The 72089-nt window shown below is 35.5% G+C and overlaps 4 protein-coding genes across 4 annotated transcripts in view; 2 read left to right on the plus strand and 2 right to left on the minus strand.

The window, feature by feature from the left end:
- Nucleotides 1-6935: 6935 nt before the first annotated feature.
- Smp_030150 (putative homer) lies at nt 6936-35369 on the plus strand (the record flags this gene model as incomplete). The annotated part of the gene is made up of 5 exons (XM_018799563.1): nt 6936-7127; nt 8635-8766; nt 20507-20593; nt 33114-33548; nt 34478-35369. The coding sequence occupies 5 exons, from the start codon at nt 6936-6938 to the stop codon at nt 34805-34807; spliced, it is 1176 nt and encodes a 391-aa protein (XP_018651340.1). The 3' UTR covers nt 34808-35369.
- A 1570-nt stretch (nt 35370-36939) lies between these two features.
- On the minus strand, nt 36940-37961 carry Smp_138470 (hypothetical protein). The gene has a single exon (XM_018799565.1). It carries the CDS (start codon nt 37955-37957, stop codon nt 37136-37138), a length of 822 nt encoding a protein of 273 aa, XP_018651341.1. The 5' UTR covers nt 37958-37961; the 3' UTR covers nt 36940-37135.
- A 21644-nt stretch (nt 37962-59605) lies between these two features.
- Nucleotides 59606-60883, minus strand: Smp_138480 (hypothetical protein; the record flags this gene model as incomplete). Its single annotated transcript, XM_018799566.1, has 3 exons — nt 59606-59961; nt 60173-60295; nt 60742-60883. 3 exons carry the CDS (start codon nt 60881-60883, stop codon nt 59606-59608), a joined length of 621 nt encoding a protein of 206 aa, XP_018651342.1.
- A 7788-nt stretch (nt 60884-68671) lies between these two features.
- Nucleotides 68672-72089, plus strand: part of Smp_030180 (hypothetical protein) — a gene marked incomplete at its 3' end in the record, with an annotated part of 4867 nt that continues 1449 nt past the window's right edge. Inside the window, exon 1 of the mRNA XM_018799567.1 lies at nt 68672-68752. The remainder of the gene's footprint in view (nt 68753-72089) is intronic.

The raw sequence follows: 72089 nt of genomic DNA on the forward strand, positions 1-72089 counted from the left end.
GTAATCAATGAATAGTGGAAGAGGATAAACCAGTAATAAACCATACAGTAAACAGTCAATTTGCAAACTATCAATCAATTGTCTCGATCTTGACTATTCCTTCTTTAGCCTAAATGTTCACATTACAAACGTCAAGCGCTATATCACTGATGGTTGAAATATGACGAGTTAAAATAGACAATGGTGTGAGTTCCAAGTAAGATTTTATAGATTAGGTGGTCACATCATGATAAATCTATAATTTTAGGCCTAGCATTATTATTGGAATAGCACTAGTAACTAAGTAGTCCATAAATTTTTAGTGTCCTTGGTGACGTTCATGGGATCTTGGGCTGTGAATGCCGAAAGGAAATGATTGAGGCCGTCATATTTAGGTGTTGTTACATGAAATTATTTGAGAGCTTGTGACTGATTAACATACGAAATGATAACCTTCGCCCACTCTTTGAAATTACGAAAATAGGCTCCTAAATAACAAATTATATCTTGACATAATTTGACCATTACGGTTAACCAATAGTGTAAGCATGTTTGAGCTATGGTTGATCACTTTTCGAAGTGATGTGAGTCAATTCCCTCAGAAAGTATAGATGCTTAATATATAGCTAACGCGGTATTTAAATAGGGTTGCTCGTTCGGTCGTCCAAGTTCAGTTACATTCGGACATAAGTACCTACACTGAAGGCATATTTTTAAAAAACCATGGTAAACCCTGCGATTTCACAAAATGTGGGCAACTGCACCAATACCCACAGGTGATGCAACAGTAATAAATACAGGATTCACACTAGGGGAGTAAGTTCGAAGAACAGTATCACTTTGAAGACACTTTAGTAGACTTCGTAAGTATGACTCTTGTTCCTTACCACATTTAAATGAATTGGATGTCAAAATATTGAGTGAACAATAAGCACGACAGGAAAAATAGAAATAAAACGATAATATTTTTGAAAAGTGTCCACTACTGGATGTATTTCTGTAAAATTTTTCTGAGATGGTGCATTTCTCAATGGAGCTAGTCGTTTCATATCTGGTTTAAAACCATTGCCATCAACTAGGTAAAGACATTCAAAACTAGATACACAAAATGAACACTCACAAGGTTTCACAGTAATATTTTTCTCAATTAAACGACGCAATAAAGCAATAAGTCTCTGATCATGAACTACCTTATCAGAACCATAAATAATACGATTATCTTGATAAACTACGATACTTTCAGGTTCACTGACTACTTTATTCATAACTTCCTGAAATATGGCTGAAGAAGAACTGAGACCAAATGGAAGGAAGTTGTATTTGAACAGACCAGAAGATGTGTTAATTGTTGTCAAAATAGATGAAGATTGACTTAAACGGATTTGAAGATAGACTTCTTTTATATCAACTCTCGAAAACACTTGAGAACCATGAAGTTATTGCTTGGATTTACTGGAAGCACCCCTAGGCGTTCATATGATTTGATATCATTTGATGAGACTTAATATTACATAAGCTCTGGTAAGAATATGATTTTTCTAACGCTCTTGAATACGGAAAAGCCAATGACGATATCTCTTCGAAGTAATCTTTAGTAGTTCTGTTTGTATGTTTCTTCTTTTTCTGTTAGGTTACATCAAAGCGGATACATTGTGGCTGGTTAGGTTGATAAGCCGTTTTTTATTGCCCGAGCGGTTCATCAATATCTTGATCGCTACAGGTTACCAACTTGACATTCGCCAGTGTCGGACATGACTACATTCAGCTGTACGGAAAATGCGAGCAAGAAATTGACAATGTTATTGTGCATCGCTGGTCAACATTTGATTTGTCGTAAATGATTATTATTACCGAGATTGTCACTCAGTTTTCTTGATTGGAACGCAATAAAAATGCTGAGTCAGTTATTAAATAAAGAAGAAGGCAAAACATTAAAAGTAGCTATTTGATGCTGAAGAAATGGAACTAAGACGTGCGGATGTAGCTAGGATATAGAGCATTTTGTGAGCAGGCTGGAAATGTGAGAGCCAGTCTGTATAGCTAAGCTGAAAAGCTGTCGAAATCTACAGAATACACTAAGGATCTAGGTACAAAGATATGATGTAATTGGTGGTCACATGACCGAAGACTAGAACATAGAAGCTGATTCATGTCACTGTTGATACTTACATAGTCGGTCATTTGAGCAAGAAGATAGTAGTTTTAAAGCCCTAGGGGAAAATCCTTCTGTGGCGTACGTACAGTTTTTGTGGGCTTTATTTTACTAATTCATTGGTCTGTTCCTGGAATTGTGGGCAGATGCAGTAGCCGAACACGATTAAATTGTATAATAGTATCGCAGACATGAGAATTGGAAGAATGAAACTTATTTATGTAGTTTCATAAACTGTTGCGTCTGAGGCATTTGGTGACACTTTTTATTGCTACAGAACTGCTAAATCAGTAGATTTGAATTATCTTCTTGGCATTCGCTGACAAATTTTCATAACCAGTCTAGCCACGTATTGTTTCTTTATCGGGTTTAGATCTCAGATTGATATTAGTGCGATTATCTTAGCTGCTATAATAGTTGATCTAATTTAATATTGTCGACTTTTAATTGTGTGACTACTTAATCTACAAGATTTTAAGACTCAAGAGGTGCGCAATATTCGTCAACAACCTTTCAATTCGAACTTTAGCGACTGATATACTGAAAATATTTCTCTTGGGAAATAGTTCCCTAAACTGGCAAACTAACTTTCCAAGAAGATATACCTAGGAACGACGATCTTCTTCCTCTAAATACTAACTAACGCAGTGATATATAGCCGGGGAAATTTATTAACACCGAACTTCTTTGGTATTCCAGAATCACTTACACCATCACTGAGACGAATCTAACTATCAATCCCAGTGACATTACTTATGTCACTTCCTATTAGTATCGGCACACAATCAAGCATACAAAGACTTAAAACTTATTTCCAGAAAATTGGCCTGACTCCATAATCGTTTGAGGTAACCCCTGGTGTGTAAAGTTGAATTCATCTACTAACAGATGCTGCATTGTGTCACTACGGATTGAGAAGAATATTGTTACTTAAAACATATTTAAAGAATAAGAACAGCAGGGTCTTCAAACTAAAAACTGAACCCAGCTCAGATGTCCTAGAACTACTTTATTTAGAACCACTGCAGTGCAGAAGGGTTTAGAGGACGTGGCCCTGGCCTATTATATCATCCAAAATCCGCCTAGCTATAACGGTTCACAAATCCAACTGAGTAATAAACTTTATCTAAAATAACACCCATTTTGGATGGGATACGAACGAACTAGTACAAAGATCTACGCAGTCTTTTTTCGTGGTAAAAATCAAGAAACTGAGTATTTTCTTACCAGAAGCGATAGTAAATTCAACCTCCGATAGTTCTTTTAAAAGTATCATAGATGATCACTTTGTCCTGAAGATACTAAAGATCACTTTATCACTTCCGTTATTAACTAATTAGTTCCCACATAGTTTCTAGATGAAATATGACAAAAAGCACAAATGCCTGTAATTAAGACTGCACTCTGGCAACCCAAAAACAGATCTCAGGGTATACACAGTTGTCGAATTCTGTCAGACAAATTTGAAGGCGAATCAGGTTTCGAAACATTTTAAAATACTACGTTTCATTGATGACCTTGACTGGGTTTAAGGATGGGGTTAGTTATGTTAAGTATTATTCGTGTTAAGTTTATGGGTTTATGGAAATGCTGACCATTCTACTTTAGCTAATGTTCTGCCAATCTATATTAGCGTTTCTTGTGAAAAATGACTTGCTAAGTTTGTCGTGAATAGCTCTGGAACGATAGGATTTCTCTTTGTACAGCTTATTGTTAGTATATATAAGTTGTGGTGGGTTAAAGGTATTTATTATTCCATATTATCATAGAGGCTTCATCCATTTCTTTGTTGAGTTGTGAGAAGTGTTAACTTTGCCTCGATTAGTGAACCTACCAGCGGAATTTACCAGCCTTTTTATGAGATTGGTCAAAAACACCTAGTTGATGAATATACAAACCAAACAATGTATGCTCAGGCAATAAACAGAATAGATACGAAAAATAGTTTTCAAGATCAGCAATGCTGATAGAACTCATTAACACCATAAACTTGTCAGATATCAAATACCATTGACTAACAAAGCCTATATACATCAAACGGTACGAAGTAACCGATTTACCAGTACGTTATCTTTGTTTTTTTCTTCGTCACCGCTAAAAACGCATCTCCTAAATAACCGAATTTGTGAACTTCGCATTATTTATCTTTGTAAAGTCCTAATCAAATATGTTATGTCATGTTATGCCGCCAATATTTTCACTCAGTAGGAAGTCAAGATTAATTTCAGCAGTTGTTTTAGGGATTGTAGTCGGTATTATGTTCTCTTGAATTTTAAGTCTATGAACATTTAAACATTTTCAGATCCAAAATCATCAGATATTTTGAAGATCCCAATCATACCATTTATAGTCCTTTACGATGTATTGAATAGAAATAATCCAATGGACGTGGCGGTATTATACTTAAAGATTCCTAAGATAAAGTCGATCTTCCTTCCTAAATCTTCTCCACGAGTTCCAACTTGTCAGATAAATTTTATCTGTTCATTTATTGTATTATAGTTTCAGACCGACAAACAAAATGTATGGTGGATCGTTTTTCAGGCCCCGATTAATAATAACTATTCGACCATCATGTTTGCACTGTAAATAGGTTGACGTTATGTGGTGTGTATATACTCATTCTATAGTGATCGGTATGGATCGTGGTGATGACTAGCATCGTCCAGTCATCGCCCCCAAATGCCCTGGTACGGCCGAGAGTGGGGAGAGTCCACTCTTCCTCTTGAAATGCTCTCTCATGGCCTTGCGTATGTAGCCTCTGCCAGGGATATCTTACTCACTGCCTTCTCGTGAAATTACTGTCGTTTACAAAAGTGAGAGGACGAAAAGCGAATGTCCGGCGCTTTAACTGGGTTGGTGGACACGGAAAGTTCACCTAGGGAAGTTAGAAAACCCTCATTCCAAACCAATGGTGCACATGGGCTCCAGTATCCTGAGGGAACAAATTGCGTATGAATCAATCGTTGGTCACCGGCTACCATGGGACTGCATCTCCTTACGATGCTCCACTGCCTTGTGGATCAGATATTTGGGTCGAGGGCTCCAGGTGTGGCCCCCTAAGAAAACCACCTGCTTCGGTTTGGGCACCCGGACATTATCACAGACTTCACACAAATCAAATGAGATTTGTGCGGCGCATATGTATCTGGTGCTTCCTTGTACCAATATTAGTGTTTAAATAAATAAACAATTAATTAAATCATTGGAAAATTTCGACTATTATTTATTTATTTAAACACATACATATTGGTACAAGAGGGCACCAGATACATATGCGCCACAAAAAATTTCGATAATGCATCCATATCTCTCTTAAGTTATTTAATATTCCCATTTTGTGTTACATTATCTTGATGCTGACTATACATAATTAAATAATAATATTATGATACGATGGAGGTCTTGTACGTACAGAAGCGTTGTTACTGCTTTAAAGACCTTAGCTTAGGGAACTACGGTTGATACTTATTTTTGAACAGGCAGGTTGCAGTCAACTTTAACTCTCTGTCACCATCCAACTACAAACTATTTACCTTTATGGTTGATTTTTTCCTGATCCTAGCTCTTGTTTTAGTTACCAACATGATATGCTAATCTATTAAAGACTTTATCTAAGTCAGGGAAGCACACATCGATAGTAAGTCTTTTCTTCAGACCTTTTCGGAATTCATATAGTTTGCGTGAAAATATGTGGGGATTTTCTGACGATTGGTACTCGAAATCCCGACATCTGAGCTAGTTAAGTATAAAGAGACGGAAATTTGTTGGATAAAACTTTTCTAAAGACTGGAATTGTACGTTTTTCTGTTCGTCTCCTTACCTTCGCTAGACTAACGCAGGTCTAAGCTTATACTTAAATATATGTCAGTGAACCCAAGTTTCAATTGTAGCCTTGTACGCATATATCCTGGTTCTTTGGTTTTCTGGGGTTAAGTTCTGTTAGACTTTCATGATATTCAGCTTAAGAAGAGGCCACTGACTTCAGTTTGCAGGTTAAAAAGAATGAACGTATCTGCAACTAGGAGGTGATTTTCTTCACTAAAATTATCTTGTCGAAGTATTATGAAAACATTAACTTTTCCAAAGTAATCTATCATTTACGTTGTAGCAAAATCTTTACACAGTGCTTGTAATAACAATTATTTTTCCGTAGTCTCAGTTTTTCATAAATCTAATGTGTAAGTTTTTCTAATCCTTCTACATTCAAACTCAGCTTTATTAGTGCTTGATATATTAGGAAAGTCGCATCATCTTTTACAACTATTATATGGTATGTATACTCTTACTGAATCAGTCTGAAAAGTCAGAAGCGTTTCTCAGGTTCTTGAGGATATTTATAACAATTTCGAACGGAAATAATGAAAGTAAACATTCTTTCTGAACAGTCACTGATTCTCTTTCACATCATTTTATCAGTTTTAATATAACCAAAAGTGTTGGGGCTAGAAGTTATTGATAAAGAGATGTTCTCCCTAAACATATCATCTATCAAAGGCTAGTCATAACACTTTAACATAGGTCAGAAGTGATCTTTACTCTATACAAAGAAATGAAGACATTATGAATCCTTGGTCAATACATCTGTGTTTTGTAGCCTGTTAGACACAGCTTTGAGCTGACTCACAAACTGTTCAGGCGAAATACCACTCTGAAAATCACGATACATCGAGCATTCGCTTGTCTGCTAAGGATTTTGTTTGTCAAAAACACAAATTATTACTCCCACGTAAAAGTTTCTGTTATTTCCATAAGACCTGTATTATTATTCACAAATATTTTAGATCCGACTTGTTTTCTGATTATGCCTTTGTTTTTTCTTGACAGTGAACTTCCAATTTTCACTTGTCAAGCCCATGTATTTACAATTAACCCTCAAACAAAAAAATCATGGATTCCGTCAAGCAGTAAAGCAGTCGATGTTAACTTCTTTTATGATTCCAATAAGCACTGTTATCGAATAATTAGTGTTGAAGATTCTTCTGGTTCAAAAAAGGTAATTAAAATTTCATTAAATACGCTATTATCACAATTTAAAATCAATAACACTAACCACAGTAAGTAATAAAATCTTTGTTGAGGTATATCCAAGCACCATAGATCTTAGGCCATACACTGTTTGAATGAAGTATGTAGTAAAGACCAATTGTGGTACAATGTTGTACTGAATGAATTGGACAGGATGAGTTGTAACCGTAGATTCAATGATTGCTAGACGAGTAGAACATGGCGCAAGGTTTGATTTGCATGAATTAAATGATAAGGCCAACACACTGACTTAGACTAGAGATTCGTAAAAACCAGTTCTAGATAACACTCTACTAAATTATATCTGTTTAGTGAGTCACTCAGACTGATCAAGTAAAGCAACTTACCATATTTACTTGAGTAGACTAGAAATACTAATTTGGAAAGAAAATTTAAATATTTTTCCGAAAAAATAAAACTATAATGAGATTTTTTAAAAGCCTAATTTCATCTTGTTGTGTGATTTCTGTCTAGAATTTGGCTTCTCAAAAAACAGGTAGGAGTAAATATAAGTAAAAAATGATGTATATTCATTTGGTACACGTTCGATCATCATTCTTCTTAAACTATAGAACGTCACTACGCACACCAATTTAAAATATCGTCATGTTTTGGTACTGGTATCAGTAAGTAGATGGTAGATGACATAGTAAATCTATGTGAGTTTGTCTAATGTAAACTATTAGTCGCGATTAAGTCGTTTTTTAATGAAAAAACCACTCACCTATGAAAACAAAAAAATATAGTATGAAGTTTATCGTTCCCATTTACGCATCTAAATAATAACATTACACATAGTCATCAAAAACATTTTGACTGTCTATATGTTAAACTGAAACATGTAAACGTTGTTTAGATTTTCTTTGTGTAATAATGGTTAAAATTGAACCTGTATATATTTCAAATTAGTTTTTCGAGTATCGTTAATCACTTAAAACACATGTACTACTAAGAAACTTGTGTTATTTGGTGCTATCTGTGCCAGATAGAGAAAGCTTCAAACAATCGTTTCAAAGTGATTTAATCATTAGTATTATTGGCATTATTGAGGGTGAGTAAGGTCCTATACTTCCATAAAAATGCTTACATATAGCAGAATGTTATGTCACCCATATCAAAAAAGTCCTATTTATCGTCTTCATATGGGGTCAATGTTTTTTTGTTTGAAAGTGGAAAATGTTAAACGGTTAAATCTGATCAATAATCTGTCGAAGAGGAGTTTGAAAACTTTACTCCAATCATTGCATATAAGTTTTAATATCTCAAAGAAGGGAATAAAGCACTAAACTATTCTGATCACTGACAACCGCATAAATACAACTTTCAACAGTCATCTTATGGGTTAAATGTTTGTTTCGTGGGTTTAACCATAGTTTTCTAAAACAACTTCGTATCCTGGTCTATACGACTTGGTGGCAGAACAATCGTTGGATAAACATATATCAATTTTTAACATTTAAATACTCCCAATTTAGGTTATTATTAATAGTACTTTGACGGAAAAAATGACATTCAAGAAGACTTCACAAAAATTTGGACAATGGGCTGATTCTAAAACTGGTGGAGTCCATGGTTTGGGGTTCAGCTCAGAAGCAGACTTAACCATGGTAAGTTTTAAAAAAGTGTACAGGAATTTATTTATTATTATTTCGGTACTTTTTGTTCGCTTATAAAATATGTGGTACCCTTAAACTAAGAACTGGTCCATATGTTATAAAATCATATATAAACATTGAACTAGAACCAGCGTAGCAACAGGACTTGAATTAATGACCGATAATTGTGAATCACTTCTGTTGACTTTACATAATGTACTATCCGTAAAATGTTAGTTTAAATTGTTGATATTTTTCTGTTTTCAACTGCTTTTTAGATTGTACCGTATATAACGTCGAGTTGATCATCATTATTATATCTAGAAAAACAGTCATTAATAGTTTGTCAGGAAATATATTAAAAGTCAGAGACTTCAAGTGATAGGGGATCTCGGACACTTCCCAGGTGATTGGGAGATTTAGAGTCTAAATATTATTTTAAGAGTTGAGTAACCATGAATAGGTTCATGTGTAATTATTGTTGTGTAAAGCGTATGATTATTTTGAAGTCAGTTGTATTTAACTGAATAATATAAAATAATAATATATGATCTGATAATTACAAATCCGGTGCCCCAAATATTGACTTACAGTTCTATACATTTCTCATTGCCAAATACTACTTTTAATACCACGAAATACATGGTTTTCCCCAACTAATTTCATTGATACAGCCTATAAATCACATTAAAATTTGACTCCGAAAGTTTCAGTAATTGCTCGTATTCTGATTGAGTGGAATGATTGTCAAGTGTTACAGTTTATATTCAAGTCAAATTTTCTGGTTTGGGTTATATGCATTTTGTTAATTTCATTTGAGAGGGATTCTAATATATGATTATTTGTGTAACATTAACTTCGTACTTTTATAAAACTTACATATTACCACTAAAAATGTGCGGGGCAAGGGATTTACTATTTTTAAGGTCTATATTGCCCAATCTTTCACCTTCTTAATAATAGTGTAGCTGAGGATGTTGATTATCCATGGAAAACATCTTATCTCTACTACGTGCCATTAAAGTCTGCATTGTGAATTCCCTCTTTAACCTTAATTCCTCTAGTTTTGGTCTTTTCAACCCGATAATTTTTTATAGTAAACCCTCAAAGACTAAGATTCCTCACAAGAAAAACCCGGGCCCCCGCTTTTAGATGAAAACTACTTTCCAAACTATTCCAAACAATCATAGATCATTGAGAGTCGTAATCCTAAGAAATATCAGCTCTTCCTGGATTCCACTGCTAGCCACTATCCATCTTTGCTTATAACGCTTGTGAATTAAGGCAATATCGAGGCAATACGCGCAGTATGCACATATGCCAATAAGAGACTGACCAGTTGCAGTCCTAAACATCAATGGGAAGATACAAACAAACAATACTAAGTGAATTCAAATATCAGCGATTATTTCAAATCTTGGAAATTATCCTATTATTATTTTCTCTTCTACTTAAAACCTGAAAACGTTTGAGATCCATACTAGAATTTTCAACCGACAAGAAGTCTAATGAGTTGATCTCCGTTTCATACTAAGTACTACTCTGTTATAACTTGTGGCCGAGTGGATGCCCAGTTAATGTATGACGTGTTAAGACCGCCAATCAGAGAGCAGCGAATTATCGATTGGAACAGTGACACACGAACCGTACGAGCAGTCTAGAACACTTACCGATCCTGCTTCTGCCTAACCCAGCCAGTTAAGTCCAGAACACCAATAACAGCCTCTGCGGTATGAATCCTTGTATTTCAAACGTACTGAGTTTATATACTAAACAGACTGACCACATCGTACCAACAAAACAGAAAATAACATTTGTACAAGATTTAGCCAAATGCGGCTGTGAATGTGGGATGCAGTAATTAATAGACTAGGGACAACTCAAGAATGGTAAATCGTATAATAATAGTTTGTAGTTCAAAATAAAGCTCATAATAAGGGGAACATGAATACGAACAGTAGGCGGCCTGCTTGAATACCTGGGCTACCTGTTTCTGCCATCTAAATATTTCAACAAGTTATCTGGGTTTTTTAATTTAGTTTTAACTTATCATTATGTCTAATAATCGCATAACCTATACAGGCGCGTTTATGAGAAGCTTACGTCCTTTCGCTGCAAAAATTACAAACAAGTACAATAAGAGACATCGTGGTGGTTGGCAATATGCTTTAAAGAGAATAAACATTAATCAAATGTCGATTCCCGAGCTGCTTAACTCTAACTGTCGATCACTAATTAACAAGGTGGACTATCTCCAATTTCTGCTAAGTCAAAACATGTATCGTAATTGTGGTATCATCACAATTCAAGAATCTTGGTTGACTGACTTACAGGATGATTGCTTAGTATCATTACGTGATTTTAATATCTATCGTCAGGATCGATCAAACAATAAAAAGACCTGTGGTGGCGGAGTAGCTACTTTTGTGAACGTTAACTGGTGTCGATCTACTTTTGCCTGTTTCAAGTTTTTAAATGACTTTATTGACTGTCTAACTTTAAGGTGCCGTCCAAAACACCTAAATAAATACAAATATATTTATGTTACCAATATCTACATGACTCCAGACTGCACATCATCTGCGCTATCTGTCTTCGCTGATAAATTTACTGAATTCGCCGTTACTGCCTTCAGTGATTCACTTTTAATTGTATGTGGTGATTTCAATTCATGTGACTGTAGCTTCCTTACATCACTAGGTCACCTAAATGTAGTAGATTTTCCTACTCGTTTGAATGCTCATCTAGACTTGGTTTTCATTAATGATGTGGGTACCTATGTGACTCGCAAACGTGCTCTATTGTCTAGCTCGGATCACTGTATAATTCGTGTTCTGCCTAAAGTATATGGTAAACATGGAAAGAGTACACACATACACCATACCAAAAAAGTAATATATAGGAATTACTCAGAAGAAAATTTACAAAATCTAAAAAACATGTTTCGTACGACCAACTGGGAATTATTTACAGATGACTCAATAGAAAACACAACTGATGTTATCACCTGTTATCTTAAGTTCTGTTTTGATATTTGCTGTCCTACCGAAACCTTCTTTTTAAGTTTTGATCGACTTACATCTCCACAACTAAAACGACTACGGAGGGTAAAAGAAAGGATGTACAAGGAGAAAAATACTACTGAAGTTCGTAAGTTAAATGGTCAAATAAACCAAGAGATTAGACGTCTCAACTCTGTGTTCACTCAAAAACTCCTATCTTGTAGAAGCTCTCCAGGTATGTGGAAACTCTTTAAAGAAATTACAGGGAACAGGAAGACTAGAAGCAATAACCAGCTGAATGTTTGTGACTTAAATAAGTCCTTTATACGTCAGTCATCTGACATCATGCATCCTATATCCAAGGGTTTGAAGAATAATTGTGTCCCCAGTTTCACTGAAAATGACGTCCGAAAATGTCTCCAGTCACTTAATTCATCCCAATGTTTAGGACCTGATGGTATCCCAAACCTCCTTTTTAAAAAATGTGCTGATGTTTTATGTTATCCATTAACGAATATCTTTAACAGATCCTTCTCAACTAATGTCTTACCGAAAATGTGGAGAAAGATAAAGATAATCCCTATACCAAAGAAAGCTTCTGGTGATAAAAATGCGAAACTTAGACCCATTACAATAACTTCACCTTTCCTTAAAATAATGGAAAAATTACTGATACAACCATTTCAACCTGCAATAAAAGAGCACTGTGATCCATATCAGTTTGCTTACAAATGCAAAAGAAGCACATTAGATGCCGTTGCTGTTCTGCATCACAATATAGTGTTCGGGTTGGAAAAGGGTAAGAAGTGTGTTAGGTGCGCTTTCCTGGACTTTACTTCTGCTTTTGATTCTATTCCAAGACACCTCTTACTTAACAAGCTGATCAGCGTCGACACTGACAGCTGGATAAACAATTGGCTATGTTCCTACCTTTCTGGAAGAGAACAATACACTGTATTTGAAGGAAAGTGTTCAACATCTCTACTGTCTACTGTCGGTGTGCCACAAGGAGCTGTTCTTTCACCTCTACTCTTCTCTTTTTTTCTGCATGATCTGCCATCTTCCACAGAAAACACTTTTGTAAAATATGCGGACGACCTCACTGTATGTATACCGATTTCTACCTCCTTACATCCCATAGAAATGAATGAGTTTTTATCTCGTATTGAAAGGTGGTCTGTTGGTAATGGTCTCTTACTCAATCCATCTAAATGTCAAGCTGTTAATCTTAGCTTGAGACATGGACAGAACCTACACTCTGTTTTGGGATCACATAATGCTTGTGCCATTGGAGACTCCTTAATAAACACAGTGTCGAAGGTCAAATATCTTGGTGTCATTTTTTCCTCTGATCTTTCTTGGTCTTCTCATGTTTTACTCTTATCGAAAAAAGTTTACCGTTTGACATACTACATAAAGAGGCTGCATGCTTTTGGGATTACTCGCCATTTACTCTTACAATTTGTAAATTCCTGCATATTACCTATTATTCTATATTGTTCTCCATTATTATTTCCTGGGCTTTTGAGAAAAGACTTTGCTGTTTTGCGTAGTGCTGAAGGCGTTTTGCAAGGTATGTGGTGAATCTTTTGAAGTCATTATTAATATGCTTGTGGATAGACATCTTAAGTCTTGCAAACTCTTGGCAGGTGTTATCTTATCAGATACTAACCATCCGCTTCATTCATATCTTTCTCCTTGTATATCTTCTGGTAGAACGAGACGTAAATACATTAAAATCCATACACGCAAGCAAGTCTATAAAAGTTCTGTAATACCTTACCTAGCAAATTTACTTTGTGACGAACAGGCTGTTAGAGTTGACCTAGTAAATAACCTGTCTTCTTAAGCATGTTTCAAATTTGATAATTTGTATAAACTCAGTTTTTCTTAAACCTTTTTCATTCCTTTTCTGTTTTTTTTTGGTAAAAAACTTGTTGAAATAACTCGTGCTGAGAATTCTATATTGTATCTGTTATAAACAAATAGGGATGCCGTCGCCAATTGCTATAAACGTAGGATGCTGATTATAACTTTAGGGGTTCTTGTTATAACAGTCCTTTTACTTCTTACACGTATGTGGGACGCTAATTTACCTTAGACGAATATCTACACTAGATTCCCACCCAGTGTCTATTCTACAGGACTTCAACAGAACTCAGATCAAGAACACAAGATTAGCCTGACTATAACGTCAATATATTTCCACACCAAAATCCGACACAAGGAACAGTCAATCAATAAGTGTCCATCAACAAGGAACAGTCCATACATAATGAGGATAGGGGAATATATATAACACATATAACACCTGTCATCCTATCTAATGTCTGACTCATCGAGACAACCAATCATTGTCATTCTCGCCCACACATCAGTATCAGATTATAATATTGAATAAAGCCATTAATAATAATAATAATAATAATAATAATAATAATAATAGAATAGTTTACTTATTTAGCAATTATGCGATAAAAATATATGCATTATATTGGTTCATAAATAGATCCCAAAGTTACCATTCACTATTGTTACCGGGACATAACATACTCTCATCTCGATCCTGTCATTGGATCATTAATGTCCAGTGAATTGGGTGGAATATGTAGAATAGAACTATAGTTCAATGTGATTTCATATTTTTACGATTTTGTCATTCAACCACAATTTCATAACCGACTGTAGTTACATAAATTTTAAACATTCGGGTTAAACTATTATTTTTCACACTATTAAGTATGACTTACAACTTAATGTTTATGCAACAATTGCACTTAGTTAATGGATTTCATTGACTGTGTTTCACAAAGATTGCAGATCATTTGTCTAACTTCACATATACGATGCACACAAATGTGAAGAGTTTAAGCTAGTCATTATATATATATATATATATATATATATATATATATATATGCCTGCAGAAATAGAGTTCTTCAACACTTAGATGGATAATAATTTTACTGGATAACTAACTTTTACTTAAAACAAACTCCTCATGTAGGCCGTAGTGGTTAGAACTGTTTAAAATAGTGAAATATAAAATTAATCTAATTATCAAGTCTAAAACAGTGTAAAATTGTTTAGCATTTAACACTAATCGAAGCCTATCGGTTATGTTTGTAATATGCTTTATTGCACTAAGAGATGATTCAACATCGCATAATAGTACTTAGACGCGGTTACTCATTTGAAGGTAATCGACAAGGAGTTCCGATTAGTGGCATCTATACTAGTTCAGTGGCAATGTTGCTTACCATGGCGTATTAGGTTATTTGTGGAGTATCAGTATCTTCGATTCTTTTTAATTTCAGATGTATATTGTTGATAATCAGCTCACATCGGTATAAAACCTAAATCCAGAGTTTCTTACTTAGTTGCCACCACAAACCTCATGACATCAAACAAAGTCCTTTGTAATATCAAGTTACGTAACTTGGTGAGCACACCAGAGACTTGGTCGATAGATTTCAGTCACTATTAAGGACGCTGATTAAAATTCCATTATCCCCATTGATCCAGCTACTCTGTTCTCTCACGTCTACATAAATCAAGTTACAGAAGAGCATCCTTCATCAAAAAACGGGCAGTAGCTGGCATGGTTTTGACGCGCATGAATCACAATTAGTCGATGTTAGTTCTTAGTCTTATCAAACAATAACTTTCCTTTTACCTTTGGTTCACTTTATTTATCTTTGATACTTTTTTTACTATCCCCATAGTCTTGTTTAAATATCATGCAAAAAATGGGATACATAAATATTATCTGTCCACTTGGGATTTTGTTCCGGATTTCTTCATAAATATTTTTCATTTGTATATGCATGATTTCATATTATCAATTGCATTTTTATTTGGCTTAACCAATACCCCAATGATCAATTCGATCATTTGATTCTTTTTTTCCCGGTTGGCGATAATTCAGGTTGACGCTGTCTAAACAATTTATATAGATTCTCAGACTTTATATAAATAAGGAATCCACATTTATGTCCCTGTGCATATATATATATATATATATAAGTTCATATCTAAATACCATACTTTTTGGCGTCATCTACATTCGAACGCATTTATATCTTGAAAATCAATACTCATCGTAAGCTGTTTCCTTTTTCTATTCCAACCAGTGTGCAAAATACTATTAACAATATGAATGATATTTCATTATAAATTATTTATTGAATTTTTCCCACTGTTGTCGGTAGTTTGACATTAGTTTTATTTTGTCTCATAATTTCGTGCTTTTCAAATCGGCCATTATGTTTATTCCGAAATGTAGTCCACTGGCCCTAGTAACCTGTATTTTTCTCCGGCAATTCGTTTTTTTCTTTTAGAAAAAATGGCATATATACACAATACTGGACTGTTTATAAAGAAAAGTTAGTCAGTCATAAGCAGCGTAGCACCTGGCGAAAAGAAAAAAATGTTGATGTGAACCTGTAGCTGTTTAATATGAATGCTCAATCATACCAACCATTACGTAATTGATTAAAACCTCCCTATGACTGCCACATTCTCTGACTGGGTTGTATTTTTAAACCTTACATCTGGTTTCGGTTAGAGAGATATGTTAGTAACATTTAAAAGTGATTGATCACTGAGTAGTAGTGATCAATTCCCTTAATACTGATCGAAATCTATCGATCACGTCCCAGTATGACCACTAGTCTAAGTGACTCGGCAGTCCGTGCACCATGTTAGAATGTTTGGTGGTGTGATATAGTCGATAGGAAGTACTGTTATTGATCTATTTGCAAAGTTTCCTGTCGGCTACCTCCAACTACCTATCATGTCAGTGAGTAACATTCAACAGCAGTCGATCAATCATAAGCATGTAGATACTGGGATGGCGATACAAAACTAAAAGTCTAATTATTGGTAATATTAATGATGTTAAAAACATCGAGGGTTAATAATGTTTCGAGAAGGACAAGTGCAATAAAAAGTATTGGAATTAAAATTTACAATGTAAGTGATAAATAAAGAATAAATATATTTTCTTCATTCTGACTAATTTCGAACTATTGGATTTCGTGTTCACACATCATAAATTATTATATTATGTGACAGTCTCTGTTGATTTCTGCTATCCGTTTCATCTACGATATACACTTTCTACACTAAATAGGGTGAGGAAACTAAAATTAGTAGGTTTAATGGGAAACCGAATTATAGTGTGCATAAATCGTAGGTATATGTACGACTTCCTTTTGACCCAGAAAAGTACATTTAGGCTAGAATCCTGAGTAGGTGTATCGTCTAATTCCTTTGATAGAATGCGTTGTTTATGATTTCTCTCCTACCATTTGAGCCTCAGATGGCATATGAGCTTAGGCACATGATGTTTGTAGTCATCTAGCCTATCAGTATCATCACAACCCAACCTAATACTCAGTAATTTCATGTAGTGTTGCCAAGTTTCGGTTCGACTGCTTTCAACCAGTATTAGAAAGATGAATACGCTAGTCGTTAAAAGTTATATTTTATACAATAATAGTCAAGATAAAATTGTAAATTATTTAGTATTTCTCACGGACGAATAACTGATAACTAAACTATAATCAATGTCTCTGGCGAAAGCAAAATAACCGATGCCAATGACTACTTTCTTCATCGAGTTGACTAACAATCCATCTTACAGAAAAACATAAGCATTTAAACATCAGTGACTGTTAGGTCTGTTGTTTTATGATTTACATAGCGGGTTCATCTTAATTAAACAACCACTAAAAACTGGGAAGCACTGAACAACTGTTTCTTCCCACTTTTCATTCATGAAATCTCCCCGGGGTGGAAACCATTATCTTCATATCTCACGGTGAGCTCTTAATCGATGGACTAATGAGTCATGATCTAATCGTTTACATCTCTAACTTCAGTCCATTCACACTACTGCGCAACCATCTTCCAATGCCATCGGTATATAACTGCCTCATACTGTAGATGACTGTATTCCTTTAGTCACGGCTTCTCACTAGAACTCCGGAAATCATCCCTTGAAATTAGTCATTAATAAGCAAATGATTTTATTCTTTATTTCCTTTTAGATTTTAATTTGAGACTGCTTTCTTGTAAATATCTATAACTATTAAGAGGATTAAATCCGTTGATCAACAACATGGTTTTTCCTTGCATCAGTTTCTTTATCTATTTTTTCCCCTAGATTTGCTTACACTTACTAAGTGGTGCGTAACCAATTTGTTTAACCAGTAATTAAACTCAATTTTAAACGAATAAACAAGGTTATTTAAATCTTAATTTTTCTCTAACTCATTTATCAAGTACAGATTTATATTTTTGAGCTCCAGGTCACATTTTCCAGGTGTAAAACACCGATACTATCAAGTTGTTCAAATCAGAGTAGATGAAACAGCATTTTTTGAATCTGTGAACTAGTATTCACATATTAAATAGTTATTTAACCATTGAATGTCTTCACTTTGTAGTTTAATCTTTTGTTTGCTTAGTTAAACCTGTTTTAATAATAAATTTAGATTAAAACAAACTACTCTAACCATTCGATATAGAATATTTCTTAAAAACATAGATATCTTGTAGCGGGTATTGCTTCATCTGTGTATGTTCAAACCTCAGTGTGTATTCGTAAACCCAAACTAATGTAAATGCACACCCAGTTGGTTTCATATAGTGATATTTTTCTGGTTAGTGTTTTATAGCAAGATTGTTTTTTACAGGCTGGGGTTGTTGACCCTATGCCCAACCCTTCTCCTTTATCCGGGCTTGTCACTGGTAGTAACTGTAAAAGAGCTACAGACGGAGTTATATAATCATATAACGTTGACCAATTGCTTACCAAGTATGTATATAAACTGGAAGTTGTTATTTTATATCATGATTTGAGGATTAATACAAAGTTTTTTTCTTATTATTAGTATTAGTAGCTGATAAGTCAATATAATCAAATTGCTTACTTTTTCATGTTTTAAAAAAATTATCGTTAGTATTAGGAGATGATCCTTTCGACTTCTGCTGATATTAACTTTTCTGATATATTCGAGACTTGTTTGTTAAACACCTAATCATCATTGAGTCAGTAATTTTAAAATTCTAGTAGTTAAAACTTTTCAACCCTAGTCAGTTTCTAAAATATTACATAACCAATCCCTAGCATTATCGACAAGTAGGTTTTATAAAGTAATGACTAGTAGTCATCAAGTTGAATGTATTTAAATTTCAACTAATCTGTTCACAAGTTCATATTTCACTTCATTGAAGTAGGATTTTTTGATTTGATGAAGTAATGTTTAATTGTTAAAATGTAAGCAAAGAGTATTGATCAACAAATGATGATATAGATCAGAAGGGGTTTTGTGGAGATTTCAGTATTTCCATAGTTGAAATCATGAGTCAATTGAAGCTAGATCACCATGGAAAACCCGGAAGCACTGACGGCCGTTTCGTCCTATTATGGGACTCAGCAGTGCGCATGTTAGTTAGGACCTGGGTTTGAATCTCGTGAGGCGGGATCGTGGACGCGCACTGCTGAGGAGTCCCATAATAGGACGAAACGGCCGTCCAGTGCTTCCAGGTTTTCCATGGTGGTCTAGCTTCAATTGACTCATGATTTCAACTATGAAAAAATGATGATATGTTATGATACAATATGTGATGAGCAGTGAGTTGTTAACGCGACTGATTTATTTACTTAATCACCTAAATTAACTAATATTATAAGACAAGATAGTTGCTCACTAGAAATAGGGCTTTTTTAATTTAATAAAATAATATGATTAAATGTTATTAACGATTTAACGGTTAAGCTTACTCATCATATCAGTTTAGTAACACTAGCCCTCGTACACAGACATTGTAGTTCAAAGTTCAGTAAGTAAACTTTCACTTGATTTGAATAAATCATGTTTTTTTTTAAAAATCTTGGAATTGTTTATTTTTCTTACGGAAATATCTAGTCTATCCTATTTCTTTTAAAGATTTTAGTAGGGAAAATTTGATGTTTATAGTTCATATTATAGTAAATAAGTAGAGCATCTTGAACTACACTTCGTCTTCTTCCTGTGTTTTATTCCATCTGACTTTATTGAGCCCACAATAAAACTGTTCACGTTAGAATAACTCAATCGTTCAATAATTCACAAATAGCGTAGTCTAACCGGGAATTCCAGATACACTTACTTACAACTGTTACCCCTCGTGGAAGAGCATATGCAGCTCATCAGAATTTTCAATTGAACTCTGTTCTGGGTGATCCTTTCCAGTTCCAGATGCAATGTGCCCCTTGGTCTACCTCTATTCATTTTCCATTCAGTACACCAAGTTAGAGCTTGCCTCGTGATGATTTCTGCAATGTATGTCCTAACCACTTCCAACGTCTTTTCCTAATTTCCACTTCATTTGGAAGTTGAATTGTTCTCTTCCACAATAGACTGTTGCTGATGATATTCGGCCAACGGACATTGAGTATCTTGTGTAGACATTTGTTTATGAACACTTGTACTTCTCTGATGATAGCTGTGGTAGTTCTCCAAGTTTCAGCTCTTTACAATAGAACTGCTTTGACGTTTGCATTAAAGATTCTGATATATATATATATATACATATATCTTTTCCAAAATGTTATTTGTCACAGATTAATTTCCAAGTCCCTTTTTACCTAACTAAAAGATCTATTTTTACAAAATACGATGACACACAGTCTATCTTACTCAGGTTTTGTTTTACTGTTATTCTGTTGTTTTTTTCTTTTCTACTCTTTATTCTTTAAGTTTGTCAATCAATTTAAACAATGTGTAGATTCAATGAAGACTCAAATTCAACCAGAATCAAATAGTCCATCTGGAATACGTGTACCAGTAAGTTTTTTTGTATTTTAAAGTATTTCTATCGTTTCATTGGGTGTTATATGTTCTCTAAGCTAGATAGATGGTTTAATTTTGAACCTTTCATTGTCGTTCGTCTGAAAATAGAATCGCTAGGACAAAGAAAGCCTCACAACTAAACCATTCAACTCAAAGACTACAAAACCTCCAATATTTTAACAATCGAATCCTCCAAGTGCATCTTATTCGGGATTTGTCAGCTGAATGAAACTGTATCCCAAAGTTGACATTCACACTGAAATCTTGAACCCTGATACCTATCCATCCTTACAAACACCAACTCATTTACTAACCGAATTAGAGTCTAGATAATAATCGACCTCATATTATATAGTATCTATTATTATTATTGCTATTATTATTATTACTTAAAAGGGGTTTATATTTTCCTGCTAATTGAATTTTATCGAGTCACAGTGTAAACATCAAGATTGCGATACAAATACATTCTTACTCGACGAATCCTAATTTATGCAAAATATACATCCTGTATCCATTATCTATAAAGATATGCTACTAATATTGATTGACTGGTTGATTAAATAACCTGAAATACTTTTAATCATAGGTAAATCATATGATCTTTATTTACACATTACATAAACAGATCATGTATATCTTTTATACTCAAACATGTAACTTTTTTTCTACCAACCTAGTATTATTCAATACACTCATAGTTTACTTCCTGATCACACTTTTTTTGGTGAATTTTGTAATCCAGCATAAAAGATACGCATTTGTCTGAAACTAAAACTACGTCACCTAAACACTGTCGTCTCTACCTTTACTATTCTGTAGAAAATACTGTGTAAAATAATCAAGGTTGCTACAATTTTATCCAATATTTTGTTGTCTTTTTATTTAAACACATAAACATTGGTACAAAGGGACACCAAAGTGTTCATCCGCCACACAATAAAGATGTGACTGTAAATAGATAGCAAGAGAAAGGTGGGTATAATTAAAGAAACAACAAAAATGGAGAGAAACTAGTGTGTGAGAGTGAAATATTAATAATATTGATGATGGGAGAAGCACTTCAATTAAGAAAAAAATACGACTAGAAAGAATTCTTTCGGCTAAAGAAGTTACTCTCATTTAAAAGGAGAAAGTAAACGAAAGTTACATCACGACCACCACTGGCTCCCATTCCGAGTCATGTCTGATAATGTCTCAAGCCAAGGTGTTTCACTAACTCTAGGACCCTAACCAGGGAGTCGTAAAGGTCCTACAGATGCCAGTCCTATACTGTATTTTTTCATACTACGACACCATGCCATACACTGACCACCTCTCCACTTTTTCCAACCAGTCCCAGTATCCGCTAATAATGCACGATGTGAAATTCTCTGAAACAAAATTCGTGCTACATGTCCAAGCCACCGTAGTCAGTGTTTCAAGGTGGTGACACCGAATGAACTATCGTCACTGTTCCCCAACACACGTTGCCTAACCTCCGCACTGCCAAGATAATGTCACTGAATGTCATTTATTCTTCAGAGACATTAATAATCAAACACACAGGAGCTTAACATCCACAACTCGGAGAGGTCAGGTTTCACAGGCTGAGAGCAAAACTGCTCTTGTAGTGTATCATACTTATACGGATCGACATAAGTAGAATATGTCAAGAATTGGAAGTAGGATTCTTACTGACAGAAGAAGAACATGAGGAGAAGAGAAATAAAAGCAGAATCAATCCGAATAGCAACATGAATGAAAGAACAATGAATCTTGTAAGAAACAATGCAATAAAGACGTGAAAGCGATGTATTTAATGTATTGTCTTCATATTTTAAAAATCCAGCGTGTGATTTTTCTTAATACAGTAAACTGATTTACCCTACTAAAGTCTTGGTCTATTGCGATCTCACTGGCCTGTTGTAGACCTCACATTTTATAGCCAGAATAACATCATGAAGGCACCAAAGATGGCTCAGATTGGTATAGGCAGCTAACTAGTAGTTTTAAGTATATTCAGTTGATCGATCTCATTTCGTGGTGAAAATTACTTTTAGAAAAAACAAAATCTTCATACAACCAATTTGACTAATAATATACGAATTCAAGTTATAAAAAGTTCATACCGTCTGCAATTTAAGGTTATAACAATCCTGTCCCCGTTCAAAACAATTCCTATTTCTGTAAAGATGTTTTTTTCTCATTTCCTTAAAAGTTCTCAGAAGTTATGCTGTTCAAATGCTTCGTTGTTTTACATTTTATATCATCTCTCCATAACTGTTATATTTTTTGAAAACATAAAAATAGTAAATTGCACCGTTGAATAGAAAGGATAATCTATCCCGGCTATAAAATTGGTGAGAGCCCGAAACTCATGATGAAACACTTAATGAATACTCCGGTGTATTATTGTATATTTGCTTATGAGGAGATTACAACTTTCACCATATATTAGTAACTGAAGTGTACAATGCGACTGGTCTTTTTTTAGTTCTAGTAGTAAATTACATACTTAGAAATTCAGTTTGGGTATTTATTGGTGAATAGACTACATACAGATATAACTGTTAATCATATCTATTCCAAGTAATCTAATGTCCCATCCTTTCTATTTATTTTGAATTTTCAATATTTAACTTAAGTAAAAAATGCTTACATTAGTAACAATAGTATAGTTAGCATCTCAGTTGACTGATTAATGGTCTTGTGTATGTGCATTTTTCTTATTTGCTTTTCGTGGGAAGGTGTAATTTTTACTACTTTTTACCTCGTTATCGCTTGAATGTTTTCTACTTTTTCTTTTGTATAGTCAATGATTCATTGGTAGGTGTAATCTAATCAGTAAACTGTCTATGTAACTACGACGCAGCAGACCCAGCTATGACAATAATAATAATAATAATAATAATAATAATAATAATGAAAAATATGAAGTAAATTACTCACGACTAGGTAATTAACTAACTTGTCATTTGGGACGTATTTTTTTCATGTCTCAGTTTACTAGTTTTACATCTGTACAACTTCTGTCCGAGCCTTATTTTAGTGCGTCCATTATTGTGTGTGCATATATGTGTGTGTGTCTATCAGTGTACTTGGTCAAAGTACTAACTGTTTATCTTGTGAACTTGTAACGAGCTTATTCAAAAGCACATCTTATTTGTATCCTAGATTCCAGAGTTCTTTCACTCTTGAACCCTGAACAAAAAGCAAAAGGTGGGAAGCATAGGAAAAGCGTTACTTCCAAAATTTGTTTATGTACGAAATGGCGATAATATTTATACGGAATTATACATAAATTGGTAACAAATTCAGTATTTGTCCAATCATTATTAAGAAAGTGCATTCAGTCACTTTCTAAGTTTTTTCTCTATAAGTTCCTAATGAGCACAAATTGATTGAAGTGTTTTTATCACCTTTCATAGCTTCTGTAAACTTTTCCAAGGAATTATCAAAGGGTCCCAACAATGAAAATCAGTTGCACAACCGTTAATTATAAGGTTGCATTTGATATTTGTTCAATCTTAATCTTTTAACTCTTCTTTTTAAAATTCATTATTGAATTAAGTGGCATTCTCTATGTTTCATTCTGTGGTAAAAGTATGATTTAGAGATAAGCCAACCGGAATCGAAAACGCTTGCTTAAAATTCAAATACCATGTATAACGCAATAAAAATACCTTTTTTCACTGTTCAAAACATTCAATAGGATTGCGAAGAATTATTTTTTATAATCATGGGTTAAAAATGATAGTGTTAAGTTTAATAAATGTCTAGTTCTATCTCTTTAGAATTCTCACTCTGAACCCTTAATCCTGAAACAAATATTAATCTTGTGGCATTATGTTTTTCGGATTAACCAGTAAGATAGCGCTTCGTGTGTTTTTGAGCGAAATTTATTCATCCATACAGTTATAATGCACCTTAACATTATACCTGATGTCAGTTCGTGAATAAATCATTAATCCTAAATACCTGAGCCTTACCTTAAATACCTAACCCTAACTAGGAACAATGTAAGTCCTCCTAGAAATCTGTTTAGGTTCCTATTAGGGTGACAGAATACTGATAGACTATATGCATTAGGAAGAACTTAGATTTTGTTGTTCTTTCGATTTATAGACAGAGCAGCCTGTAAAAGATACTAATGGCTTTGTCAACTGAAAAATCTGTTTATACTTTTCAGTATTATTGTTTTCTTTTTCACAAACCATTCCTTTATAAAAGCTGTTTTCTGACTGGCTGGAAATTTGTCGCGGTTGCTTTAAACTCAAACGCAAAGTATACTTTTGCCCATTTTATAATCTCAGTTATATTTATCTACAAGTTGTACTAGATACGTTTAGATTCACAGTGACGTTGGTTTTATTCCTTGGTATATATATATATATAACTCATTTTTTCAATTTCCTCTCGTTGCCTTTATTCCTTTAATCGATTAACAGTCACGGTCCATGAACTGATATCATGTCATATAGAAAAGATTAGGTACAGAAAAAGAAAGAACCAAAGATGTAATGCGATATTGGGGCTATGGTTCTAAAGAAAGACAGAGTTCCGAGTATTATCACAAATAGGACAATGGCTCAGTGGTTGAAGCACACAGTTTTCGACGAGTGAATCATAGATTAAAACCTCACTTAATTTATTCCGAAACAAACTGTCCCATAAATCGTATGTGCGATAGCGTATGTCAAAAAGGAGTTAATACAGACATACAAAGATATGCCTCATAGTTGATTACACTAATATCCATAGTTGTTAGCCGAGTTACAGGGAAATCTAGTTTGATGTACTCAATAAATTGCATGTTATATTTTTTGTATTGTTTTTGTCCGATCAACATTGAACTTTGTTTTCTGGCATTTTTTAAAGTTTCAACTGATTTGATATTTTAATTGTACGCATTTTTCCAAGCTGTTGATGTCTGTCGAAAATATTTTTTTCATTTTGATCTCACTCACTCTGTGTGTGTACTATGTTTCTTCCATTTATTCCGTGTTCACTAATGAAGGAAGAAAAACTAATGAAATCAATGTCGGTGTACAAAATAATCCATATTTCAATAGTTGCAAGAGTGAGTCAATTGAAGCTAGACTACCAAGGAAAATCTGGAAGCACTGGACGGCCGTTTCGTCCTATTGTGGGACTCCTCCACAGTGCGCATCCACGACCTCGCCTCGCGAGATTCGAACCTAGGACCTACCAGTCTCGCGCACCGCTGAGGAGTCCCACATTAGGACGAAACGGCCGTCCAGTGCTTCCAGGTTTTCCTTGGTGGTCTAGATTCAATTGACTCACGCTTGCAACTATGAAAATACTAAATGTCCATAAAACCCCTTCTGATAATATTTCAAAAGTCACATTTTTGTTCATTATTTCTGTGATAGAGATAGAGTAACCAACTGATGATTACTTGCCTATCTCTCAGGTTTCATGTGTACTCTTTTCCGTCATGATTCACATCTCACTCATCCCCAATAAATTTATTAATTAATTTTAACTATGGAACATCACACGTGTGTATTAGTTCGTGATCTATTCTTTATATTTATCATTTAGTGTTTGTTATCTGAAGTCAATTCTTTTATCATTCATCCACTACAACGACAACATAATCGGTGACACAGACATTAAAAATAATGAATAGAACTTGGGAATAACTTGAAAAGAGAGCCGTTGGCAGAGCTAGTTGTTGATTCGTGGTCGACGATTTACATTCCACAAGGGCGGGGTAACAGGCGGAAGTAAGTAAGTAAGTAAGTAGGTAATAACAATATGAAAAACAGTTGTACAAGGACATTACTGAAGTAAACCTGTAGTCTGAATAGTCACACTTAAATGTAATTCCTTGGTACTTGGAATAAATCTTGAAAGAGTTATTTTTTGCTTTTTATATTAATCAATGACGAACAGTATAGGATATAAAAGTAATGTGTACATCAAAACAACTTAATACAATTCACATCAGCACAGCACAGTAAGCAGTGAAATCAGAACTGAAATACACATATTGTAAAGCCAAACAGAATAATATGGTTTTAAAAAACCCCAGGTGAAACTGGTAAATAAACAGTTTGGAATAAATATAGAAAAATTAACACTCAGGATTTAGAAGGAAATTAAAAAAGAGAACAAAGCATCCGAGTTATTGAAGTTTATTTTTTTAAGCGCCATCTCATCTATCATCACTAAGCATAAATTACAGACCTCAATCAGAAAACATACGCCGATCTATATAGCTTGAAACTAACAGTCGATATATTCATATGGATATCAACTAATCCTATGCCTCGCGAGATCGTGGATACGCACTGCTGAGGAGTCCCACACTAGGATGAAACGGCCGTCCATTGCTTCCAGGTTTTTCAGGGTGATCTAGCTTCAACTGACTCATGAATTCAACCACAAAATCACTAAAAAAATCTCCACAAAAAAACCCATTCTAATAATCCTATAAATGATGAGACAAATTTTTCCATCCCTTTTCTCCTTTTATCACACCTTTCATATATGAATGAAATATTAAGAAAATAATGCATTATAAACATTTTATATGTGCGTTTATACATTTTCTATTATTGTCTGAGTTATTGTCGTCTACTTCCTACCTTTCCTTTCCTTTTTTTTCTCTCTCCTTAAGTTTTCTTCTATTAGAATTGAAAAAAAACTGTTTCTGTTTTTTTTTCTACATTATCAAATAAATAAATATGAAGAATATTCTAGGCATAAATTTTGAAATCCCTGCATTCCATTGATTTCTTGATAGTATTGAATAAATACTTATGTGCATTACATAAGATTTTAATCTATCCAGAAATGTTATACCTTCTATAGTTGTAATGAATTACTCATAATGTATGCACATAATTACATATCTATATATAATAACTGTCAATTAAATGTTTGTGATTTAGTCATTCATATTGAGACAAGAAATAGACATCTTTAAGAGTATATGAAATGGAAGCGTTAGGTGAATCTTTTTACCTCGATTTGTATGTATAACCATCTATCTATCTATAAATTTTTGTTTTTGGCAAATATTATACTCTTATATTATTGAAGATGGATATTTATGCACAAAATGTAATGAAAGATGAATGCAAAATAGTGAAAAATTCATTGGAAAGAAGTAAATATTTGGAGACAATTACTCATCACAATCTGATATCAGTTAAGCAGTTTGAAGCGAGTTGTAAGTAGCAGTAGTAGAAGACAGTTTCTAGAGAATATGAGAACACGGTGATAAAATACCTTTCAAACATCTTAAAAATTCATCTAATTGGGAAGTAGGTACTTATCACATTCAATTACAACGAACGATAATAGTATTATTACCAGTAGGATGAATCGATAAGTTTATGCGTATAGGGAAAATAACATTATAATTCAACAACTGCTCATAATTTCATGTGCTTGACCATAAAACAAGCATACTTTGATTGAGTTTATCGTCTTGTTAATTGGCTATGTACTTCGTCTCCAGTAAGTAGGCTAAAAATGGAAATTTTTATCGATTTCTGACTTTACGTAACTCACCTACCAGGAACGCATTCATATATTTCGCTTTGATCTACACTTTAAATGTGATGACGATTGATGCCATCCCGTTGTTCAAACTGAATCGGTTGAAACGGAATTCGAACCTGCCACCTAATTGCCGAAATTTGAACCTCAACTACTGAACTGCCGCTTTACTTCTGGTTAAATGGTAATCAGTTTCATCATCAGGATTTTCTATTAAATTTTTCGTTGAATACGTACATTCAATCATGCTTTCTGCGGTTAATCATTTAGATTGCTGTAAGCAATCGGATAGTATGATGAGCATTAAAAAAGACCAATCTACTGACTCAGAAGCCCGAATGAACTAGTATCTCAATATATAACAAATTTTAATAAGCAAAATTAGTTTATGCAACAGAATAACATACGTACAAAAATACTCGATGTATATGAAAATTTACGCAGTTGAATTCATAAGCCGATCTAAACTAGATCACCATTGAAAACCTGGAAGCACTGGACGGCCGTTTCGTCCTAGTACGGAACTCCTCATCAATACGCGTACATGATCTCACACGTGGGACTCGGGCCTCACGTTCCAACGCTTAACTCCCAAACCACTGAGACGATATGAAGGATTGCCCAAGGTCATAGCTCATTGAAGTTAGACAATAACACAGTGGTCTAGAGATTAAGCGTTCGCACGCGAGACTGGAGGCCGTGTGTTCGAGTCCTGAGTGCGGGATCGTAAGCACGTACTGCTGAGGGGTCCTATACTAGGACAAAACGGCCGTCCAGTTTTTCAATGGTGATCTAGCTCAGATTGACTCGTGAATTTAACTCTTAAGATAGTACAATCTCCACCATTCTCCATATTCGTATATAAGTTATGTTACCTGTTACCAATGCCATTAAATCTTTGTGCTATGCCACAAATCGGTTGACGTTGGAACTGTGCCATTGGACATTGACTCAGTGGTTCTAATGATTAAGCATTTTCTGAGAGACCTGAAAATATTGCATCCGACAACTGACAAGGTCGGTAACGCACATTGTTGAGAAGATAGACACTAGGACGTTACAACAGTTCACTGCTTCCTTGTTTTCAATGATACCCCAGCTGGTATCAGTCGATGAGAAATACCACCTATAGATGTATATTCGGTTAGAATCTAAAAATGTCAGTGATTCTTAGACTCAGATTTTCTAGGTTATTATCTAACCAATGATACTGGCTTATCTTTCACCTGTCATATCAAGAAGCCAACCAACGATAAACGATATCGCTTTTTCATGTAAACAAACTAGATGAAATGAGAGAAAATTCTACTATCATATTTAATACTGCTCAGAAAGCGAAGGACAAACAGGATTTTTTTCGTAATTCGGTACTTATTACCGGGACATGCTCACGAGTCTTCATGAAAACAAATTCCAGACTTTCATGTAAGTCACCAAGTTCAATAACCTTGCAACTGTTGAGTGAATATCTAGCACTTAACACTGTACACTGCATTGGGTTTGTGACATTGTCCAATGTCTTTAATAAATTATCATCCCTCACTTTCTGACATATTCTATTCCACATGTCATAGTATTCCAGTGGAACACTGAAATTTATCAGGAGGCTAGCTCACTATTGATTAGTACGTAATTATTATTTAGTTAGTGGTTTGTGGAGACTGACTGACGATAGATGAAATGACATTAAGAATCAGATGCAAGCATTTAATTTATCATTTCCCAATAATAATCCTCTTCCATCATTATATGTTAGTTATGTGGCTTAACTCCTGACCTAAAGCATCATACCTCGCTTTTCAGCAAAAAAATCATTAATTCTGTCTAATTGTTTCTCCAAAATGTATTTTATTGTGCTTTACTAAATGAGATGTTGTGACACAGTAAAACAAACCAATTTTATTTTCTATCCCCTTGTCGTTGATTACTCAATGTGGATAATAAAATTATCTGTGCTTGAACTTGAAAATAAAATCACCTTGATTTTCAGAGGAGAGAATTAGCCAGTTCAACCATAGTTCACTAATTTCAATTATGATTTTAACTTTAACCCTGAGGTCGAGGTCAAGTTTCACATATTGGTTTTAGTGTTACTGTGTTGTATTAGTGTACTATCCAGGTCAATTTAGTGATTCTATTTTTCTTTCTACTAATGCTGAATACAATACACATAAGCACAGTCACAATAAGATAGATTTGAGGACGAAGATTTCTTTTTTTTTGATAGGTTTTACAACAAAACAATAGAAAATAACATCAATTAGTAAAGTGTTCGTTTGTGACTGAAGATATGCACGTCTGTTCTTAAATCTTTTATTAATACTCATGCACACACCTACAACATCCACTTTTAAGATCGCGTCACTTTGAACGTTACCATCTGGTTGATCCTTAAACTAATAAATAGTTGATATTTTTTTTCGAAACTTCATTCACTTTAAAATAAGGATCGTGCATATATGTATACATTGGTGTCAGAGACGTCAGTACTCATGTATCCTACAAAATACGACGAACCACCATGTGAGATTGCCATAGATACACCAGTGCCACTGCGGAAGCCCTCAGTATTAGGAGTTACCTCAGATTATATGGTATGGAAGATGGAGGTGACTTTCTATTCGAAAGAAAATACCCTCAACTAAACACTTAGATCACATTTATTGTTTCTTAATGATGAACATGGACAACGAGCGACTGCCAATGAATTAATGATTAATAACTTATCACCTCGTTACTAGAACGTATTGAATGAATCTTCTATATCTACTGATACTTAGCAATATACGATCCAACTTCTGTCTCACCATCGAAGATCTTGCTGAGCATTCTTGTACTTTACGGCACCTAGGCATCCAGGCATTACCCCCAAATAAACAGTACAGCACGGAAAAAGATAACACTCGTTTTATAGAAAAAATTACCAGGTTCTCTACAATACATCTTCAGTTACAACCAACCAATATAAATGGTCTGAAAGAGATGATCTACCCATTTACACCTGCAGATATGCCAATAACGAGTCGAAAGTCGTCGTACTTCATGTCTATTAAACAAGTATCATGGAAATACTGCGCAGATTAGATGCAGTTAGTCGTCAGCCGAGCTATTATGGTAGACATTGTCAAACGGCCTAATCATGTAACTGAAATCGATCTGTAACGAATACAACTGAGAAATCAATTTTAAAATCTGAGCCAATTAAAACTAGGACAGTATGTTTGAAAGTTCTTCAAGGTATAATGTTATCCAGTGAATAAATGTCTCTATAGATCACCAAGAACTGTCGAATGAATTCGAAGCTTTACTACTAAGTTTAACGTCATCTTTCCATATTAGTATTACACTGAACATTCCATTCTTAATATTAAACATAGTAATTATACAGTTCGTTAGCTTTTCAAAATATATACGTTCAGATATTTTTGTGTTAGTGAAAATTTAGTTTCACTTACCAACTTTTATTCAATGTGATGATAAAGCTTACAACAAATAATTAACAATAAAACTAGACAAGCTAAAAACTGATCAACGTATGATTCGGAAATTCTATCAGTCTACATTTTTTTGGTGGCAGATAACTTAGACCGTCAGTATTATAGATCGAAACAAAAAGGGTGTTAAACACTGGTTTTTAATAATCCAGATGTCTGCTGCCTTAAGGCTTTCATAGTTCAAATCAACAGTCGATAATTACATAAACACCTAGTTTCCAACGCTAACTACTTATCTATTCATCTTTTTTTCCGGCATTGCTGTAAATGTCTCTCAGCAGCAAATTATTTACTTCTTTTTTAAATATTCATTATTGTTTGTTGTACTTTTTCAATATGCTACTTATTGGGGATCACGAGTCGTTCATAAGTTTAAAAGAAATACTATCGGACATTTTGATAAGAAAAACGTAATGTAATAAAATGTTATTGAAGAACATCATTTTTTCCTTCGTACATCATCTTATTTTATATGAAATTGACAGTGCATAAATCATTTGAATATGATATTTAAAGTAAAAGGTTACCATAAGCCATTTTTATTCCATTTACGTGCTATGATTTAGTTATATATCCAGTTTGGAAAATACAGACAGCTAATTTCAAAAGACCTTTTATGAACCCTTGTGGCGCCCTAATTTTGTTTAAATTATTTAACTACTGAATTTAAGTTAGTAGTTACGAACTGAAGCCATACATAATTGTCCTTTCTGAGGAAATACCACAGGTACATGATATGACTCCTTAAGAATTTAACCGTTCTGTGAGCACTTTTCTCTTCAAGTTTTAGTAATTGATGTGTCTAATCTTCCCCTCTATCAATATAATGGTTCTAAATATTAGAGTGCAATCATGTCAGTAGTGAAACAGTCATCATCATTGTTATCAGATGACCACGAGCTGCATTGCTAACTGATTAAACTTGGAAATGTGTACTATTTACAGCCAATGCATCGGTTTTATGGTCAACTACACTTAGTGATAATTCAAGTTCCTAGGTTTAATACTTTGTGGATTTACGAGTACAATTTGACGAGGAGTTCAATGTGACCATGAAACTTCAATGTAGTGTTCTCTGATATCCAATGTTTATCCTACCTGAAATTAATTCATGACGAATACCAGATAATTATTAGCTAAAGAATTTAATATGATTGGCATGCATTAATAGATAGTTCTTGCTCTTACTAGCCAACAGCATTTAACATCAGATTCTGTCGTTTTACCGATTTTTTTTCATACATTTATAAACTAAAATCAATCTCAATAGTATATCTTACACTGGAGAAAATATTAAATATCCGTTGCCAGTGTTCATGAAAATAACATTGTCAAACCTACTATTTAAGCATTCTCGAGTTTTTTTTCTTATTTCCACAAATCAAACTAATTATGTTTTGCTGGGGAAAAAAAGTTAATTTTGTCTTTATTTATAATTCATTAGATCTGTTCCACTTTCTACTTTTTTTTCTCTATATCCTTAAAACAAACAAAAAAATATATAGTCAGAATCGGCAAATTTACCGAAAGACAATTTACCAAGCCCGTTACAAAATGGCCAAATTCATCCACCAATATCCAATAGTTGTAGTAGTATTCCAATTAATCAACCCACTATACCAACACTAACGCCTACATGTTTAACGACTAATATTATTACTTCACATCAAAATATTTCACAAAATTTATCAAATCCATTATCTATACAACATGTGAATTCCTCGTCATTGCCTGTAACACTGACAACACAATCATTGACAACAACTAATGGACAAAATGAAATGTATTCTAATCAATCTGTACAAAATCAATTGAAATTAGCTCAAGCTCAAGTGAAACGATTAGAAATAGAAATTAATCAATTAAAACGTCAAGCTATACCAGTAATGGGTAGTTCAATGAATGGATTAGTTTATCCAACAAATTATACTAATATTGAAGTAAGTTGATGAAAACTTATTAGATGAATAGATTATATCATCATTTTATCTCACTTTCACGTATATTACGATAATACGTTAATACAATAATAAGATCAGTCACGTTATATCAGAATCAAGATTCACGACCCAGAATAGAGAACCAGATACCTTTATTCAATTAGATTACTACAAGTAGTTAGTATACACTTGTGTGTGGTCCGGGAATGGTATCATTTAAAACCTATCCCTCCATTATTTTTTAGTAGCTTAATCACTCATCTGTCCTTTTTTTATATAGTAGTGGCTTCATATCAGCTTTTTCTACTTATTGTCTTACTTTTGATACCCATAGTTCGAATACGTCACACTTGCGAAGATATATTCAACGAGAATTCATGAGTTTAGGTTTTTTTGAATTTTCATGTACATTTTTTGGCAAGTTGTTTCTGCAGTTTCTAAGAATTCCAAGTATTTTGTGAAATCTGAATTACTTATATTGAACTTGGTACCAAACTATGTGAATCAAAATAAACCCTAAGTGAGCATGAAGTATGTATGATACATTCACTTAACACCCACTATTCCCAAATACTGATTTTAGTTAAGAATTTAATTGTGCAGTGGAATAATTTGAGATACAGATATCATTATCAAATAAATGATGAAGAATTCAGACTTAGAAATAGTTTCTTGTCCCTAATGTTCTTACATTAGACAATGGGTATGGAAAAGAAAATAAATTGGCAAGCTCCCACCAAACACATAAAGCCTTAGTATAACAGCATTTAGTCATACTGTATTCTGAGTTGTGATTTACTTTTATAGCTCTCATCGTTCTAAATATGGAAACGTAATTGTACCACAAATCTAGATATTTATTTTTCTATTGTTTGGACTTATGTTTATTGTCACAAATCTGCTTTCTCCCTTGTTTTACATTTAAACAGCCAGGAATATCAATGGATAATGTTGATAGTCCTGATCTACGATGTGGTATTTCACGTTTGGAATTAGATGGTACTAATGGCGGTGGAGGTGCCGGTGTTAATAGTAATGGAGAATGGATAAACGAATTGAGCATTAATAATAAACCTAAACCAGTTGGTACCATTCATCCTTCGTTGGTACAAGGTAATCAAAACAGACTATTATGGATGGATCGCGCATCACAAGATACCGTACGATCATTGCATATACGTTTAGGAAATGTATTAAAAGAAGCCTTAGAAATTCATAGTCGTTTAAGTTCTCTCCTATCGATTCCATCAGTAGAGTAGAAATTTTGTGTTCACTACACTCACTGACTGACTACTTTTTTTCCGTCTTCCTGTATACATGACTTTTAAAATATTTTTTTTCATAATTTAGTTTAGATTTCTTAATGTGTTGTCAAGTTGTTTTTTCTTCCGAAACTAATGTTTCTCTTCTAAGATGATGAAATTTTCCCTTTAACAACAATACAAGCATCTTCAGTTTATTCATTTTGGTAATAACGGATACTGTTAAATGCCTGTTACTATTTTAGTCATCATCTATGCTGTTGTACAGCTCATGTAATCTACTTTTTTTGCTATGCTGGTGAAATGTAAATTCCTTTTCAATTTGTTACATAAAATATAATTGACTCGAAAAATAAATAGGAAGAACTAAGTACTATCACTACTATTATTCGTACATAATAATGACAAGGCCATAATTATCTATCCTAATGCATGATGTTTACTTTATTTCTCTTAACTGATGTCTCTTATTCCCTGCGAATTTCCTTTTCTTCTACCTTTTATAATATAATTTGAAGATTAATTTTACTAATACTCTTTAATACAGTGGTATTTCTTTAAATATAATGATTCGTCTTTAATGTCAATAAGTTACTTAAATAGATTAAATTTGATTTATTTCCCGTAGTGGAATATCCACAAGATATTTCTTATGTACTTCGTGTATCAATCGATCGATTGTCTGAAGGAAACACCTTACTGCCGTCACACCTCTGTACAGTCAGCAGTACGACTTCGGACCTTGGGTTTGCTGCTTTTAGTCTTACCGCTTTTCAACCGACATGTCTGGCATGGTAGGACCTTGAGGAACGATTGTCCCAGCCAGTATAGCTCGATTGGTTCATCACGATAAGCAAGCCCGACCACCACGTCAAGGTAGCAGCAACGGTCAGGTATCGACCTGACAACTATTATTACAATAACTCCGAGTGGTTCATAATTTTCCATAGGACGATAATAAAAACTGTTAACTACAGTTTATTTTCGTACAGTATATCTCAAACAACCACCAAGCATATGATGGGATACAATGAGGAAGCGAATAATTTAATGGAAATTATGAAGTAGATACAAACAGGCATACAGATGAGCCATCTCGCGGTTTAAGCAACTAACATCTAGGCGAGTGAGGGTAGTTGTATTCGTGGGCCGTAACATATAATCAATTATACAAGCATCGGAATGTAAGGGTACATGCATGACCAAATTCTTACTGACATAAATGATGGTCTATTAAATAAATTAATTAGAGAGCTTAATAAATTTGAACGTACTTAGTTTATTGCTGTTCTCCAAGCATCGCACTTGGTAGAAAGATGGATAATATGAAAAAAACTGTGTAATGATTTTCTTTCCAAATGTTTTAGTAGAAATACACTATGTATCACAACACCATGCAACTTGATGTATACAAAGAAAGAATATCATGTACCGTAATTCAATCGTACTAAGGTAACATAAAAGCTATGCAGAATTCAGATCCCTCTGATAATTTTGCTAACAACAGCTAATCGCATACTAGCTGAGGTAAAACGAAACACTCCAAGAAGTCCTATGGTACGATGGCTTAGTGGTTACGATACACCTCTTCCTACCATTAGTTCAAAGTCTTGAAACTTGTTCTCATCATCTCGCACTTTCGTAAGTAGCAAGGCAGTGTCAGCGAACCCCCATAACAAGAAGTATGGCTCAAAATCAAGTACACAACTCTGTATGTGGCTACTCTACTTGTTGAATTGTTTTACTTTATGGTCTTCAAAAGGTCACAATAAGTCTTAGACACAAAAAACAATCAATACACGCGCTGAATAAGTATAGAATGAGAATAAGCCGTACACTGCCCAGATGAACGCATCTCAATACGTCGGGTACGTTCACCGAACACCTGTTTTTGATACATTGGATCTCCAAACCACGATTTTCCTCTTACATTATTCAGATCAACAGTACTTTTTAACAATATGATATGGAATGGTTAGAAGACTTAGAAATACGCCTTGTACTACCACGAAATATCTAGGGTGAGATAGCTTACGAAATATTGCACTAATCTGCATATAACAATCATTCTTCTACAAACTGACTGAAAGAAATTTCTGATGAAAATTAAGAAATCAAAAGTCTTCCGTAGTATATAAAACCGGAATGTTATTACTACTTAAGAAACACTGCCAACCATATAAAAATAATAACAAACACCAAAATAACAAAAACTTAGTGATTTTTGACGAGGAAAGTTAGAAAATGCTTAAGGTGTTTTTAAACATAAATGCTGCAACCAATTATTATAAAACATGGGGTTTTAATTTGAAAATGAGATTACATTTATTCCTCGCAAATGAACACCTCTCGTCTCATCCGTTTCATTTGTTGATATGAATCTGATTCAGGATAAGCGCTACGCTTACGATAAGGTCTGGTGTTTTGTTTCATCATTACAAAGTGTAACGAGTCATAGTGCCCTGAAGATGAGTCTTCATTGTCAGAAGCAACTTCGTCGTATACTGTTTTACAGTCATCGAAGACAATAGCTTTGCGATCAATAGTACTGAAAGCTAACGGTTCTATTGGCATGAAATACAAAGGTAATTGTAACTTGTCAACTGGTTGAAATTCTTTGCACTCGATTAATTCACAATCCATATTAGTATCAATAGAAAGTAGACTATTTTTATAGACAGACTCGTAGACAGTATGTTCGTTAGGTATTTCAACCATTTCATTTCCTGAAACCTTTTTATCCATAATCGCATGATCTGAATAAATAACCTTTTCATACACTGGAACTACATTTGTGTGACAATTTGGGCAATAAGCTATAGGTAATTCATTAGAGCATTGTTTTAAATTAGAAGCAATTAAATTATCCCGTTTAAAGGTTTCCATATAATTTCCCGATTTACTTGATAAAGACTCAAGAGACAACAAAAGATTAGTGTCAAAGTTATTAGATATTCTTGACTTTCGACGTTGCTGAACCCACCTTGACTTTTGAGTATCTATATTCTCTCGAGAGGGACGCTTAAAAGTTAAGCTTGACCGCTTCGTTGTGCATAATAGCGACCATAGCAAAGGCTTTTTCTTTACTTTCAACTTATTCTCCACTAAAGCGCGTTGTGAACCAGGATTTTTAGAAAACCATCTCATTATAGACTAAAAACATAGAATTAGGAACAAAAATACCAACTAATATTTGCTGATTTTAAATTTTCGTAATAACAAAGAAATTCCAACTGTGATCGAACATTAAAGCGAAAAAGTGTATGGACTTTATACAACTTACCGCCTAAATTTGACTGGTTTAGTGGAACGTGCTTTTAGAATTAAAATTTAAGTTGACTAATATCTAATTAGCGAGTAAGTTTTTGACAGAGTAGACAACAAAAATTTATTTCCCCTCTTTCTCTATGCTTACTGTTTTATATATTTAATCGAAACACACATGAATAAGGAATTCGCAAGTAAAAATTTTCATTTTATAAATAACCGATTATGTGACATCATAACTAGGCATCAATGCACCAGCAGCAACCTCCACATCAGTAGGCCTCAACATACACAAAGGAAAAAGCAAGATCTTCAAATACAACACGGAGAGCGCCAAGCCAATCACACTTGATGGAGAAACTCTGGAAGAGGTAGATTCTCTCACGTACATGGTCAGCATCATCGATGAACAAGGAGGATCCGATGCAGACCTGAAGACGAGGATTGGCAAAGCAACGACAGCATTCACACAGTTGAAGAACACATGGAATTCAAAACAACTGACAACCATTATCAAAGTGATAATCTTCACTAAGAATGTCAAGATAGTTCTACTGGACGGAGCTGAAACTTGGAGAACTACTACAACCATCATCAAAATGGTACACGTATTTATGAACAATTGTCTACGTAGGATACTCAGTGTCCGTTGGCTGGATACCATCAGCAACAGCCTACTGTGGGAGAGGATAAACCAGGTTTCAACTGAAGAGGAAATTAGGAAAAGACGTTGGAAATGGATAGGATACATATTGAGGAAGTCATCAAACTTCAGCACGAAGCAAGCCCTAACTTGGGATTCTGAGGGAAAATGGAAAAGAGGAAGTCCGAAGAACATACTGCGTCGAGAATTGGAAGCAGACATGAAAAGGATGGATAGCAACTGGAAAGGATTGCTGAGGACAGGGTTGGATGGAGAATGCTGGTGGGCGGCCTATGCTCCTCCACGAGGGGTAACAGGCGTAAGTAATTATAACTAGATATGGTAGTTTATACGCTGAATAGAAATTTATAGTAACAAGCATCTGAAAATACAACATAGAGTACATTTCATATTATGACTAATTATAGGTATGTTTGATTTATTATGTAGTTTTCACATAAATCAGATGTTTATAGTGGGTAACAGCAACTACTGTCAAAATTCATACACTGAACAATGTGACTGAGATGACTGGTATGGACTACGGCTGGTAGTCATCTGTTAGTTTCGTTGGTGACTAAGTAACCTATTAAATCCTTCAATAACCCATTTGTCAAGTGATATTTAACCATATTTCTGCACCGTATATTTCGCTTGGAAGCAAGTCATTTGATTATAAACAACATATTCTGGTAGCCAGACGTTTTATAACACAACTTATGTCAATAATTTGGTTTGGAGAGTAGTTATTAATAGCCTGTATTGTGCATTATGTATCAGTCCATATTTTATAATTTTAAAACCCCGAGATATGATCATCGTCAAAACCAAATACTCACTCTCTACAACACGGTCACACCTATACCATGAAGTTTAACCGTATTGCATGGCAGGTGAGTAAACTTTTGAGCCAATAATAACTCTGGAGTCCGAGATATTGACCAAACAGTAGACATAATCGAGTCAGTATCCATCAGCCTGACAACTTCATCTCTGCGCTAATGAGGTATTGAGACTTGAACCGACGTATATACGTACAGGTTCTACGTCGTAACTAACTGACTAAGGGATGAAATATGAATCAAACGCGTAGTTAAGCTATCGAATTCGCAGAAGACACCCACTGGGAACAGAAATTCCTAGTTTCAATGCAACTAGCCAGTCATAATATACTGCAAAATGGGAATGAGGATAGCTGGTTTAGTTCAATCAACAAACTGAAATTACCTGTTTAACTACATACTAAACCAACTGAGCTACATTTTGTATGTATATTACTTTATTCAAAACAGCATAGAGCATGGCACAAATGGTCAGCAAATCAAGTAGCCTCACCACAAAAATACCATGAAATTAAAGCAACAAGGTCAACAGCGAATGAGTTTAAATAATGTTAGCATTGATGTGATTGGTTTCGAGCCATATAATCTAGCACCATCAAACACCGCTCATGGTTAGCGGGAGGACCCCAACTAGGGAATCTGAACTTGACAATGCTGTCAGTTCAATAATCAATGGTTTCGTGTACTGATCCTACGTCTTTCTTTTTCTTCCCTTGGTTTTCTCTCGACCTATTCTTATACCTGAAAACAGCGTGTCAAGGTGAGTAGTTGAGAACACGTAATAGGAACCCAAAACGCCTTGGTCGACGAAGAATCACTACTACACCAACTGATTTGACATTTTCACCTAGTGCTCTGCACCTAACCTCAGCATTACACACTCGATGGCTTCAACATTGACGAGTAACAATTCGAAATCACTTATAGTCAAACACTAATTACTTACGAGTATCCTGTCTTCACAGACCATATACTGCAGCCGCAAAGCAAGACAGAAATGACTGCTGCATAGTACACCAGTACCTTGCTGTTTAAAGGTTGTATTTATGCCTTGAGTGATTACAAAGGTCATTTTTCTAGACACTAGACAAGATGAACTAACTTATCGGTAGTTATCACAGAGGATTTTATTCCTTACTCACAAACTCAGAGGACTGGCGATCGATATGGGGTCGGGTCCAGATTTCTGGCTATTTCACTTAACATGTTTAATTTTGATTAGGATTCTTGAAAACCAACGGTGTATACCCAGCAGGTCCCAGTACGTTAGCTCGCTTCAAGCTGGCTTCGGTCATTACTAATTCACTAAGAGTCAGGAAGCTTATGTTAATTTTAGGTTCTTAGAGAAAAGACGGTGGATGAAGACTCAATTTCCCTGGTACGGCCGAGAATGGGGAGAGTCCGCTCTCCCTCTCGAAATGCTCTCCCATGGCGTTGCGTATATAGTCTCTGCCAGGGAAGTCCTACTAACTGTCTTCTCGTAGCGGGGTGTTGTTTACGAAGTTGAGGACGAAAAGAGAATGTCCGGCGCTTTAACCGGGTCGGTGGACACGGAAAGTCCACCGACGGGAGTTGGAAAACCCTGATTCCAAACCAATAATGTACATGGGCTCCAGTACCCTGAGGGAACAAATGGCTTATGAACCAATCGTTGGTCACGCATGGAAGTCACCAAATAAAAGCAACTGAAATTTCAAAGAGAATCACAATGAAAACTGTTTCTCGGTTTTTAAGACTGTTTTAAATAGCATTTGTGAATGCAAAACTCCGACTCAAGCTATGAAATTAAAGTCATTTCGGACAATCCTAAATACTATATAGGTAAACACGTTTCTGAGGTGAGATCCAAATTGATTGAGCATCAAACACTGATAGGACGGAATTACATCGTATCCTAACTAGAGTTGGAAAATCTTAAGTACGGAACACATCCGCCATGTCCTGTATTAGAACCGTAAATTATAGTTTTATGTGAAGGTATGTGCTCCTCATGACTAGCCCTACGTACCGTTGAAATCATGAGCTAGAATACACAATCATGACCTGGTGTTCGCTGAATTTTAGTCCGTCTCAGCTAAGGTCTTGAACAAAAACGTAAACATACAACTCAAGAAAAAAACTAAACGAATTACCAACCACCAACCGGATGGTGCCTGTCAACCACAAATCTTACTTATAATCACCTTTGTTACTACTTTATAACCAATTGCAAAGAAGGTCAATCGATTAAGACCTAACAAAGTAACCAATGAGAGTGAAGCTTAAACTGAGCTATTAATAAGGTCAAATTTAATATTTTCCCCCTATCTTGAATCTTGCTCTCAGGTTATTGGCTAGAATTCATCAGTACACATCAGATTTTGTAAGCTGCTTTTAAAACACTATGGCCTTTGGTTACGCATGAGTCATATTACTCCTCTTTATGTAGCTCGATGATCCCACTGATGTCGATTTCAGTTGTGTGCGTCCAGTGTGTTGTTTTGGTTACCTTATATTTGAGCAGGCTTTGTGACATTTTCACATCTAAAAGAAATGGATAGACTTCAAGAATGAACAAATATTGTGGTAGGACAACATGGATCTACCCATTTCGTGGATTTATATCCGCCATAAAACATGTACACCTGATTCGCTTCAATCACTAGTACTGGAGTTTTAGGTTGTAAGCAGCTGAAGAGAATTCACTAAATGAATGAATTCATATGAATTTCATCAAAGTTTGCCTTTATTTCATCCTTTTTGTTTGCCTGGCATGTTATTCTGCCGTTATGCTTGTTCTTTTTGTATTGAAGTTGACAAACGTGAAAAATTGTAAGGAATGGATTAGATTGCAAATAATTTCCATCCCTCATTGCTACATGTATGTTATGTTTCTAAAATTACAGTTTTTCTGTGAACTCAGTAGTTAACCTGTTCCAAGAGAAGGCTGCTACATGGTAGTGGGACGATTAGGTCTTCAGTATTGAGCCTTGTCAGTGAGGAGTTATAGCTAACAGGACTTAATGTTTGAGATATTCGCTTCCGTAATTATCCACCTGTTAACTAAATCTTGAGAATAACAAACCCAGGAAAGGTAGTCTGTTTTCAGACAGTTTAGATATTCACCCTCCAACACACTTTGAAACATAGCGATCCTTTTAACAACCAGTTGTAGTCATATTTCGTAACCTAGTGTCTGTAGTTGGTTTCGTCGATCAAAAGAAATTTTCCACGAGACTTGATGAAACGAAATAGAGTATTAAGAAATAATGTTCACTTACTAATACCGAATAAAGCCTTGTTATGCACCAATATACTCATTGTAAACATTACTATGATGTAAAAAAACTTCAATTGGAATTCTGTTGAGTAAAATTGTAATCTGTTTTACACTTTCTTTCCTACTGATACTTCGAAACTTTTAATAGCGGATACTAAGTTGTCTAAAAAGAAATGACTTCAGGACTAATCATGGGTTTCGGTTTCGCAGTTAATATGATTAATCATAATACGATCAATTCCATGCTTAGAAAACAAACAAAATCATTGTCTTACTATCTCGCAGATTCGGTGAAACTAAAAACTACCTGATGTATACTAAGCATTTTTCTTGGCAATCTACAAAGACTTATATTCTCAACAAAGCTTCCGCGTTTACTCAGCTACATGTGGACTTTTATTAGTTCTGCAGTTTTTTTGGTGGTGATACCAATTTTAAAAAGACAACGAAAAGTACCCCAATAAACTATACGCATGAATTCAGTTATTAAAATTACTACAATCTCTACAAATCCCCATCCTGATAAACTATACAAATCAAAGAAAAGAACACCGTTTTTATACATTGTTGATAATTGCCTTTTGTGATCGGAACATCTTAACTGTCATATAGCTGACTATGGGGTTGGTTGGTGTAGTCTGGGATAATTGAGACCTAATGGAAATGTAATCTGAGAATTAAAAAAAATTGAGTCAATGTAGTATGGTTCATTTTAGTGCAGACATGAAGTATGTATTTCAACCATTTTTATGTGTTAATTAATCAACACCGTATATTTACATAATTTCAAAGTAACTAAGTTAGAATTTATTTAGTATTGTTTGTTTGAATCTTCCCATCGATGACGAGTCCCGAATAGGATGAAACGCGCGTCCTGGATTCCACTGCTAGCCACTATCCATCTTTGCTTAACTAAGTTGGATTTCTAACTTTTTAGTTATTAAATTAAATTTCTATCTCAAGTAGGTATTAATCAGGAAACCATTGAGAATAAAGGATCATTGAACAGCTATTTCATTTTATTTTGGGACCTTTCATAAGTTCTAGGTCAGAATCCGAATTGACAGTGCATTTGAGATGTTTAAGTGTGACATTTTGTAAATACCCTCCGCGAAATCGGAACAATTTAAAATCAGTGATTTAGTCTTAGTGTGTAAAATGCCAATAGTGATGTATGAACTTAATACTGTGATGTGAAGGATATGTTTGTATGATAAAAAAGGAGTAGAAAAAAGTTTATCCCTTGATTATTAGTATTTTAAAATGGGATAATGATAGTTTACAGTGCAGTGATTATAAATTATAATCATGACAAAAGTGAACAGTCGAATAACTCGATGACTGATGTAGCTAAACGAACAGTTTATTCACAGAAATAACCTTTGAATCCCAAATGAATAGTCGTGAAAGAACAGAACCACTAACCAGATATCTATATATATTTGAAAGTTATTATCAGTATGATAATGACTACGAGTTCACTAGTGACTAATTGTGAGCTGTGACCAGTAGAGTCTAGTCGTTTCAAATGAAACAATTAGTTACTTACCGAAGACAACAGAAGATTGTTGCGCAATATCTTGAATTTATTGAAGTTAAACATGTCAATCATTGGATGCTGACCCGGTTCACCTAAGTCTAAACACTCGTGCTGAGAATTCTTTATTGTACCAGATTATAATGTTGAATAAAGCCATTAATAATAATAACCACGAAACCTGAAATTTCTGGCTTCAATCTTCGGTGGGGTCATGAATGAGCAAAGCTGATGATTTATCTACCAGGAAGCAACAACTGTTCAGGGTTTCCTAGTTCTCAACGATAACCTGACTAAGATCATCCACCGATGTTAATCATAAAACCCAACAATTCTCACAATATTAGCTAATTAAAGTTGTCTTTTTTTTAAATGTTCACATTAGTTATTAGTTATTAACGTCCCGTTGTTTACGCTCTTTAAGATTGATCGCATTTTATAGACCAATATACTAGGCATTACGTTATCTAAGGGATTCAGCATTATTACGTATTTTTGAAGTTAATTGATTGAAGGTAGTCTACAGGAACACGTGTACTTAGGTTTCTTACTAGTTGGCAGTTGTCAGTATGATGTATCTGAACTTTTTAGTAAATTGATGCTCCTTGTAGGATTCCAACTCATCCCACCAATTGTCTTGGTAAGTGATGTTAAAAGTGATCATTTCAAGTCGAGTCTAGTTTCGTGTGAGATTGAGATAGTTACACCATTTGACCGCTTAGCAGTAACTAATGTTCCGTTGTTTAGTAATTAACACTGATCAGATTCTGTTGACAAAACAATTGGTGATTCTTCCCTTCTCCCCTTGTAATGATAAAGAAATGGTTAGCTGATGAATTCTTAACTCCAGTAACTAGTTTTTGTGTACTGTAGGTATCTAAATTTCATTATTCAATTTATAGAAGTAGGATATGTGTGATGGTCACTAATACGAATGTGAACCATCACTAATGTATTAAACAAATAATATCAACCTCGAATATATAGAAGACATTGCTTACAAACGAATTTGTGCTAGTAATTATGATTGATATCACATGACCTAATGGTGGGAGGATAATATTTCGCTTGTTAACTATGATTTCCTTATATGAGAGAATACTGTTGAAGACTGTAATAAATTTTTATTTTTATCTTTGGGTTCGATCATAATTATTTATTATGAAAATCACAAATTTAACCAGCCTACCAACATTAACTCATGTTTCTACGTCCTGAACATATTGATGAGTGGTAAAATAACTTGACTGTCATCGGCTGGTGACAGTTTACTTTATCACCCAATTAGCATCTAATTAATCTTGGGTAAACTATGTGGTTAACAGACTAATTTATGAAGTCTGTACAAAATGACTAGTCTTGTGGTCTGCGAAGCCTATCACCATCTGCAATTGTCTATACGTTTGTAATCAACGTGATTTAGTCGATATGGCTCGGTCAACGAAACGAAAGTTGTAGTCATATGACAAATTCAAGCCACAACACGTCTGTTTCACATGTTATTTCTATGATGAATGAAAAAAAATATATATATATATCGGGATATAACAACATAGCAATGAAACTAACGTCTCAAACAAAGGCAATAAAAATCCCCTATTAACCAAACACAATTACGTATCTGTATGAGTGTGTAGGCGGTCTAATCAACACGTGATAGGCTAATGGACTAGTCAGATATGTGAATAGAACTGAATTTCAATTGGTTAATGATGTTCTGTGGAAATTTATGTTAACAGAATATGATGATATGTTAGTGTAACTCGTTATTTTCCCCAAAATAGATAAACGCATCAATTAAGAATGCGATACCATTAATTCGGAGCTAGATGGATAAGCGACTACGAGATGAAGTCAATGAAGATTTCTCTAGAAAAAGATTATAGATTCCTTTGGTCACAGGTTTTGCGAGCAAAATAGTTTTTAAGAAAATACTGCAGTACAGTCTTTGTCATGTGTGCCAACAGTTTTTTTGAGGACGTGTTTCAACATGGACTTAAAGATAAGCAAAATAACAAGACAGTCTTGAAACTATCCTCATCTCAGTTACTGATGTCGTCTAGTAGGTTTATTAAAATAGTCATGATAATCACAGTAAAGTCAGCCAATATTTTCTTTGTAAGTTTTCGTTTTCCAGTCAAATCAACATGTGAAATTTAAACTGTCTGTGGGTGACTCAGTCAATTTCATCTAAAACGCACTACAAAATGCAAAAATTATAATAGTTTATTTGACATCATATCAGCGAACTTTAATTTTAATTTCAGTAGTCTTATCTACGGTGCAAAGCTTAAGGTCAACTACTCTGACTAGATTCTTTTAATAAGTGGGAATGTACTATTACACGCCGCGCGTTTACAATTTGGTCACCACTTTTTATAATTTGGACGGATATATGCTGTTTTTCTTCTTGAGGTTTACCAACTTGAGCTCGTTTTGTAATTTATACTATATATATATATATATATAATGTATGCAAACATGATAGATGATGTCCACAAAACTGAGTTTTCATTTCAATCACAAATTTAAAAGGAAGATTCACTTACATGTTTGGAGATATCCGGATCAACCGAAGTGTAATTGGTACTATTTAGAACATAGTTATAGGTATTTGCCTAAAAAAATGCCTCGAATGTTACAAATGGGATACTTTAATAATAGATACAATAAGTGTAATAAATTAGAAATCTTTAATTTTGACTATTAGTATCAGGAAATTCACTGAAGACAAGGGAATCAAGATGATCAAGAGATTACAAGAAAATGTGATAAACAGTTGAAGGAAAATAAACAACTAGAATATTGTTATTATCCTAGCGAAGACATGAGTACGGGTAACTTCCGGGATCTATTATTGGACTATTATTCTATGTATATTCTTATTGTTTAACTACTGAGTGATTAGATTATGTATATTTATATTCATCTTGTTATAAGCTTCATTCTGACCTATAAATTACTATTATACGAATTACTGTCCCTAAATTATATACAGTTTATTGATTATTGTATCCCACGTTCACAGGCACATTCGACTTGATCTTGTATAAATATTATTTTCTATTTTATGGAGTGATGAGGTCTGCCTGTCTGGTTTATAAACTGAGTATGCTTGAAATAAATGATTCGCATGGCAGAGGCTGTATTAGTGTTCTGGACTCAATTGGAAGGGCTAGACGGACAAGGGACCAATAAGGACGCTAGACTGCTCAAACCAGCTGAACGTGATTGATTTGGTACAGTGTTAAGATTAGAAAAGTCGTATTTCGATTGGTGGATAATTCACGTGATAAAAGCAGGACATAAAGTCGTAACGAATTGGCAACGGCCTTCTTTTATAATTCACAACAAGTATGACAACACAACAGATGGAGCATGAAGAACTAAAGGAACATGATCAAATCCTGTGTCCATTAAGTCATTCTTATGTAGATAGACAGAAATAAATATAGTAGAAATATTTAGTATAATTTCGTAGATTTGTAGTGGGTAGTACTATGTCAAGCCCACCACGTAGGCTACCCTAGCTTCTGGACAGACTAATTTATTCATTGTTTTCAAGCCATATTTTGACTCTGTTGATTACTCGATTATTGACTGAGTATTTTTATATGATCGTGTGTTAAATGGTTAGCCTATTCATTATGTGTCTGTAATTTATTTTTGTCTGAATATAAATACTGGGTCACGCTTGATCAAAACGAGTTGGCTCACTCGCCTTCTCCACTGAGCGTCACTTCGTTTTGTTTCACTACCTTCTCTTCGTTTCTCTGATTGTCTGTCTGGATCAGTGTGTTTATCAAATATACGTATCTAAAATTCGTTCTTGTATTTGGCTTATTTTGTTCCGTTATTCTCTAACGTGAATTGAGTCGATAGAAATGTACGAGGGTTGGAGGCACGCATATTCCAATAGCAATCATCATAAAATTTAACTTGAGTCAGGTATTGGGACATTAAAGATTCATGGAAAAGGAGAGACACATCATTTTCAATTAAAAAGAAAAGAGGATTGGTAGTGAGATACAAAATAAACCTTGTAAAATAAATCAGATTTACACAATATTTTAGCATAAACATAAAAAGGTTGGAGCACATTCAACACTAGTCAATAAATTGTTTTCCACTCACATATTACTGATTAACATATAGATAATGAAAGTAAATACATAATTGTTTACTTGTATAATACTCACCGACGATTCAAAGTTCAGATGTTGTAGATGGATAGTATATCAATTAATAGCGTTCAATACCTGAATCGAATGTAATCCATTTGCAATTGCTTTCTGATTAAAAGTGTCATATTGATCAGGCTAACAGATGAAGATACATTCATCTTCTTTGTATCTTCCTACCTGGTATTCTCTTCAGTATACTGTCGTTTTTTTCTCACGTTGTTTTGTGATGTACTAAAGAGAACTAACGAACCTTTCCAAGAAAACTCCGCGTATTTGCTCTCTGCCTATTGCATAAGCTAGAAATTACACAATGCCAACTTTCAGTATGTGAGTATTATTCTAGTATATTTTAATCAGTTAACCAATCAATCGATAACAAAAGAGTCTTTACATCAGCAGTAAATAAATGTTACATAATGTTATATCATTTTTAGTAAGGCGAAAATATTTAGCATTCGTATGACATAAGCAATTACCTGTACTGGTTTATCACTTTTTCCTTAAACTAAAACAATAAATAGAAAACATTTTCTAAATGGTGGAAATCAATAGCGAGGTGCTATTACCCATTTGTGTATTTATCTATTGAAAGCAATTATTATAACTGTACTTAATTTCAATAACCACAACATACAGACAGGTAATAATTGGTATAACAACAGGATGAACTATCCAGTAGGTGTAAGAGAAAAATTTTTAAACTACAATATACAGGTAATGGAAAAAACACTTTATGAATACTTACTTACGCCTGCTACCTCTCATGGAGGGACATAGGATACTTATCAGCATTCTCCATCCAACTCTGTCTTGGGCAATTCTTTCCAGTTGTTATTCATCCTTTTCATGTCTGCCTCCTATTCCCGACACAGTGTGTTCTTTATTTTATGAATAGTACCGTAAAAAGCCGTGGGAAAATTGGGTGCTGTTAAAATGGGAACGGAAAAATGAATCAGTGGCATTCGTGTGTCAGAGAATCATTAAGTCATAGTAGTATTATCTTCACTGAATAATTTGTACGTAACTAACAGCCTTAGTTCCCTAGTATATTTATGCCACATTCAATAAACTGGTCAGTTGACTGATATCATTCGGTTGGGGTTTTTAGGAATTGGTCGATTGGAAAAGCATTCGATCATCAACCTTGATCACTTAATGTTTATCAAATCAGTAGAGCTATCATATCAGTGACATCATTTACTAGGTGTACCCTTGCCACTAGAAGACGAATTTCTAGTCAACAACACTAGTTTTTCTATTCAAAAAATGGTTTTAGACAAACTACCATGTGTCGTCGTCATAGGTATGCACTGTTGAATAACAAATTATCACGTGACTGTAATTTTTATTCACCATGTCATACTCAGCTACACCGGACACATGTATTGTGTGCTGAAATTATATCCTAAGTTGTTGAAAACTTAATGATAGTCGTAGTTGTTTCGAAGTAGACCGTCCTTGAGTAATGGAGTAATGTTTGAGGCTAAGCTTAGTTCTGATATTTGTGCTGAAAACTATGTTTTGCTGCCTAAATGACTGTAAACTTCAGTCTCGAAACAATAAATTTTATAGTGGCCGGTACTATCTCAAGCCCATATGGGTTATTATGGCTTCCGGACAGACCAATTTATTCATTGTTCTCGAGTCACAATTATTCGCTTATTAACCTTCGCTGTTTTTATATGAACGTGTGCGTTAATCTCTTATCCTACTCACCATATTTCCGTAACCTATTGTTTTCTGACTATGAATATTGAGTCATGCTTGGTCAAATGGAGTTATCTCAGTCACCTTCTCTACTGAGCGTCATTCCGATGAGCTTCGCACACTCTTCTTCGATTTCCCGCTTCATATTCTGAATCTCTGTCTGGATAAACGAATGCCTGAAGTAAATTCCTCTAACGCAATCCGTAACTCCGCCTGTAGCCCCTCTAATGTTACTGCCTGTCCCGAGCCCGGATAATGAAGGAGGATTGAGGATGTGACCAGCGACCCCATCCCGTAGAAAATTAACTCGCTAAAAAACGCTAGCCAGAAAAATACTATTCGAGCAATTTAAACTGTGTCCTAGAGTCAGTAAGTCTTCATTAAGAAGAGTTATGACGCCTCATTGTGAAAGCCGAGTTCCTTCGGAAGTCACGAGGCCGACGCCCCTTCTGACAACCAGAGCAACAATTTCTATACGTACATGTAACGTCCGTACAATGTGGGAGACCGGGAGAGTCGTCCAAACTGCTGCTGAAATGAGGAAATACAATCTGGAGGTGATTAGGATCAATTAAACACATTGGACGCAGGTTGGACAACAAAGATTACCTTCAGGAGAGCTTCTGTTATACTCCAGCCATGAAGAAGAGAATACCCCACATGCATAAGGCGTTGCACTGATACTATCCAAACAAGCACAAAATGAACTTATTGGATGGGAATCTCATGGACCAAGAATCATCAAAGCCTCCTTCAAAACAAACAAAGAGGGCATTACAATGAACGTCACCCAATGCTATGTGCCTACCAACGACTACAACGAAGTCGTTGAAGATCAATTCTACGATAGGCTGCAGTCAATCTTTGAGAAGTGCCGAACAAAGGACCTGATAATTCTGATGGGAGATTTAAATGCAAAAGTTGGAATAGAAAACACTGGATACCAAGACGTCATGGACTGGGAGAAAGGAACGAAAACGGTGAGAGATTTGCAAACCTATGTGCCTTCAATAAACTGGTCATAGGCGTCACTATATTCCCACATAAAGGCATTCACAAAACCACATGGACTTCACCGGGTCACACTAAGCAGAACCGAATTGACCACATCTGCGTCAACAAAACGTTCAGGAGTAAGATGGAGGATGTGAGAACCAAGAGAGGAGCTGAGATAGCATCAGATCATCACTTGCTCGTCGCCAAGATGAAACTGAAAGTCAAGAAACACTGGACAACGGGGCGGATGACATCACAAAGGTTTAATGCGGCTTTTCTTCAGGATACTGACAAACCCAACGAATTTAATATTGCCGTCAGCAATAAGTTCCAGGTCTTTCATGATCCACACAATGGAGAGGGAACTACTATGGAGAGAAACTGGAAAGGGATCAACGAGGCAATCATTTCAACATGTCAGGAGGTCCCGGGTAACAAGAAGCACCAACACAAAGAATGGATCACTGTTGGTACACTGGGTAAGATTGAAGAAAGAATAAACAAGAAGAGAACAGTCAATACCAGCCGAACAAGAGCAGAAAAAGCCAACGCACAAGCTGAATACACAGAAGTAAACAAGCAAGTGAAGAGGACCATCAGAACCGACAAACGTAAATATGTGGAAGATTTAGCAATGACGGCGGAAAAGGCTGCAACAGAAGGAAACATGAGATAATTGTATGACACAACAAAGAAACTCTCTGGAAATTACCGTAGACCAGAATGGCCAATGAAAAGCAAGGAAGGCAAGGTAATCACGAACATTGAAGAACAGCAAAACAGATGGGTAGAGCGCTTCAAAGAACTCTTGAATCGACCAGCTCCATTGAACACACCCAACATCGAAGCAGCACCTACGGACCTCCGAATCGATGTAGGCCCACCAACAATTGAAGAGATCAGCATGGCCATCAGAAAACTCAAGAGCGGCAAAGCAGCAGGACCAGACAAAATCCTGGCAGATACACTGAAAGCAGATGTAGCAGCAACTGCAAAGATACTCCACATCCTCTTCAGTAAGATTTGGGACGAAGAACAAGTACCAACAGACTGGAAAGAAGGACCTCTGATCAAAATACCAAAGAAAGGCGATCTCAGCAAGTGCGATAACTACAGGGGCATCACTCTTCTCTCAATACCAGGAAAATTCCTCAAAAGGGTATTGTTAAACAGGATGAAGGATTCCGTAGACGCCCAACTTCGAGACCATTAGGCTGGATTCTGTGGGCATCGATCGTGTACAGACAAAATCGTAACTCTACTGATCATTGTGGAGCATACCGGGAAGGATACACTGACCTGAATAGAAGCGTAGTGAGCGAGAACACATGCTGGGACAATCAAATGTATTTGAACACAAAATTACAGAATCTCTTGGTAAAATCTGAGAACCACACAGTAAATACTTCATCCACAAAATGTCAATCAATTGTCTGAAAATTAAGATTTAAATCACTCACAATTTATGCTTGTTATATCCCGACGAGAATTATGAATGGTAAGCTTTGAGAACTATTTAAGACCAATACGATACATACATTTTTAATATATAATTGTCAAGTAGCTAAACTATGCATATTCGTGTTCCTCTTATTATAAGCTTTATTTTGACCCATAGATTATTATTATACGACTTAAAGTTCTTGAGTTATGACCAGTTTATTAATTATAGTTTTCCACATTCACAAACAATTTTGGTTAGGTCTTGTACAAATGTTGTTTTCTATTTTGTGTTGCAGTGTGGTCTATTTGGTTTGTATATAAACCCAGTATGTATGAAATATATGACTCATATTGCACAGACTGAGTCTGGTGTTCTGGACTCTAACAGGCAGGATTAGTCAGGGAGAAGGACCGATAAGGTCCCTAGACTGCTCGTACGGATTTTATGAGTCATTGGTCCGGCCAAAAAGTCACTGTTCTCTGATTGGCGGTATTATTACGTTATATATTAATATGGAACAAGGTCACAAGTTATAACAATACTATGTTTGTCAGGAGAGCTTGTTGAAAATTAATAAGATATTCATTGTCTCACTGACTAGTGTCATCATATAAGACTAAGCAATTTTAAGATTATTTAACTGTAAAAGTAACATGCGATATGGAACATAATACCTTATATCAGTAACGTTCTTTATTACCATCTAATCCATATAGTTTATGAATACTGATAGCCTAAGGGTTTGTAAATGTCTTGTACCTATTTTTCTCCCTTCCTGGTTTAACCAGTAGGGCATGTCTAGTCCCTCAAGACGTAACTTAACCAAGAGCTACTATTTTATGGGTAAACTCAGCAACACAAATATCGGACACGTAACTAGATAACTGAATTCAACCCCCTAGATTGTCAAAAAAAGCATCCCCATCTATACTATGAAGCCACACCCTGATTATTTTATCGCAACACAGCAACACTATTCGCATTTTCATCAGTAGCTAAAAGTAATCCATAAGTTTCGTGGTTGCATGGTGCTTAGGTGCATTTGCGGATTATGATTACGGACAGATGGTTACGGAGACGTTTCATCTCACACTAAGTCTACGGTATAGATAAATGAATACTGTCTTTGAAATCTTAAAATCATGATGCATTAATAAAGGACTTATGAAAAAATTCAGTAGAAATTGCAGGTTTGACCTACATGATGAGAAAAATCTGGAAGGGAATTAACAACATTGCATTACCAAATGAAACGGTAACATGAGGAAGACCTGGATACTAGTTTTTGTGCGAAACTCATTTGTCTAAATTAGTATTCAGACATCAAATCTAATCTTACAACAACCAAGGTGAGGTTAGCTCAGTAAACAAAATAACATCGTTTACCCAAAAAGGGGAAGGGAATTATACATAGAAGTGATCGATGCAACTTGAAAATTTAGATGGCTAGTTATTTAGTGATGTTTCTCATGTTTATAACATGGAAATATTCCCGTTTTTATTCATACATGTTCTTCCTTCTAAAAGTTGTTTACGCGAAACACAAATCGTGCTAACGAACTATAATCTTAAAAGTTTGTTTGATAAACAGGATCAACTGCTTAGTCTCGTTCCTGTTCGCCAACTATGTCCAATCTTAGGACTTAATATTAAAGAAACGTTAGGGTTAAGAATTAAACGGTTAGTAAAAGTTTCTTGATATGCTACTGGGAATATTTCGGTTTACCACTTATCCTACCTATCTTGGCAGTTCATTACTAAACCATTATAGTCAGCTATAATTCCAATAATAACCACTTCCCTATGTTTATTAACATTTAATGGATACAAAGTCAGATTATGTAAATAGGATTTTATCAGAAATACCAAAAAAGATATTTACAACAGCCTTTAGCACATGCCAGTATGGATCAAACGAAGATCGAGAGCTATTGTGGGGAGTAGTGAAACGTCGTGTACTATATTACACCTACATAGCTTATTTTAGTTTCTGGACAAGCCAATTCACCTATAACGTTAGAGTCATATTTTGATCTTGTTAATTATTCGCTTATTGACCTTGACTATTTTTTTATATGAGCGTATGTGTATGCACACCTCGTATCTTATTCATCATATGTCTGTCATTCATTTTTGTCTGAGTATAAATATTGATTAATGCTTGCTTATAGCGAGTTGGCTTACCAACCATCTCCACTGCATGTCATCTATGTTCCGCTCTCATCTGTTTACTTCATCGCTCTGATTCCCTGGCCAGATCAATGAGTGTAGGAAATATATGTATTCTAAATCCATTCTCGTATTTGACTTATTTAATTCCGTTACTCACCAACGCGGATAAAGTCATTTATTACATACGAGGATAGACAGTACGTACGATCAAAAAGGAATCAGATTTAGGCCACTACACTATGAAGTAATGGTTAAATCTAAAACAATTAGTCCCTTTCATAAATTCCAATAATGAAACGAGAAGGGATCATGAAAAAGCTGGAAAAATCTTTCTGTAATGATAATAATCTCACTTCTTTCCCAATCAACCCTGATAAATGTCACTAATTTATCCTCCATTGTATTGTTCGTTCATGAAACGGAGGCACTTTCTCTGGGTTTTAATTTTTCTATTCCTATAGCGCAAATCTCTGAATTGACAATCAATGCCCAATTCGAAAACCTTTATGATCATCTGAGTACTTTAGCCCCTTCATCCTTGAAGAATCGAAGTTGGTTTAAAGCTAAATTAGTGGAGATATCAGGGAAGCGTACTGACTTCTCAACACTTTAAATCATTAAAAGAATTGAGGAACAACGCCGATATTATTATACTTAAACCCGATAAAGGATTTGGTGTTATTATTATGAATAAGTCCGAATACAAAAATAAAATGGAATCCATTCTCAGTGATAAAAGCAAATTTATGGTTGATGTTGACTCAGATGGTTTACGTAACTTAGAAGAGAAAGTAAATTCGGATCCAATGAAATTGTTAAACATGAATGCTACTAACAAGGATAAGTTTAATTTATTAAAACCTATGGGTTCGGTGTATCCTAATTTATATGTATTATCAAAAATTCATAAGCCTAATACGCCGTTACGTCCAATTCTATCAGTGTGTCGGTCACCTACACACAGCCTTGCAAAATGTTTTATAAAAGTACTAAACCCTGTCCGAAATCAATTTTGTAAGTATTCCTTGATTGACTGATTTGAATTAATTAAATACTTATAGAACATGAGAATAAAAACAAGGACAACGTGCTCCTCAGATGTGAAAACTTTATTTACAAATGTACCTATTAGGAAAACCATTTATATTTTATCTGACTATATCTAATTGAATAACCTTCCATTGCCATTTTCTGTTAAAACTCTTAAAGATTTATTATGATTGTGTACTGACAATGTAAAATTCACTTTTGAGGGTGAGCACTTTCGACAAATTGATGGCGTAGCCCTCTAGGACAGTTGCTAGCTGATGTGTTTATGGGGTATTTTGAAAATCTAGTTGAAGACTCAATTCAAAAGATGTGTCTGTATAAACAATACGTTGATGGCATCATAATTATAGGGGATAAATGTGAACCGCTTGTTAGAAGAACTCATGACAAATTAAAAGCATATTTCTCTTACATGCGAAGAGAAGAATAACCAATTTCCTTTCCTAGACATACTGATTAGAAGGAGAGATGATGGTTCCATCCAACGCTCTGTATAAAGAAAGCCGACATGGAAAGGGCAATATCTTAATTTCCACAGTCACTGATCAATTCATTACAAACGTGGATTGATAAAGGGCTTATTCAATAGAATCAATCGTATTTGTACTAAAGATACTATTGAAGTAGGGACGAAGCTCTTAACTGATACGTTAATGAATAATGGTTAATCATTGAAGTTCATAAACCGCTAGAAGGGTTGCAATACGATTAAACTTATGACGCTTCTCACACCCAAACAGCGAGTTTACATTATGTTACCATTTAGAGTCGACTCAAATAGTCTCATGTTGAAACGGAGACTTAAGTTGGCCTACAAAAGGACATTTTATGCAGCCGAACTTGTGATTATTAAAAAGACAAGGTCTATGTTTCACCAAAAACTCAAACAGCACGTAAGCGATTGCGTTACACCCTATTGTGTCTATCAATTTACATGTACGTGCGGAAACACGTACATAGGGGGAAGCAATCGTGATCTGCAATTATGGGTGGCGGAACACATACCCAAATGGCTGCAGAAACAAATGAATTCCAATTGTCGAATAAGATCAAAGGATTGACAGACATCTTACTCCATTTGGTTGAGACTGGTCATACGGTTGACATCAAGTTAGCATTTGTAGTGTTGTACAAAAGCCTTCAAGGACATATACGAAGGTTTATTGAAGCCTCGGCTATACGGAAATTGAAACCCCCTTCATGTGTTCAAAAACAATTTCTTCTTACCCCTAACCTACCCTGGTAACATTGATTTATTATTCAGTTTTTCTAAGTGATAATAGTGGTGAAACTTGGACGGATGGATCCATATATTAGCTCTTGTGTTGGTTTTATCTAATTTCAAGAGTTGTTCAGTAAAAAATTTAACTAAATTTTGAGTGAAACGAAGTAAGTGATATCACCAAGAGAGAAATAGATTCGAAAAGTACATCACATTAAAAGTAGACTTCATCAGTAGGGTGTCCTGTCCCTCCGGTTATCTTCCTAAATAACTCAAACTTGATATCGCCTCCATAAATCTATCATAACTGTATTATATTATCCTGGAATTATTTCTGTAATGAATATAAACTAATTAATGCAGGTTCCCATAATCATCCTTACTGAAGCAAAATTAACAAATAAGAAACAATGAATAAATACATATATACAATTTTCTCAGTCTGAAATATAACTAAAATCAACGAATGTGCGAATTTGTTGCCCAAGAGAATGGTCAAGATGTTTGATGGGTAGAAAAATTCAAATAACAACACAGTTATGATATTTGGTAACTAAAATGCATCCCACTTTTAACTACAGGATCACTTACTTCCATCTAACACAATGCTATTGTCATTAATACATTATTTTTCACTACTGAACTTTTTCATCTTCACCTTTTACTCTACTTAAAAGCATGAGTAGATTTCAGATTCGTTTCACAGATACTTTAAGTTGGAAAAAAGTTGCAGAATGAAATATTCTTTTTACTATGTAGATCTGATCCTTGTTTTTATGGATACAATTCAAACGTAAGTATGAAAACATCAAAGATTACTCGGCAAATCAATTAGCTTGTTCCGATAGTTCTACAGACAAAATTAGGGAGTGCACTTATTATGTGCCCCCAGATACCCTGGTACGGCCAAGGGTAGAAAGAATGAGCTCTCCCTCTCAAAATATTTTTACATGACCACGTGTATACAGCCACTCCGGCGGAAGTCCTACTCGCTGCCTTTTCGTGGCAGGGATGTTGTTTATGAAACTGAGAGGACAAAAAGTGAACGTCCATCGCTTTAACCGGGTCGGTGGATATGGATGATCCACCTAGGGGAGTTGGAAAACTCTGATTTTAAACCAATGGTACACATGTGCTCCAGTATCCTGAAAGAACAAATAGCATATGAGTCTATTGTTAATTACCGGCTACCGTGGGACTGTGTCTCCTAACGTTGCTCCACTGCCTTATGGATAAGACCTTTAAGTCAAATACTCAGGGAGTGGCCCACTAAGAAAACCACCTGCTTCTGCTTTGGTGCCCGGACAGTTTTTCTGTCCTCACACAAATCGAATGATTTATGTGACGCATATATATTTGGTGCCTCCTTGTACAATGTTTATGAGTTAAGATAAATAATAATTTGGAAATAGATTGGTTATTTTATAGGTAAATGCTGAGGTCAAGTGGTTCAGCTAAGGTGAATAACTTAATGATGGAGCAAAAGCGAATGATAAAGACAAACTACAATTCTTCACTGAGTGGGGGTAAGGTAAAAGTTAAAGGGTGGTCAGGTCAAGACAAAAAGCTGGTCTAAAGAGTAATAACTGTTTGTCTACATTATTTGGAAGAAATATGAATATTCTAGGATTTTATAGAGTACTAGAAATCAATAATTTAATACCAATGAAGCCACTCCGAACAGTCCGGCCACATTTGTAGTGTGAAGGTTAAAAACACAGATACTCAGATTTTAGTAGGTAGCGTTGTGAAATCATTATGTTCAAATTAATAATCCTAGTTTTTATTTACCTGGCACTTTGAATAATCATTTATTACTCGATGTTTCACTAATTGAATGGCTGTAATGCTTTGACGTCCTCTACTTTAAATGTTGACATCTCACTGAACAGTATTATAAAAAATAGACTGCAGTGAGAAATATTCACCGACTACTAAACAACCAAATGTTACCAGTAGTGTGAATAACGTCCAGTGACAGGTTTGGCTCAGGATTTCCGCAAACTTTTAGAGATTCCGTCTGTCACTCGAGTTGGTACAATACGTAGTATCGATAAACTTCAAGCAATCAACAGCTCTGGATCTTACGCTTAAACTAAGCGAAGGTTGGACCATTCTTGTAACACTATCTTTTACCAACACATGGTGGATTACTAAATCCACTAATAAATATAAACCCAACAGAATAAATGTAAACGACAACTCACGAACAATGGGTCGATTGTGAGGAAATAAGCAAACAAATATAACGGGTTATGTGAGTTTAAGCGAAGTCTGATGCACTCCTTTCTTATATAACAAAAAACCAATTGTCGTTCATTTCCAAAATAATGCGACATACATGTGGGTCGTTAAAATAAATATTTCAGAAAAACAAAAAATACGTCGAGATTTTATTGACAGAAAACATAATTTATTAATTGTTTAAACACAGGTTCTCATTTTCATTACGAAAAATATATGACTAAAATATCAATCTTCATCATCGGTTAGTATTTCATTCCTATGCAATTGCTGACTGTCTCTCCGAGAGACATAAGATTGTCTTCGGTTTATGGAACATGGTTCTGGAGTCCATGGATTATGTCCCCTATATTCTGAATGGCTGTTTTTCACAGCGTTATGGTTTCCAAGTGGAGTATGGATACCATAGTGAGAATATTTTTGGTCTGAAAAACTAGATCCATGATGGTATGGAGAAGATGCAGCCCATGGGGAACCCGGCATGCAATGTCGAGGAGCCTTTGGAACTCCCTTGTAATAGTGTCCAATAGGTATTTGGGAAGTATATTTAGGTTCCCGAGATGAGTACTTAAAATTACTCTGTACTATTTTGAACAGAAAGTTAACACAAACGAATAAAAGAAACCGAAAAAATGTTTCTGGGTATTTGTTTAGTATGTCAAAACTACCGGAAAAGGGTAGGTATTGTTTAAAGAGTGTTAAAGAATCAACATTTGCCAAACTAAAAGAGGGTAGGCGCATACTGTACACAAATAGAAGGCTGCCAACAAAGCGAAAAAACAATGTAGTGATAACCTTTGTTCGAGGATAATTCTTCACCAGTCTGTCCGGTATCTGCAGCCAGTATAGGATTACAAGGGAGCATAATGCGACAATAAGAACGTATCCAAATACGAATTCCCATTTTGAAACCACAACCTGTACGACAGCAGAGCGTAAGTAATCAATGAAGATAAATGTTAAGCCCAAAGTGCCACTAAAAAGAAAGATGACACTTTGTAAGACAGCTCCTGCTCGGCGCATCGGCATCATTTTTATCAGGACAATAAGGACTAACATAATACTGGAAAGTAACACGATACTCATACCAGATATATAATAGAAAAGAATTGAATTAGCCAGTGTTTCTGAACAGATTAGCATTAGGAGCCCGATAACAGATAGGACCAATCGACTCCTGTCAAACTCAAAGTTGGAATAAATTTCCAAATATCCTGAATCCATATAATCTGGCTTTATATCAAATATCATAAAACAGGTTTTAGGAATAGACGGGAGTGTGAAAAAGACTCTGGAGTTGTTTGAAAATATAATTTTGCTATTCTTGTCCTGTAATTCATTTGAAACTGAAACATCTGACAAACCACTGTCATCTCCATCGAGTTTTAATGATTTTGCTTCTGGTTGTTCAGTCCAATCAGTGTGAACTTTGTAGGAAGGCTCTAGTGAGCCCAAATTTAATGTGGTTTTGTATCCAATATTTATAATGATATCACCGAAAATCATATAAGGCCAGTCTCGATACACAACAATCTCTGGACATATCACAAATGATTTTTGGTTAAAGGTAGAAATTTTCAGATGATTTTGCAAATTATAAGCTTTGGGTGGTGGTTGTACTGAATTTACGAATTCGAGCAATAAAAAGAAGACATATATAAATATCAAGTGCATACGTTACGAATACTATCTTGCACATGTAACCTCAAATTCAACTGGAGCGGGTATTTCTTCATTACTCAATTCACTTACGATAGTAGACTCAGATATTTTTTGTAAATAGAAGAAGGAATTTATGCGTCAGAGTTTTTCTAGTGCGTTTCCATATTGCTTCACTCTTCATTCGTTAATCCTCACATTGCGTAAAAACGAAAGTAAAATTTCTTGGATTCATATTTGTGTACTAAATGGTAAAAATGATTGTGGACGGAATAGAAGAAGCTTCCGCTTAACGGGCTTCCGTGTCTAATAGTAGTGGATCACCAATATCTCTAGGCAGGAGCCTAGGTATAACAACGATAATAGAGGAAAAAACTAAATTGTTAAATCATAACAAGATGATATCCATAGTCCTTTAGAATAGGTCAAGTTGCATCTTAAAGGACTCCTAGGAAGTCGCTTGGAATAGCTCGGTCGGCAGCGAATTCCAGCTTTTGACAACTCTTTAGGAGTAGAAGTTGTGTCTACAGTCCGTTCTGCTATGTCGGATCTCCAGTTTCTTTGTGTTACCTTTAAGGTTTGTATTGGGACTCAGTTTAAGTAGTGTTAAGGGAATATCTAGAAGTGTTAAGGATACTGTAAGCCATAAGAAGGTCACCTTTAAGACGCCTGTACTCTAATGAGTAAACGTTTAGCGATTGAAGGGGCTCTTCATAAGGCTTGAATTTGAGCCCCTGAGATGATTTCGTGGCTCGCCATTGGATACGTTCCAGAGTGTCCTTATCTTTTGGAGTGGAGGAGGAAATACCATGTTTCTGTACTCTAAATGGGGACGAATGAAACTGTTAAAGATCATGTGGAAAGTCCTTCCATCAAACTGGCCAAAAATGAGCTTCAATGTTACCAGTGCAAGGTTTGTTCAAAAGGCATTTTGGTAGGAGTTGACATAAAACTTAATATCATAGGGTACCGAACACTCCCATATATTTTTCAACTTGGGACACTTCTGAAGGAGAGTTGCCTAGGTTGTAGTTGTATTCTGCAACATGTCTAAAATTGAGTACTTTACACTTTGAATTGTTCAAGGTAATTCCGTTGTCATCTGCCCAACTATGAAGTCGAGTCGGATCCTCCTGAAGTACCAGTACATACTCTTGGTTACGTACTTCTATCTACAGTTTGACATCATCAGCGAAAGGTAACAAATCTGACGATACAATTTGTGGAAGATCGTTTATATAAATCAAGAAGAGAAGAAGTTCTGGTAATGAGCCCTGGGGGACCATACTGGGACATTCCATAACCTGAGAGAAAGTAAGGTTCACCCTAACCTTAAAATGTCGATTTTTTAGATATGAAGTGAGCCAATCAACTAAAGGAAATCTGATACCTGATAATTTGAGCTTATTGATAAGATATATATGGTTGACCCTACCAAAAGCTTCTGAGAAATCAAGGTAAATGATGTCAACCTTCCCCTTGTGATCAAGGTCCATCTGTCCACTGCCGTCAGCAGGCTGGTTATATAAGAATGAGCCTTCCTGAAGCCATGCTGTTGAGGTGAGACGTTTAGGGATAATAAATAGTCTTCATGCCATCGCATATCAGGGACTTGTAGATGGCGTCGAGTCGCGTTGACTATGATCACCACAACAACGAGATTATGCGCCAGATAACGATTTAGATCCCACGATAGGCCGAAAACCAGAAGGCTGTTTTTGGTCCAGATAAGGTATGTTTATTGGCGATCTTGTGGTATCGAAACGATACCAAGAAGTGCCAAAAAATACAGGCAAAATGAGAGAGCGTAAGGGAGTTCGAACCAACAAGATGGACAACGGAACGAAAAGTGCTTTTAATACAGTCAATCAAAACGAGTACGGTAAAGAAATCACTGGTACAGGTGGTTGTAATAATAATTGTTTCCATTACACCAATCGCTTTCTCGTCGTGAAAAGTAGGTCACTTCAGACTCCATAACTTTTGAGGGTAAAGAGAGAAGATCCATCGGTCGGTTGCTTGAAGTTTCTCTGTATCAACCTCTTCTGAAAATTGCTGTGTTTCGAGCCACCTTCCAAATTTCCGGTAGTTTGTCTCGACTTGGTCAATGTGAGAACATTATTATCAATAATAATATTATTATTATTATTGTTATTATTATTAACGCCAAGTGTCGTCGCCAGGATTGAAGCTGCTTCCATCAGTATAGCAGAATGAACCAGATCCGGGCCAGGAGAGGTGTATGTTCTTAGATGCTGCAGTTTCCGGAACACCAAGTCAGGTTCACTTCGGAAAGTCCTGCGCAGTTGCAGATGAAGCTTTCATCAGTGTAGTTGATGTGGGTAGGTTGAATTGTCCGAAAGTATAGTACAGCTAGAGGGTTGGCGGTATCACCGTCGTTATTGGTCAGGCCCTTAGGGCCTAAAAGATGGGAAACTCCAGTTTTGGCTCGTCAAAGAGAGGCGGTATAACGGAATAAGCTTCCCCGGTCGGAGACAAATTTATCGATAAGCTTGATCTAATACTGAAGCCCGTCTTCTTTTATTGCCTTTGTGCATATGTTTCTTACATGTTTGTATTGCCTGTACGCGCCGTCGTTATCAGTTCGCTTGTATTCTGCGCAACAATGCCTTTTGCGGCTTAGAAAACGAAGAGTTAGGTTATTGATGATTGTAGGTTGCTTGTAGTTTTCGGGACCATTTGAGGAACTGACTGCTTTGTATTACATAAGAGCGTGTGCAGTAAGAAACCCCAACGAGCATTCACATCAAATTGCCGGTGAACATCCCAATCCACCTGTTGTATATAGTCCTGTAAAGCTGACACACTCAACCGTTTGAAATTCCGGAGTTTGTCGTTGGTTAGGTTTTGCTGACAAAACTGAAAGCTGTAACGGCGTGATCGCTTTTTCCTAGGGGATCCATGGTTGAGAGGTTGCCGACTAGTAATTTTTCATTTGAAAATACCCAGTCTAAGCGCGATGGTATCTGACTGTTTCTCCAACGAGTTGCCGACTTCACATTTACTAATAATCCCAGTTCTTCAATGAGGTTAAAGAACCTAGCCACCATTGAAATTTAATCTCCAGTATACACACGCTCCGCGAAATTGACTCTAGGAAGATTGAAGTCCCCTAGAATCAGGATATGGGTGAATTCGAGACGCGTAGAGCGGGATAATCCTTGCGGCATACTGAGGACAGAAGGCCTACGGTCTGTGTTATTCCTTTTCTATTACGCTTCTGTGTCTGGTCTTCTCTTTAATGCGTTAGTTGAAGGTGCGGACACCACTGCTTTGGATAAGAGGTTCCAAAATGAATGATTCGTTGTGAATTCTGCTTGCCATGGCTATTTTGTTCGTTCTTGGCTTCTCTACTCGCCTGCTATGTCCTCTGAGATGTCCTGACCTAGTGGGAAGAAAGAAAGGGGATATATTCGGTCAAAATAACTATTTAATATTCTACACACCAAAGAGAGATCACCTCTTAATCTGCAATAGAATAGAGTAAAGAAGTCTGACTTTTCAAACAGCTCTTTGTATGGTAAACCCCGGAGTTCTGGAATTGCATGGGTAGCTGCCCTCAGTACTTTTCTCAGGATATCTGAGTCACCTTTTAAACAGAGGCTTTCAGAATTAACGCAGTTCTCAAGCTTAGTTCTCATTAAGATTATTCATACCGTAGTGAATATGGTAGTATTTAACTTGGTGGGTGTCCAACCTAAAGCCCAGAGGGTTCTAAACCCCTTGGCTGAGACCTCCCAGCAATGGGCTGTGGTCTTAAGATCATGACTCACCGTCGCCCCAAGATCCTTGTGAGACCGGACCACAGGTACAGGCACTTCTCTTATGTTGTACTTCTTTATCTTTGTATCCCCCAAATGAATGTAGACAGACTTTTTCGCGTTGAAAGGCGTCAGTTATTCTTTAGACCAGCTAATCACAATATTTACGTCTACCTGAAGTGCTCATGCATTTTCCTCTCCTGTTATTCCTCGCGATATTCTTACATTATCAGAGTATGATAGCATTGGGAACTCAACTATACTTGGGAGTTCGTTCACATATATTATAAAAAAGACCTAGGACAGAATCTTGAGGTAATTCACTGAGCATTGGTCTCCAGGAAGAGCATTTCGAATTTATCCTCACTTTCTGTCTACCACCTACTAGGAAATTCTCAAGTCATTTTAGGAGAGGTCCACCAATGCCTAGATTTTCTAGCTTCAAGAGCAGTCTATTTGTTGGCACTTTGTCAAATGCTTTGCTGAGGTCTATGTAGACAACATACATTGATTTTCAATTTTCTAGGGCCTCTATCCGTTTCTCTCTTGTCATGGGGAAATTTGTTGTGCAAGATAAACCTTTTCTGAAACCATGTTGTTCGCTGTTTACCACGTTGTTGGTTTCCACAAACGTAAGTATGTTATTTTTGAATATTCTTTCGAGTATTTTAACTACGGCACTGGCCAGGTTGACAAGTCTGTAGTTTAAAGTAAGTTTTCTTGGTCTTGTTTTATGTATTGTAGTGACGATTGTTTCCTTCCAGTTCGTAGGTAACACATCTTTGCCAAGTGAAATATTGAATATCATAGGGGGACTGCAATATATTGTGCTATTTTTCCTAGGGTTTCGAGGTGTAGCTCATCCGTTCCTTTTGACTTTTCCATGTTTAAGGTGCTAAGAGCCTTAAGTATATCGTGTCTATCAAAGTCCACGGTGAGCAGACGGTTTGTTGACTTTGTATTTGGGCTCAGTTCTTCGTCTAGAAGAGGCTTCTGAGTGAAAACTGCCCCAAAATCCTTTGCCGTAGCCTTTGCTTTTTCTCGATCGTTTCGTCTATCATTCGAGATAAACTTCTATCCGTAGTTAGGTTGGGAATTCAATGCTGAATTATTGTTTTGTAATTTATATACGAGAATAGTCTCTTAGGTTTTTTGAGTGCAGATTGTGCCAACTGCTCTTCATATTTCATCTGAGCTTCCGTATTTTATTTACACATTTATTTTCTTACCGACCTGTAGCATTCCATTGTACTTGCTGTGACAAGACTTCTCCTTTTGTCTTAGTTGACATCAAAAACCCGGTCTATCCAGAGATGGCCGTGCTGCTATAAGGCTTTTACCGCAATTACACCAAGACTTAAGTTTGCTTAGGAAGAAGTCGTCTACTAAACATTCTGAACTGCGGTATGCTAAAACTAATTCGATATTTTGTGTGTACATTTCAGTCTGCAACGAACCAGTTCACATGTCCCTGAATCGTGTGCCACTGTCTCTACAACTCGTATGGTTAAGGTCCTTTTCGTGTACAGGATAACTCTACCCCCTCTATGGCTTAGTCTATCAGCCCCATGGATTTAAAACTAATCAATTGGATTTCATTATCAAACACTTCTGACGTTTACTATGTTTCTGAGACAGCGATGACAGCAGGGCTTTCTATATCCATTAATGCCTTGAGCTCCGCCATTTTATTTTGTAGGCTAAGAGCATTTGTGCAGCACACCTTTAATTCTGTGGAGAACTTTCCCTTACCAACTAGATTTGTATGAGAATCGTTTCGCTCCGAATTACTGCGATCTGAAATCTCCCAAGTACGAGGTTTTTTTCCGTTTTGTCTGAGCTCATTTATTACTATCTCTGCCGATCATCTCTGAATACAGACAACCAGGCTGAGATCCTCACGGATTCAATTATTTTGTGTGGGTTTCGGAGTTTAAGGTTTCTTTCTTCAGCAGAAACAAATGCAACCTTTAAGAAACTGCTTTTCTGAGTATTTTGAGAATTCATTTTTCGTCCTAGTCTATGAAGCTTATAGATGCTAACTTCTGAAACTGTTTCTGAGAGTAGTTTGCTTATGAGGAACTCAATGAGGCTGAGGTCGTCCTCAGATCTAGCCTTTGTTTCTCCTTCGGAAGATTCCTTTTAACTTATACAAAATGACTGACCTGTCAGCGAGGCCTGTCTTAACACGCTGTAGAGTTTTATCTTCTGAAATCTCTTCCCTACAATCCAATTCGGCGTCAAACTCAGATGTCTCACTCCGTTTCTTTAATTTTCTTTTTCTGGGTGCGACTGTAGACCGGTCATTTATCTTATATCTCTTGATCAAATCATCTACACTGTTCAGAATTTGATCCCCCATAGTCTGTTTTGCGTTGATATGTAACGGTGAACTAAAACCGTAGGTTCACATATCTTAGTGCGGTCTATAATTTATTTTTTCTCAGCTTGCTCGTTCTTTTTCCTTGTAACAGTGTCTATATCTGTATGCTTGTTATCTGATTCTGTAATGGGGTCCACCTTGATGATCCCATTCAAATCAAAAGTTGGGCTCATGATAACGTCTCGCTATTTCCTCGAAAGTAGAATTCTGCTCACCTACTACTACCTGTTAATCTGGGGGCAATTTTCTAGTTATGTTCAGCAGCTCAAACGCCTCAAGAATAAGCAGAGATTTCGTAGAACAACATGCTTTGCACAGCCAAAGCAATGGTGGTTTGCAGCACCTTTTATACTAAGCCAGTATGGGTCCGGTGCATACACTGTGGTACTACTTATTGTAATTGTCACATTGTATTTCACCATCGGTCGAGAAAAAACATACAGGTCTATCATAGCGATGTTTTACTTGCTCTAAAAATTGTTTTGTGATCTCCCAAGAAGAACAACAACGATAATTGGTTTCTAAAATAAGTGCCTTTTAAAGTTTTATAGATGATATACACTGAGCAGCAAGACAAAGAGGTCTGTGTATTATTGCACCAAACAACATTTTACAAAATCCAACTTCAGTAAATACAATAAAACCTTAGCACGTTTGGACACAAACAATTCTAAAAGATATACTCAACGAGAAAAATATACCAGTGATTTTTTTGTATCTAGAAAATAGCGATACTCCAGGAGATTACTTTTACTGAAATAAATTCAATTAAAGCAGAAACAGTAGAATTGATGCGTAATAAAACGATCAATACTATAAAATATACCCAGAGGTAAACTACCTGTCTTCTATCTTGAGGTTTAGGGTTGTGTTTTTGGCAGTAAATACCCCCCAGAACAAATAGTTCTGTTAAAATCATTAATTTTATTAGACACACACTGTCTGAATGCGCTCAATGTCGCATCTGCACCAAATCACAAGTGGGTACGTCATGCTAAACATGCCTTTCAGCCGTTAGCCGGCTTAGATCAAACGCTTCTAGATATACCGATAGCCTTACAAATACATCTTTGAACCTCTTCGCTCCTGACTTCCAACTTGATTTGGTTGTCATACTTCGGTTATAAAGATGCTACATGAAGAGGCATCGTCAAACTCCGAATACCTGAGACATCTTTAATGATTATCCTTCTTAAAATTTATTAAACGTATAATATCTATCACTTCCGAGCAGCTTTCTGTCTGTTTAGTGAGCAAGTTATGCGTGAAAGTGGACAATAATTGGTGTGGATTCCATTTTAGCAATCCAAAGCTATCTCCTGTCTCCAGTGAACACACTAATGTTGCGCACTAGCAGTCAAATAAAATATATATGAAATACAGTTAGAAATTGAAATAAAATCCTTTGAAAGTAAGTATACACTCAACAAATGAACGAAAAAAACTATCTGTTGCGTACATATTGTACATTGGTGGAATATTGCATCCTGTTTAACCTTGTAGTGCACTGAACAAAATTAAGTAAACAGGTGAATGATATTATTTCAGTAAGTGAGTATTAAAGAACTTTGGCAAATCCTTTTGATGTTTCGAAATAACTGACCACGTAGACTCATAAAAACTAATTTGATATTCTTATTGCCATTTGCTGTGAGAGGAACATTTCTATCTACTTTTTCATACATATGTATCAAAAGCGTTCCAGTTCATTTTAATAATTCTAGTCGGAATAAACTTATTTCAAAACAGTTACGCGGCTGACGATGTGCTTTTGGGGTTGATATGTACCTTAAATTTATTGAACCATGCGACTGTGGGATGTAAGGTACAGTTCGTTTATCTTAATGAGACCTGTTTTGGACTATGACTTCGAGATCGTGGTTCATAAATACTCTTAGCTGGCTATGGTCGTTAAACCAATAAAATCCCTTCAACTGCGATGCCATATAAATTAGTATACATCACTGTATTAGAGTTTTTTGTCAGTGGTCATCGACCAGCTAACTAATGGAGAGATCTAAAATTACATGTTACCTGTCGTAATGGTACTTATGTTTCTCTATTTAAAGCTCTGCAGCCGAAGATTTTCATTGGAACTGTTACTATCTTCCAGTTCAAAATCTCCCTTTCAAAAATTATTAGATTGTAGTTCAGTTCTTCCATACATACACTCTGGTATCTATTACGTCCCACTGCCAAAAGTGTGTTAACAATATTATTTGAGGTGTTCACGTTTCGCTTCCGCTTATGATGTTTGGAACTCGGTCTTCTGTGGTCATTTAGTTTTTAATGTAACCCTATGCTGGTGGTTTACTTGTGCGTTAATATGAAATGTAACAACTTAGTAAAACTTCAGATTAACTTTTTTATGGTGTTTCATGTCCGTTTAATCTCAGTACAATATTGGGTAAATAACGTAGTTATCATAAGATTCTTTTTTTTCTCACAGCCAGCCTATAGAATAATTTAGAGAAATACAGTAGAGTATGTAAATCTCAGTTACAGTAAATTAACGAATTCGTCGAAGCAAAATTATATACGCCCTTAAACAAAATGCTCTTTTAAACAGCTGTAGCTCCATTTCTCTATTTTCAAACCAAGCGGCTTCATTACATAATGCAATCAAAGGTCCTTACATGATTTCACTTCAGTTGTATCTGAATCAACAACTGAAAAACATTCGCGTCACTAAATAGAGATTCTCAATGTAGATCCTTAAGTTACAGTATCCAAATCGAGGTTTATCACACCCATAACCAAGCGTGTATACTGTCCGTTCAGTACAATGTAAATGCCGAAAACCCACTTCTTTTAAGGCATGTATAGTCTTATCAATTGGGGTTTGGTCTTTTACTGAATGTTTCTGTTACCAAAACAAAGGCAAATTAAATATGTTATTGACAAGCTGCTTGGTTAAATGGTTAAAATTAAATAACTAAGTAATACTTCCATATCAATCAATGAGTTACAACGTAGAACCTGGTACGTATGTACATCGGTTCAAGGTTCTTTTTATTTATTTATTTATTTAAACACATAAATATTGGTACAAGGAAGCACCAGATAAATATGCGCCTCACAAATCTCATTCGATTTGTGTGAGGGCTGTGATACTGCCCAGGTGCCCAGACTGAAGCAGGTGGTTTTCTTAAGGGGCCACACCCGGAGCCTTTGACCTAAAGGTCCAACCCACAAGGCAGTGGAGCATCGTAAGGAGATGCAGTCCCATGGTAGCCGGTGACCAACAGTTGGTTCATACGCCATTCGATCCTTCAGGATACTGGAGTCCATGTGCACCATTGGTTTGAAATCAGGGTTTTCCAACTCCCCTAGGTGGATCCTCCACATCCACCAACCCAGTTAAAGCGCCGGACATTCGCTTTTCGTCCTCTCACTTTTGTGAACAACACCGGTGCCACGAGAAGGCAGTGAGTAGGACTTCCCTGGCAGAGGCTATATATTCGCGTGGCCATATGAGAGCATTTCGAGAGGGAGAGCAGACTCTCCCCACTCTCGGCCGTACCAGGGCATATGGGGGCGGTTCAAGGTTCGGCGACATGTGTTTGGAAACAGTGACGATAGTTAATTTTAGTGTTACAACCTTGAAACACCGACTTCGGTGTCTTGGTTACGTACCACTAATCAGTCAGTGTATGACTATGGCGCAACACTGTGGCTTGAGATGTTATCAGAAATGTCTCAGCATAGGAGCTAGTGAAGACCCTGCTGTAACATTCTTTTACTTTCTTCATAAGAGTGAGAGTAACTTGAACTGAAATTCCTTCTGGTTGTATTTTTCTCGAGTGAATTGTTTATCCCATTATACTTAATTTTTATTTCACTTATACACCAATTTTTGTCCATTGTTTTTTTAGTACACCTTTCTCTGTCTCTTCACATTTTCATTGTGTGGCGTATATATATATTTGTACCCCTTTGTACCAATGTTTGTCTTTAGATAAATAAATAATATCGGTTGACATGTTCTCTGACGAAATCCTGAATTTTGATGAAAGTGCAGACATATCTTACACTTTCATAATTTAAGGCTGTGCTGTAGTGTTTATTTTGCCATATGATCTTATTTTATGTACACCGAAACCATCCATTCACTCATACGTTTTCATTCACTTAGTTCTCTTAACTTATGTGAACTCTTCAAATCCTGTTTAATTATTGCGTAACCTATATTATCAATCTTTAATTTCAGTAATATGTAAACCTTTCATAACCTCTAATATTACCACATAATCTATCTTATCTGTCTACGAGCCTCATTTGATTAATGCATCACCCACTATCTATGCTGTAATGTTCGTGTCTGTCGACACTTTATTTGAAAATGAGTAACTGGTTAATAGTTTTCCGGATTGGCACTGGTCATAAAGGGTGGGTGGTTGATAAAATATTGCCATTGATACGAAAAGTTTATTTGGCATTTGTCTTTATGATTTAGTAAGCTAAGTTTAAGCACTTAGGAGGACGAGTTTATGTACTGCTAGGCTCCGTGCTGCTTATTAGCTTTTAAATGTTTTCGCTAAAGATAGTTGATGCAAAATTACAGACAAGTGTCCTATCGTCAATCTCTTCTACGCATTATTGTTATGCAGTGATCATTCATGTTAATGTTGGATATACAGCTTTCACAAAAGTTTGTCTTTGAGGCTGTTATCGTGCATTAGCTAATGTCTACTGCATATTCCATATGCCAGTTCATCATCTGACTGCTTAAATCAGGAATATATCAAGTCTAACTCACTGTACTAACATACAACATCAGTACATAAAACCACCGGATAGTAATTTAAATAATATAACCCGCTAAACGTTAATAGTCGAGTAACAGTTGTAGGTACCATGGCTTAGAACAAATTGTCGCAACGCAGAC

This window comes from Schistosoma mansoni, chromosome 3 (genome assembly GCF_000237925.1).
Source record: "Schistosoma mansoni strain Puerto Rico chromosome 3, complete genome".
NCBI lineage: Eukaryota > Metazoa > Platyhelminthes > Trematoda > Strigeidida > Schistosomatidae > Schistosoma > Schistosoma mansoni.

Excerpts from the sequence above, each read along its gene's own strand:
- Smp_138470 (XM_018799565.1), bottom strand. The coding sequence starts at position 37,957 with ATGAGATGGTTTTCTAAAAATCCTGGTTCACAACGCGCTTTAGTGGAG.